The sequence below is a fragment of the Xiphophorus couchianus genome, chromosome 13 (assembly GCF_001444195.1).
Source record: "Xiphophorus couchianus chromosome 13, X_couchianus-1.0, whole genome shotgun sequence".
Taxonomy (NCBI): Eukaryota; Metazoa; Chordata; class Actinopteri; order Cyprinodontiformes; family Poeciliidae; genus Xiphophorus; species Xiphophorus couchianus.
This window is the reverse complement of record NC_040240.1, coordinates 4,143,876-4,209,463: the sequence shown is the minus strand read 5'-3', so window position 1 is coordinate 4,209,463 and position 65,588 is coordinate 4,143,876. Positions and strand designations below refer to the sequence as shown.

General features: G+C 39.4%; 5 protein-coding genes across 6 annotated transcripts in view; 2 read left to right on the top strand and 3 right to left on the bottom strand.

Moving 5' to 3' along the window:
- marcksl1b (MARCKS-like 1b) overlaps positions 1–1,396 on the top strand; it is a 2,852-nt gene extending 1,456 nt beyond the window's left edge. The window contains exon 2 of the mRNA XM_028035774.1: positions 1–1,396. This exon is cut by the window's left edge and continues 118 nt beyond it. Within this exon, the coding sequence (XP_027891575.1) occupies positions 1–440 (440 nt within the window). The 3' untranslated portion in view covers positions 441–1,396.
- A 7,348-nt stretch (positions 1,397–8,744) lies between these two features.
- On the top strand, positions 8,745–16,562 carry hdac1 (histone deacetylase 1). Its single transcript, XM_028035772.1, has 12 exons — positions 8,745–8,889; positions 10,694–10,806; positions 11,974–12,091; positions 12,180–12,254; positions 12,402–12,540; positions 13,791–13,932; positions 14,019–14,111; positions 14,193–14,301; positions 14,380–14,760; positions 14,841–14,996; positions 15,393–15,438; positions 15,777–16,562. Exons 1-12 carry the CDS (start codon positions 8,841–8,843, stop codon positions 15,802–15,804), a joined length of 1,449 nt encoding a protein of 482 aa, XP_027891573.1. The 5' UTR covers positions 8,745–8,840; the 3' UTR covers positions 15,805–16,562.
- A 620-nt stretch (positions 16,563–17,182) lies between these two features.
- On the bottom strand, positions 17,183–20,273 carry eif3i (eukaryotic translation initiation factor 3, subunit I). Its single transcript, XM_028035773.1, has 11 exons — positions 20,116–20,273; positions 19,747–19,839; positions 19,574–19,661; positions 19,396–19,461; positions 19,082–19,231; positions 18,377–18,504; positions 18,048–18,158; positions 17,877–17,966; positions 17,726–17,799; positions 17,531–17,623; positions 17,183–17,441 (listed from the first exon to the last, which is right to left on the bottom strand). Exons 1-11 carry the CDS (start codon positions 20,116–20,118, stop codon positions 17,360–17,362), a joined length of 978 nt encoding a protein of 325 aa, XP_027891574.1. The 5' UTR covers positions 20,119–20,273; the 3' UTR covers positions 17,183–17,359.
- A 339-nt stretch (positions 20,274–20,612) lies between these two features.
- On the bottom strand, positions 20,613–27,900 carry txlna (taxilin alpha). 2 transcript variants are annotated; one of them, XM_028035771.1, is made up of 11 exons: positions 27,769–27,900; positions 27,146–27,358; positions 26,806–27,048; positions 26,622–26,713; positions 25,743–25,913; positions 24,666–24,860; positions 24,450–24,569; positions 24,289–24,363; positions 23,522–23,614; positions 23,344–23,439; positions 20,613–22,899 (listed from the first exon to the last, which is right to left on the bottom strand). In XM_028035771.1, the coding sequence occupies exons 2-11, from the start codon at positions 27,354–27,356 to the stop codon at positions 22,606–22,608; spliced, it is 1,590 nt and encodes a 529-aa protein (XP_027891572.1). In that variant the 5' UTR covers positions 27,357–27,358; positions 27,769–27,900; the 3' UTR covers positions 20,613–22,605. The 2 variants fall into 2 exon arrangements, with proteins under 2 accessions (XP_027891572.1, XP_027891571.1); XM_028035770.1 differs by having other exon boundaries at positions 27,146–27,377; positions 27,769–27,890.
- Positions 27,901–29,021: 1,121 nt separating this feature from the next.
- On the bottom strand, positions 29,022–47,214 carry kpna6 (karyopherin alpha 6 (importin alpha 7)). The gene is made up of 14 exons (XM_028035769.1): positions 47,082–47,214; positions 44,157–44,290; positions 43,972–44,064; positions 43,724–43,823; positions 41,989–42,083; positions 41,755–41,886; positions 41,571–41,659; positions 41,327–41,426; positions 40,689–40,852; positions 40,509–40,587; positions 40,076–40,201; positions 36,001–36,128; positions 35,718–35,902; positions 29,022–34,177 (listed from the first exon to the last, which is right to left on the bottom strand). Exons 1-14 carry the CDS (start codon positions 47,083–47,085, stop codon positions 33,990–33,992), a joined length of 1,617 nt encoding a protein of 538 aa, XP_027891570.1. The 5' UTR covers positions 47,086–47,214; the 3' UTR covers positions 29,022–33,989.
- Positions 47,215–65,588: the final 18,374 nt, after the last annotated feature.

Here is a 65,588-nt window from a genome sequence, read left to right as displayed (position 1 = left end):
CCATCGAACCGGCGCCCGCCGCAGACGGGGAGGCCGCCAAGCCTCAAGGCGAGGCCGCCGCCAAGGAGACCCCCAAGAAGAAGAAGAAGAAGTTCTCCCTGAAGAAGTCCTTCAACATCAAGCTGAACCTGAAGAAGAGCAAGAAGAGCGAGGCTGTGAAGGAAGAGGCTGCCGCCACCGACACCGCCGCCGCCACCTCTGAGGAGAAGCCGGCTGAAAACGGAGCCGCCGCCGCTGCTCCCACAGAGGAGAAGAAGGAGGAGGCGAAGGAAGAGGGGAAGGAGGAGGCCGCGGCCGAGGCTCCGAAGGCGGAGGAGGGGGCGGCCAAGGAGGAGGCACCCAAGGAGGAGACCAAGGAGGCCGCCGCTCCGGCCCCTGAAGCCGCCAAACCCACGGAGGAGAGCAACTCGACCCCCGCCCCCTCTGAAAAGAAAGAGTGATTGTACGTTGAGCTCACGATGAACTGGGTGAACTGCTTTTCCAAGAGAGAGAAAGAAAAATTTAAGAGTATATATATATATATATATTTATATATATGTGTATATGTACACATATGTATATGGATATATGTATATGTAAATATATACACATGTATGTGAAAGACTCCTTCGACGTGCCACTTTTCGTCATGATAACAAGACGACAGACTAGATTCACTAGATCACCTCCCTGGTTACAGCTCGACATCTGGACGTTGGACTGGGTTGTTTCTGTTTTTTTAGGCAGCGGGTTGGTCGCCGTGCAGAGAACTGGATTTAACCGGGCGCGAAGCGGAGCCGCGATTGGGCGAATGAAGGACGGACAGACGGATGGATGGAGAAAGATGGAGCCGAGGCGTCTTTTCCTCAAATCAACCACAGCTGAAGACGCCTCCCAAGCTGAAGGAATGAAGCTAAATACGATACTAGGACACCACCACCACTTGAAATGACTGTTAAATAGAAGAAAAGAAAAAAAAACAAAAAGGAAAAAAAAAAACCTACAAAAAAATGTGAAATCAGAAAATTAAAGAGACTCGTCAACTTTTTACATTCCTATATTTTAACCCAAATTTGAAGTATTTTGTGGTGTATTATAGAGAACCATCTTAAAGATTCAGAGAAGCTATTTCTCGTTTGTTAAAAAGAAAAGTAAATAGACAGTTTTGATTTTTACCGTACTATGAAAGAAGAAGAAGAAAAAGAAGAAAAAAAAAGAACACTTAAGCTTGCTATGTTCACTGTTGCGGTTTGATATGATGCAGAGTTGTTTATCTGTCGTGTGTGAGCCTGAATCTGCTTTGTCTCTGTAAATACGTTGGATTGATTTCTGTTCTTTATTTTGCTAATGTTGACAGATGTTACTGGTTTTATTGTAAAGTTGATAATGGTAAATAAATGTTGGGTACCTGCCTGTTCATGTGTCTGTACGGTTATTTTCACCATGCACTATGGTTCATACAGACCCCACAATCAGACGGGATTCGGTTTCTGTCGATGTAGGATGTTCTAATTTCCCCATCTACTCTTTACCAGGACCCTTTTCTACGATGAAGTTGAGACCAATTTGCTTGGAAGAAGTGGTATATAAATCAAATTTAGGACTGAAACGATGAATCCGATTAAGTATGATTAATCTGATGAATCGTGATTCATCAGATTAATCAATTATCGAAATAATCGTCAACTACTTTAGTAATCCATCGATCATTAACTGGAGTAAACAGACTCAAAAGAATGCCAACAGCTGACTGAACAACATCCTCACAGCAGCAATTGAGACAAAACTGTGTAAAAACGTAAAAAAATGTAATTTAAGACTAAAAAAATACCCTTCTTTGTATGTAAATATGTTCTAAACTCAAGTTCTGTCAAAAAAACTCTATTAAACAATCCAACTGTTAATTGGATAAATTGTCAATGTTAAAGTCTGTAGACTTGGACATTTTTTTTATCTGATTAATCGATTAATCAATTACTAAAATAATTGTTAATTGCAGCTCTAATTGTCTTGAAGCTCCCATCTAAAAACATGACCTCAACTTGTCTAAATTTGACCCCGGTTGCATGCTTTGACCAAAATTTAACATTTAATATACAGGTTACATTTATTGGAACCACTGGAAAAGATGTGTAAAAAAAAAAAATCTTAAAATAAGTATATATTGAGCATAATCTCACACAGACATCTAAAAAATAAAATCTACTTTTGTTTTGGTGACATTTACTCAGTGTTGCAAGAAAGATCTCACTTCTTGAATTAATTGTTTTTCACACAAACACCAGTGCCAAGGTTTATATTCTGTTGGCTGAGCTTTGTGTTGCCATATCTTTTTTTTTATTGCTTTAATCTTGCTGAAAGATCAAATAACATATATTTGAGTTTTACGGATCAGTAGACCATATTTTCATTTAAAATGTTTTGAAATTTCAACAAAAATTCAGAAGAGAAACAAGCCCACATGGGTTTCTGTTATCCTGTGTTTTACACTGGACTGATCTTGAGCGTTTGTTGCCAAGATTAATCTCAATATTTGTCTTATTTTGTAATAGTAGGACAGAATGTTTTGTTTCTTTTTGCTTGTATCATATCCTATCATTGATATGGAGACTCTGTGGCCCCAACATGCCGTTCTTTAAAGAGATTATTAGGGTTGCCAACAGAATGGTCACCAGTGATTTTAACAAAAACAAATATTTCTTAACATTTTTTTTTTTTTTTTTACCAATAAATACTATTCTTGTCCCCCAAATAAAGGTTGGAGATTTTGGACATTTTCAGTACAGTTTTTTGTTTTGTTTTGTTTTTGCCGCTAATATGAACTTTCAAAAATCAGAGCAATATCTGACTTGTCCCCTTTGGTTTTGATGGCAATAGGTCATTTTGAGCTTTTAAGCGAGTAACGCATGGACACAGCATATCTCCAAACACACTTAAAATCACATGTTTTCATGTAGTTGTGTGTTATTAATGCTAACAACAAAACCTTGCGGATCTAAATCTGCTTACCAGTGGTGACTATGTATAATAATAGAAAAAGTTCTGCAAGTCATCCCAAGAAACTGAAAAACATTCCTGCGCACATTAATTTCTCCCATCAGAAGTAGTCCTGGCATTGTTTTCTTTCCACTGGTATCCGAGAAAGACTCGGTTAGCTAATGCTGCAAAGTCTTGACTAACGTGATGAAGTGTTTTCTAACTACTGTAGTGCAAACTTTTTCCAATGGAACACAACTATTCATGTTCCAGATACATCTGGAAACGGGAACAACGGAGTAGCACCTCCATGTAATGACATTGCACTTTCTGGAAACGCACAAAATAGAAAGTTCTGTTCGGTTTCTTTGAATTGTCTCCCAATGTGTGTAAAATCCCCAAATAAATACATTTCAGGATCTATTGAAGAAGGTCATTCTAGAAATCCTGACATAATGTTGGGTAAATGATTCCTGAATGTGTTTTTCATCTGATTTGGTTTGTCGGAACCAAATCCGACGAACCTTCCTCTGTCCCACATCTGAAGCACAGACTGGTTCACATCTGTGTGATTCCTGTGGTTTGAAAAATGTTTGACGGAGAACGTAGAAATGGGATCTGACAAGAGATGCTTTACTTTGGGTCAGAGGAAGCTCTGTGTTTTCATCCCTCCTCTCTCTTGGCTGGATGGATAATTGTTTAGCTACCCTGACTGTCTAATTGCGCAATTTGACATTTTGAAAATAAATTCACTCAATGGAAACACGTCGATTTCAAACAAACCCGTATTTCAATCAGTTTCGGCGCTAAGATGAGGTTGGTTTCTTGGCTGTAGCTCATTCCACAAAACTGCAATGGAAGCACTTTTTTGCCGTCACACAAACCACGTGATCAGCCATGTGATCTGTTGCCACTGGCACAAACCACAAAGAAGCCGACGACAGGAACCAGCTGGAGGATCATGGCTGTGTGATCTTAGTTGCGTTTCTTATTTAGTGGAAACACCGCAATTGCAAAAATTGCGGTGTTTCCGACATCAGCGGAATATCGACAAAGTTTTGCTCACATTTGCAGTGTAAACGCAGCTCCTGTCTTTTGAATGACTTGATGATTTTTCACTTTGGATTCGGAAGAGAATCGTTTAAAAAGAAAACTGGTTGAGCCAGAAGCTTCTTTGCCAATTTGAACAACCGATCACGCAGAAATTTACACAAACTTAGACGAAATGTGCGGCTATCCCATGTAACACACCCGAAACTGAACAAAAGGAAGAATGGAATGTAACCAAGCTCTCCATTTAGGTAAAACTATCTGAAACCGAAGCCAGTTGAATGGTTTACATGTCTGATATCAACATGTTAGTTATGTTATCCTAAAGTATATATATAAAAAAAAAAGTTAATTGCATTTACGTGAATAACTTATTGAAAAACAAAGACTTTCAGGAGTCGTTTTCTCATATTATACTTTTTGGGTTTTACTTGAGTAACATTATCATGAAATATTGCTAATCTTACTTGAGTAAAATTTATGGAGACTCTACAAACTGTGAGTCATTTCCCTGAAAAAAGAACACACATGTTTTACCCAGAAATGCATCGCATTCAAATGCAGCTGAATGTTGAAGTAAAAACTTCCTGTTGGTCCACAGCCGTCATAGTTCTAATGTCAGTTTGATAGTCTGCTGAACCTTCTGTGCCATTACATACAGCATTTACAGTCACTAGTGTACTTCACCCTGTTCTAACATATATTTATATTTACTCTGCCTACTGTACGTGTTGGTTTCACACGTTTCATGTTGAAAACGTTTGATTTGGAAAGTGTTTCTTCTGCCTGAATTTATTTTTGAGAACGTGTCCGTTAGTGCATTTCTTTCAAATCTTTTTTATTACTATAGTCTTGAAAATTCCAGATACAGAACACATACATCACTGTATGTGTTCTGTTGCTTTGTCATGAATTGGTTATATGTTATTTTATGTGGGAGAAAATAAGCTTGTCTTCTTCCCACTCCTTTTCGAGATAAATGCACTCTTGTTTATGTCTAAATACAGTATTATTATTATTATTATTATATAAAGTATGAATTTGACAACTCAGACAATGTCTTGGTCTTACTGTATGCATACTGATACTGTGCATTATTTGTGCATATGCTTTTTTTCATTTTTACCTACTAAAGAGCATAATATGCCTTTTCTTTCTTTTATGACATGAAATAAAGTTTTTTAAAAAAAGGAAATGTTTGTCTAATTCTGTTATTCTCAAACAAGTACTTACTATTTAGGTAGCCTTTTTAGGAAATACTGTTTTTGTTTTTAACTCTTCATGGCTACTTTTTACTTTTACTTGAGTAAAAACATGATGAAGTAAACTTATCCCTCCAATTTGTGGTGACCTCTGCAGGTCTCACACGTCACATGTTGTGACAGGCTAAACAGATAAATAAGGATGTGAATTTTGTGTTGCTCTAGCGTATTTGGTTCCATTTAACTTCCATTTATCTTAGTTCAAAGTACATTTATTCCCTTGCAGTGAATAGCGAAGGCTTCACCACTGATGCTGTTAGCTCCACTGACCTCTTGACCCCCTGTGTTTGTCCTCCCCTGCTCTGCGTTCAGCATCGCGCCCCCCTCTTCACATCGATGGTTTTCGGCCAGCAGTCCTCCTGAAAACGGAGAGCTGAGCGCGGCGCTCCGACTCCGGCTCAACTGACCCATTTCATGTGATATGATGTGCTGAGATCGCAGCCGCATTCAAATCCAGCCTCCGTAATGAATGAAAGGAGGAATTTTGGAAGCTGGAGCTCCCTCTTGACTTCTCTGTGTTTCTCACATTCAGATAAAAGGAAGTCTTTTTGTTTCTTTTTATTAAAATCTTCAGGCAAATAACCGGCTGACTTAACCATCCATCTCTCTCTCTCTCTCTCTCTGTAGGAGGCAGTGTGCTGTGAATAATTCATAGCTGCTCCAATCTGAGCCCGTTTACTGTGCTTTGTCTCTTCTACGCATAACTGTTTCATTTGCAGAGTGTGATCTGTGTGAGGCCGTCACTTTGTCCGTGCTTTTATTTCTCAGACAGCAGGCACACGTTTGGAAGTTGGGTCGAACACGCATGGGCCTGTACTGCCACCTATCGTCTGGAATATGTATCTGTACAAGGTTCTGTAGCACAAGTTGGATTGGTTGTCATTTTCTTTTAAGGAATATACAGAAATATTATTAAGTCATCTCAATTGGGTGGGAATTTGATGGGAATCTCCTGTTCCGGTTTTCCCTCACCAAGCTGCCATTTTTATTTTTTGCTCATGTTCTGCACCGGTGGCAACTTGAGTCTGTTTGTCACTGTGGTGACGTGGTTTCCGTTCCGTACGACAGCGTATTAGGGTCTTTCTAAATATAAAAAGAAAATCTCAAGTTTCCTACAAAAAACGTGGAAATTTCTGAGTTTGAAAAGTAGAAAATTCGCTTGAAAACCCCCCACCCCTAAAATCGTTTGATTATTCACAGAAATTTTCAAGGAAAAATGACAACATTTTTGAGTTTGAGAAGTTGAAATTTGCCAGAAAGCAACTCAAAAATTTTCTGGGAAAAAAGTTTGAGGTTTTTTTTTTTTTCTTTGCAAACTTTTGACTTTTCAGACTCAAGTTTTTTCTGGAAATTTTCTGAGATTTTTTTGGCGGAAATTTACTCATCCTTTTTTTTTTTTGTTTTCTCTACCTACAATGGCCCTAAGAGTACACTACCATAGTTCCAAGACTTTAGGCTGTAGCTGTAGTTTTACAGTTGACCTTTGTTTGTTAGCACCTCCCCTGTTTCATTTGAAAAGTCTGGTCTCTTTCAAAAATCCCTCTGAAAAGTGTTTCTCTCCTGACTGAGGGGGGAAAGCGCAATTGTGCATAATTCTATTCGGACAAGATTTTGGGAACTTAAATAAGGAAAATTGAACCTGCAATTTTAAAATTGAAATGAATGTTCTTTTCTCCCACAATATGCTTGAATAGGTTTGCCAGTGTTTATTTAATTTTAAGGCCAAACAAGGATTAAAAGAAAAAAAAATCAGAAAACTGTCTCACACTTTTATATTCAGCCCCATTTGAATATGAAATGACTGTATTAGTTTAGTTGCTTTTTCTTTATTTTACTTTTTCTTTTTGTTTTATTTTGTCTTTGGCATTGTGTTTTTATTTCTCTTTTTTTTACTTGTGTATTGAAAGGTTAAAAATGACAACAACAAAATAAATTATTCCACTCGTGTGAGAAGATGTAATTGTTTCTGAGCTGGACTAACATTTCCAGATTTTCAGGATCCTGACTTTGTAACGATGTGTGGCTCCATTTAATAACTTAGATACAGTTTTTTTCCATTAATTTTGCATTTGTAGTATACAAAAAACAAACAAACAAAAAACAATGTTCAGAAATATTAGTCAAACTCTAAACCAGGGGGGCCCAAAGTCGGTCCTCGCATGTTTTAGTTCTCTCCCTGGTGGAAGTAACAACCTTTTGTTCTTTTTAGGCCATCTAACAGCCATCATTTGGTCCAGGTGCTTTGAACCAGGGAGAGAACTAAAACATGCAGGAGTCAGCCCTCGAGGACCGACTTTGGGCACCACTGCTCTAAACATTCGACCTCTGTCTTGGAGGTTCTGGTCTTGGCCTTGCAGGATTTCAGTCCTGGAAAAATGGCCCTTAATGCACACCATCAATTAAAAAACAATTGATTACTTCTGAACGGAGCCCCGTGCCGAAAGAAAAACTGCGAGCGACTGAGGGTCACTGCGCGTAACGGAAACCCTGTAAATTCTAGACACTAACAGGTACCATAGAATTGCACAAAACTCCGTGAGGGACGGCGGAGTCCCAGCTCGAAATTCCGTGAAAGAGGTATACGGAGCCCTGTGCCAGAAGCCCATTAAAATGCTGTCTACATCGTTTTAAACTGTGTGATTGTGAGCGTGAGTGGGAATAAAAATAGCAATAGGTATTTTGTTCCATATAACACAGTAGGAGTGTAACAGGTAAACCTTTATGGATGCAAACTCGACTAAAAATCCACCTGTTTAGGATTGTATTTGAAACGTAATCAATTACATATTCATTGATGGAACCTGACTTAATGTCGTGTTTTGATTGTTGATTCTATGTTGCATTGTGTTTCTGTGTTTGATATGATGTAAAGCACTTTGAAATGCCTTGCTGCTGAAATGTGCTATACAAATAAGATTTTATTTGATTGATTGATTGAAGGGAATTTGTTGCAGAAACAACAATACACACCAAAGGTTTCAGATTTTTCTTCATTTTTTTTTTTTGCAAACCATTGCATTGCTCAGTGTTGGTCTGTAAAATAAAACCCTGATAGAATAGAATAGAATAGAATAGAATAGAATTACTTTATTCATCCAGCAGGGAAATTATTTTTGCAGTTACAGCAGCATAGAGACAAGACACACAACAACCACCACTGAGTAGCAATAGTAGACAAAATAAAAATAAAAATAAAATATAACATGCTGTCAATATAAAAAGCAGCTTAGAGCAGTCCTTGCAAAGATTCAAAACATGATGATGATGAATTATATCAAAGTTTGAAAAGGCTTAATAGGCATAAATACTTTTTGAAAATGACTGAGAACTGTAAAATTATATCAGTAAAAGATGGTTTACTGAAGGCGTTTTGGAGAAATATTCAAGATCATTAAAGGTGGAGACCCATTATTTAGTCTGGAGCTGATTCCTCGGTGGTCCTCGGTTTGTATTCCGGCTCCGCCCAGTGAGGCGGGTAAGCTGCTGTGATTGGCTGAGAGGAGCTCCGCGCGACCTCCCCCGTAGAACTGAGAACCCGGTAAGCGGGCGAACCAGTGGGGTAACTGGTGTAAAATGGCGCTGTCTCAAGGAACAAAGAAAAAAGTTTGCTATTATTATGACGGTAAATACTTCACTTGGACCTTTTACTCGCTCTCATTTTCAAATGTCCTTTACCGCGTGTGAAACTTCGGGGTTTTATTTTTCCTGTGTCAGGGTTTTAAGTGTTGCAGCGCGGTCCAGCTCCGAAGCCGGTGTTGGGGAGCTAACGTTAGCTTGCTAACTAGCTTGTTTTAGCCGTGCTAGCTATTAGCCCGAATTCCGGACCCAGTACATTGTTGTCTCTTCGGCTTCATTTTTGGTCACTCAATATTAAAACAACTTTTCATAAATTATTAAAGCCTCCTATGGGGGTTGTATTTGTGCATTAGAACTATAATAACAAATGGGGACATGAAGCTATGCGGTGATAATCGCACAGTGTTCCTCCAACTCGCTAACAACTTCCCGAGAAGTGAGGAAGGATGCACTCTGCTGCTTTAATTCGCTTCATCTTCCGAAAGGATTTGGGGGAGGATTAAACCATATACTATATACTTTTACGGGGAATAAGTATCGTTTAAACACTGCCTGTCATTGTACTATTGCGTTTGCGCTATTTCAAACTGTAAATGAACCCCGCCAGCGTTACATTTGCGCTGACGACTGCATTTTTGTCCTGTTTGTGATTGATCGTTTGAAGCCAGTTTATTTTTATTTTTTATTTAAAATAAGCGGAAAAGCCCTGTTCGTACCGAAACATCTGATCGTTACTTCCGTCTTCCCATTGTGTCGCGTGAACTCATAATTCGGGACGCTCATGAATAATTAAATGGATCTCATTTGGATGCGCATTTTAATGCTGCCGTGCACGTAAGATACCCATTTCCTGTGTTTTTCGAGATCTGCACGATAAATCGAATAAGGATTGCGATATCGGTATCACAGTAGCCAGAATCCTAGTGGATTTGTTTTAAGAGGCGGCTATGCTTAGCTGGAAAGTATTTTGGACATTACAGAACTTTCACTAATGCAGGCACCTTTGGTTTCCATACCTTTTTTTTGTGATTGGAAATACTTGTAAAGAGTTATCTTTTTTCAGCCAGCTGACGGAAGAAAGGTCAGCTGGCTGGCTTTTGGATTACTTTTATTCACAGCCTCAAAAGAGCAAAAAACAAACAAACCCGTTCTTCTGTATATTTTGGTATGTAATAAGGATTGTAATCACCCAAAGTATGATGTAAAACCTTTTGTCTTATTTGAAACCCAAAATTTTTTAGAAACTTGGTATACGTTGATTTGGATACTTCATGATGTTCAGTATCTAAAAATGTTAATTATGTTTCTTTACGGTACAGTGAGTAAAATATAAAATAAAACACCAACTCATTAAAGGTTCTATTAGGCAGATATGAATTGATTGATGGGTTTGTCTCCAACAAATTTTGCTAGACGATAAATTGTCCCAGAAATCATTATGATAAACAATAATATTGTTGTTTTTGAGGCCATTTTCAAGTAATATAATGGTATTACTTTACCATTATGATGCAAAGATCAATAAACTTTAAATTCTAATGAACATTTAACACTGTAACTGGAAGGCATTTAAAATATCCAAAATAAATTAACACAACCTCAGAAACAACACATAAAATGACTGAGGTCTCTGTAAGCAAAATTGTCCTTAAAAACGGAGCTATTTGGGAACAAAAAACTAGACTGAAGACTTTGTCATCCAGTTTTTGGTAGAAACAGAGAGAGAAAGGAGAAAAATGATAGTTCATTTTAGTTTATCATTATTAGATTTATTGCAACAGACGTAGTTGCCAAAAAAATGTGTGAAGCTTCTCTTAGCTTCACCAACCTACCCGGTTTATCTCCTGCAGGTGACGTGGGGAACTACTACTACGGTCAAGGTCATCCCATGAAGCCCCACAGGATCCGCATGACGCACAACCTCCTCCTCAACTACGGACTCTACAGGAAAATGGAGATCTATGTGAGTCGAACAGAACAGAATCACCCCCAGTTTCATCGCTCGTCTGTACTGTACAACTAAAACTTTAACGTTTTGATCAGAAAAATCTTTCTAAGACATCTCTTCAGCAGCCATATTAGATTTGAGGAATTTCTTCCAATTTCTTTTTTTTAAATTTTAGAGTACAAATGTAACGCTCCAATAAGGCATACTTTCTTTTTCCTACCAACTAGACATTTAACATAATTAACTTATGCAATTAATTTGGTTTCTTAAAGCTGTTTACGAAGAGAAGCGGCTGCTTGCATCGTCCCATTTTATTTTTGGATCTATTACATTAGTCTTTAATACAAAATCCTTTCTTTTACTCATTTGTTTTAGATTTGTTTTTACACTTGATTAGCTGTCAATGTCCAATAGAACGAGAGCAAAGGAATGCTTGGATGGAATATTTGGTTAAATAAAACATTAATATCTTTTTTTTTTTATTGTATATATTTGCACTATTTTTAACTAGTTTTCTTTTTTTATTATTTTGTTTATTTTTAGAGTCTTGCAACAAAATTTGGTCAATACATATACACTTTAAGTGTCCAGTTGAAAGACAATAGTCTATTTTCTCTATATTATGATTAAACAAAGTCAATAATTTATTTGACTTTTCTGTTAGTTTTTAATTTCTTTTGTGCCCATTTCTGATACAGATTTAAGCTACTAAATTAAGCTGATTTATGCTAAAGCTAAAGGAGGTAGTTGAGGTCTTTGATTTGATGGAACAGTAAGGAGGATTGAAGTTAATTGGATTCTGTATCGTCAGTGTAATGTTAAATAAATACTGCAACCAGTAGTTTTTAACTGCTGATGGAAAAAGCAGGTCTGGATTCACAAAGAACAGAAAACAATATTTGTTGTCATTGTAACTATGAAATTTGGGCACAGTTCTTTAGATACTTAAAAACAGACTATAAAATAATCACTTATATCGCATTTGTCCCTTGATAAAAGTTAACCTAAAGCTGTGCTAAATTATAGACATAAAACTAAGTCACTGCTTCAGACAGCTCAAACATTTTCTGATACTGACTTGAATCACAAACCAAAACGTTCTGTGGTTTTTTAACAGATACCTTCCATACATTTTCAGGACTGTATGAATCTTTATTAAATTTGTTTTTATTTATCTTTCAGAGGCCGCACAAAGCCAGCGCTGAAGAGATGACCAAGTACCACAGCGACGACTACATCAAGTTTCTGAGGTCCATCCGTCCAGACAACATGTCTGAGTACAGCAAACAGATGCAGAGATGTGCGTCCGGTTTTCTTCTCCACCATCTCCTGCTGCTCGCCTCACATTCACTCACAGTCAGATTCTCTGTTTTCTTCTTCTCTTACAGTTAATGTCGGAGAGGACTGTCCAGTTTTTGACGGTCTGTTTGAGTTTTGCCAGCTCTCGGCAGGTGGCTCAGTCGGTAAGTTATCTATCTTAGATGATCCGTCTTCTTGTCTAAAGCACAGAATAGTCTTAAGTATCATTTCTAGCTTGATTTGCAGATCGCTATGCTGAGCGGACGGAGGTTTTTACCTCAGATCTGGATCCAACTCTGTTTTTGTTTCAGCTGGAGCAGTGAAGCTGAACAAGCAGCAGACGGACATCGCCATCAACTGGGCTGGCGGACTCCACCACGCCAAGAAGTCTGAGGCGTCCGGCTTCTGCTACGTCAACGACATCGTCCTCGCCATCCTGGAGCTGCTGAAGTAAGTCCAACTCCTCACCGCAGCTTCTAGCTGCTTCTGTTTGTCATATCGTGTCATGTAGGATAACAATCCAGAAACACAGCTGAATTGACTTACAACATTTCTTTTTTAAAATAAATGTACTGAATTACAAATTGATTTGATTACTCTGCACCAGTAAAGCACTTAAATACACCAATAGCTTCACAACTTTGGTTAAACATGTAAAAACAACTTTAATTTGTTCAGTTCAGTTAAGAGTAGAGCAGCCAGTGTAAACAAGTGTTCAGGTTTCAGTTTGTGGTAGAAACCTGAACATTTAAACACATCATGGTAGTGGCAGCATCATGTCCATCATGATTGAAAGCAGTCAGGTTTGACAAGAAGAAGCATGGAGCTAAAAACAATCCTGGGGAAAAAACTGCTAGTTGCTGCAAAAAATAATTGAGACTATAGGTTTGGGTCAAAGCATGTTCATGTGTTAATGGCCCAGTCAAAGTCCAGACGTAAATCCAACTGAGACTCTTTGGCAAGAGTTGAAGATTGAGGTTAAAAGTTGATCTTGAGCTGCTTTGCAAACTAAAATGACAGTGTTGTGGCACTAATGGTTTGTCAAACGCATCGAATCCCAATAAAATAAAGTTCTTAGAGTTTCTGTCAGATTTGTGTTGTAATCTGACACTGTGAAACTTTAGGTTACTTGTTTTGGTGGAAGATGGAGGCCTGCAAGGACAATTTTACCTGGTGCTTGAAATTTCTTGAATTTAATTGAGGTTTGGAAAGTCCTTGATTTCTGTATAAAGTCAGAGAAAGTGTTTGATATCCAAACTGCACAGTTTTGTAATAAAGTGCAATCTAATGTTTAATTAAAAGAAGAGATTTGGAAAATGTTATTTACAGTTGAAACTAATAAAAAGACAAAAAATGTTCTCACTATCTGAAGTTAAATCAGGCTAAACTTTTATTGCTTTAAATCAGTTAGAATCACCAAAATTATTTCTTATTGCTAAATGCCACTTTCTTTCTATATTGTGTTGAGTATAAAGATAATTTACCTAAAAAGATTGATTTGGATTATTTAAATGTATTGAATAGTATTCATAATGGCTCAATGCCTCACTGATCATCTTAGATCAAGACTTAAAAACTGTTTACACTCACCTCAAACCTACAAGCAGCAGGAAGGGTTTGAACTTTTACAAAGCTCCAGATTAGTCACTTCTTTGTGTGAAGTTGGAGCAGCATTTACCTGAACCCTGTGCTCCCTCCAGATACCACCAGAGGGTGCTCTACATAGACATCGACATCCACCATGGCGACGGCGTTGAGGAGGCCTTCTACACCACAGACAGGGTCATGACCGTTTCCTTCCACAAATACGGGGAATACTTCCCCGGCACTGGAGATCTGAGGGTGAGTTTCAGAGCGTTTCTCCTGGAAAACATTTCAACACGTTAAAGAAGTCATGAATATTAATCCAACCATTTCAACGTGTGCAGGACATCGGAGCAGGAAAAGGCAAGTACTATGCCGTAAACTACCCTCTGAGAGACGGCATCGACGATGAGTCTTATGAAGCCATCTTCAAACCTGTGAGTTGTTTTGTGTGTTTAATGCCTCTTAATTCCTCAAATCAAGTTCACATGTTTGATTAAACGTTGTTTTTGTGTTAGATTATGGCTAAAGTCATGGAGATGTACCAGCCCAGTGCTGTGGTTCTGCAGTGTGGAGCAGATTCTCTTTCTGGAGACCGACTGGGCTGCTTCAACCTCACCATCAAAGGTAAGACAACGTCTCAAAATCACGCTGACTTCCTTTGACACGTTAGAAATTCAACTGTGTGCGCGTCTCCTCTTAAAGGCCATGCCAAGTGCGTGGAGTACATCAAAAGCTTCAACCTACCTCTGCTGATGCTGGGCGGAGGCGGCTACACCATCCGCAACGTCGCCCGCTGCTGGACCTTCGAGACGGCCGTGGCCCTGGACTCATCCATCCCCAACGAGTTGCCCTACAACGATTACTTTGAATACTTCGGGCCCGACTTCAAGCTGCACATCAGCCCCTCCAACATGACCAACCAGAACACCAACGAGTATCTGGAGAAGATCAAGCAGCGGCTCTTCGAGAACCTGCGCATGCTGCCTCACGCACCCGGAGTCCAGATGCAGGCCATCCCCGAGGACGCCCCACACGCCGACAGCGGAGACGAGGACGAGGAGGACCCCGACAAACGCGTTTCCAGTAAGAGATTGAACACATACACACACACACAAGCGTTGGATTAGTTCGTTAGGGGGCGCTGATGAGGATCTGTGTTGCAGTCCGGGCCCACGACAAGAGGATAGCCTGTGAGGAAGAGTTCTCAGACTCTGAGGACGAGGCTGAGGGGCAAGGTGGCGGCCGCAGGAACGCAGCCAATCACAAAAAGGCAAAGAGAGTGAAGAAGGAGGAAGAGAAGGAAGGAGAGGAAAAGAAAGGTAAGAGCATTACTTTCTAGTAATGCACGATATAAACAGTAGAACTAATAGAAATTTGGCCTGGGATAAAGACCTGTAGTTTAGCGGCTAACCGCAGCAATGCTTGATGATGATGTAACCATGTGGAGAGTCAGACTGATGTGCTTTAAAGAACAGCGATGAATGTTTGGATAAAAACAAGCTAGTATGTAGGCAACTTATTGCAGTGATGAATATATATCAATATAGTGACTGGACAATGTTTGTCTTCACCACTGACTCATTTAATTTCGGTTACCAATCCATGCGATTCGACCTTTTAAACTCCTTTTAAACTAAATTTGAGTTGGTGAAACCTGCAGAAACTCTCAGTGGTTTTGGTCTGGACTCTGAGATAACATTCTGTTTGTTTTCTAGAAGTGAAAGAGGAAGAGAAGGAGGAGGAGAAGATGGACACATCTGGGTAAGAACCAGAGTTAAAGCTTCTCCATCTGGGCGGCTTTACATGTTCCTGACAGACTTCATAATCCATTTCATTTATGATTTCGGTTGTGTGCGCCTTTTGTTTCCTTCTTATCATTTTTGGTTGAGTTTTATTTTAGATATTATCTGATCATGTGGTGACATGGATGTATTTTTCAGTAGGTCACATTTCTGCACTAAAAATCTCGTTTTATTGCTCTCTTGCCTTTCTGATTTTGTTTTGAACTAGCTGTAGGCCACAATTATGAAACTGAACCAAAAATAAACACATAACTATATCCCAATATGTGATGTCTAATCAATATGTTTGTGTTTCAGACCAAAAGAAGAGATAAAGACAACTTGAAGTGATCCTGAGGGAGACGTGTCCGTCCTGTTGTCCTCAGCCCAGATTCCTGTTTTTCTCCTGCAACCAGAGGATTTTTGTATTCCTGTTTTCCTTCGTTCCTGCAGACAAACCTGCTTTCCATTGTTTACATGAGTTGAGCAGCAGGTGGATGGGATGGAGGTCAACCCCACCCACCTGCCAACCACTGTATAAGATGTAAAATTCCCTCCAACCCCTGTGAGCTCTTTGTGGACATCAGGTTTGCTGTGATAAGAAAACTGTTTCCATGCTGGGATTTCTGATTAAAGCCTGTCTGTGGGGCCTTCCTGTTTGGGTTTTTATTTGTAAGTATTTATGAAGCATCAAAAACCCGCCATAGGCAAGCAGCTCCACCTTACCGTATACTCATCAGTGAATGCATGCGTCATCTCACCTTCAGCATGTACATATTTCTTAGTCTCTGCCCTCCACCAGTCCTGACTCTCTGCTCATTAAGTTATTTTCAATCATGAATCCGGTCGGCTCATCCTCCCAGGATTATCTGCTCTGTGAACCCGTTTACCTTCCTGTGCTGTTTTTATGTTTGCGAGTGAATGGGGCCCTCTCCAGAGGATGATGTTGCTGAGCAAATGACTTTAGAGATTTTGTATCATTTTACAGAAATGTAGAGAAAGCCAGTGAAGGGCTTTCAAAGTGTGGCTGGTTGGAGTTGTATCCTTGTGAAATGTGCATTATCATATCTTTGTCATACAAAAATAAAGAAAACTGATTCAATTGTTTTGTGTATATGCTCACAATTACAAATATAGTAATAATAGTTGCATAAGAATGTAAGTACATTGCCATGTGGTGACATGAAAGGCAGAAAATGTTTATTTTTTTAGGAGTAACCACACCTGAAACTCACGGAATGGGCGTAAATATTGAATATATGCTACAAACATCTTTTCTGATTTTTTTCGTTTCTCTCTTCAGCCCTTCAAATATTTACGATTTTCATTTGCTATTGGTAGTGTGCTGTGATTGTTATATTGGTCCCTGTAACAGCAATTTCCTGTTTAGGCAAAAATGACAAATTTAAGAGTTTGGTCTTCAATTACAGTCAAGATAATAACTTGTTCCATGTTTACTGTTTTTCCCTGATATGCTTCCCTAACTACTGGTTGTTAGGTTATATTTTAATGCTGCCACAACCTAATGTTGCTCACTGTGGCTCCTAGTCCAGCTAATAGCTAAATAATCTATGTTACAGGATTGGGGGAAAAAACCCTATTTACTAAACTGATTTACATTCTTATTTAATCTTCAGTTTTAAAGAAACCAAAATTAATGTTAATACATGTACCACTGGTGACAACAAAAACCCGAACCAAAACATTACAAATCAGCCAAACCATCCTTTCCTTGACCTTATTTTATTGAGAAGATTTGGAGTTTACAAGTTAAATGTGATTACCGCTGGCAAATGTTAAAAAGTTGATAATTATAGTTCAGTACAAAGCACTGGAGACGAGTGATATTTTCCTTTGATGGATCTGGATTGAGTCTGATGTTAGCTGAATGGGTTGCTTGGTTACGCCTCCAGCTCAAAGTCAAAGTAGTGTGGGTCAAAGTAATGAATTCGTACGTATCCGTCTTCTCCTCCACTGCTGTAACTGTAGCAACAGGAACATCAAGCAGTTTGTTACTGGGTTGGCTCTTGTTCTTCTGTATTTTTAGAGAAAGAATTAAAATCAGTTTGTACCTCTTGCCGTCGGGATGGAACGCCACGCAGTTGATGGGGCCAAAATGACCTTTGACCCTCCCAAACTCCTCCTCGTATGCAGCATGGAAAAACCTAAGTGCAGGAAATTACACATATAAAAAAATAACTTCAAAATAAAAAATTTCTTCCTTCTATCGACTTTAAACATGAAAATAACTCCAGACTCCCTCTCACCTCGCCTCAAACTTGCCGATCCTGGTGGAGGTTGTGGTGACGTCCATGGCTTCCTGCCCTCCTCCCATCACCACCTTCACAAAACGCTTAGTCAGACACATCGCCATGACAACAAGGAGATTGACCGTAGTCCATAAGAGTCATGTCTTACGTGGTCCATTATAGGAGAGATGGCAGCAGAGTTTACCGGCCTGTCTGTCCTGAATGTCTTGATGTGATCCAGAGAATTGGAGTCAAACAGCTAACAGGACAACAGAGACTTAGTGTTTAAATGTAAACACTTATTAACTAACGTGTTTAAACGTATTAATGCGAGTCTCACTTTAGAGGTGTTGTCCTTGGAGGCAGTGATCACCATGGTGAGATCGACGGATGACTGGATGTCATTGATCTGCCTGGTGTGCTCCTTCGCCTTCTTCAGAATTTCACCAGACTGGAAAAGATCACAGCCCAGTTAGGACAAACCACATCTACACTAGTCATTTTTTCCCCTTCTTTTTTCTCTCTATTGTAAGTTTTATACAAAAAAAAAAAAACAAGAAACATATTGTGATATACGTCATTACTGCCACAAATCACAGTCATTATATGACTTTTATAGCGTATCTACAGAGGTGGGCAGAGCCTGATGAAGTTGTGTCAGCGTCGAACCTTCGCACTGAACTGGTTGATCTCTCCGTTCTCGTGGCCTGCGATGACGAACTCCCCCAGAGGCCCCCACACCGCGCTGGTTATCTTGCACTCACTGCAGGGAACGGACAGGTACGGATTGTTGTCCTCTGCAGACACACGAGTAGAAACGGTAGAAATTGTAAATGATTTAAAAGTTTATTAAAAACCTGGATTCTTTCTCAGCGGTAAATATGGAACAATAACCTTTTTTTATTTTAAGCAACATCAGTCTGGGAGCTTGGTATAAAGAAATGACGCTCCGATTGTTTTTTTGCTGCTGATAACGATCACATGGATATTAGTAGCATTTATCCTACTAAATGGAAAAACTGGCAAGCACAATGCAGCAAGAGGACGACTGAAAAACCTATCAGTTACAATATTAAACAAATTGAAAACAGCAAGGTGAAATTACACAGAAAATCAAATAAATCTCACAACACTGTCTGTATCAAACAATGTCAGGAAAATAAGAAACAAAGTCAAACGCAGGTAGCATTTAAATGAATAAACCCAAATTACGTAGTCAAAACTGCCTGAGAACATGGTTCACTTTAATAGTCTCCGGCTTCCTGCATTCCTTCAGAATGCAAATAATGTATAAATATCCTTAGCTCTGACATGTGTATGTCAGATTCTCCCTGAGGGTTGAGTTTGAAAACATAACCGTGTGTTTATCTGTACCCATCTGCTGTGGGTCTCTCAGGTCAAAGAAGTTCAGGAAGCACTGGTAGCCCATCTGCTTGTCTGTGGAGAACATGATGATGTTGCCGCTGAAGTCGAAGCCACACGTCCTGACGGCGGAGTTGGTGTTGAGCAGAGCCAACTGTTTACCTGCGGGGAAACAGGCAGGGTGTTGTAAAAGTTACCATACCTTTACTTTTCTCTCATTTTTGGGGGAGGGGTGGAGGAATAACCAGAGAAGACGTCACACTCCTCTAGGGTTTCCTTATGTTAGCTTTTAGCAACCAGGAGGAAACCTAGCCTCGCTAGCTTACCGGTCTCACAATCCCACAGGCGACAACTGTTGTCCGCTGATCCTGTCAACACATTCTTGGTGTCCCCTGATGAGAGGTTAAGAAAGCAACACTAAACGTCACATCCTGCTTACAGCCATAACATGATCCATCAGAGCCCATAGAGGCGTAGGAGTAGGTCCTGATGATGGAAGGATACAGTCGCAGTCAACACACCACACCGCTCCAGTGTGTCCATTATAGGTGCCGAGCCTTTCTCCGTTCACAGAGTACCAAACGTTGGCTACCTGGAGTGGAACGTCACGTGAGATGAAGCAGCTGTAGCCCAAAAGTTACGGAAGTTGCACGAACTCAACACAAGTCTGGACTCACCGTGTCTTTGGCTACGGAGAACAGCAGGTCTCCTTCTCTGTTGTACTTTATCTGAGTGATGGACCTCTCATGGCCCTGCAGTAGAATGGGTTTCTGGGAACACACAACTCTCGGGTTAGCATAAGAGCTAGCCTTTTACCACAGGGTGTGTATTGAAGCTAGATAAGGTTAATTTAGCTCAACAAAACCGCTAAGCTACAGCGCGACCTCCTATTGCCCAACTATAATTACTCCTACTGGCAGCTAATATCCTACGTAGCTAGCGTCAAAGCTAAGCTAATGCTAGCCGAACTAACGCTGGCAGATACAGAACGAGAAAATAAACAAGACACTAAGTGTCGGAATATGTGTCCTAGTAAATATACTCACCATTTTTTCCAGCTAAACGCTGTCAGTCTGCTCGGTTTATTCACTACGCGTCACGTCAACAGAGAAAAGATGAACACTCGTGTGTGAGGCGCCGGAGCCGCGGCGGAAAAGGAAATAGACGTCACTCTCGTGTCAAAAAGCAACGTGGCGCGCCCCCTATCGTTAACACGTGTTAGCGCAACATTAGGTGTATCAGGGGGAGCAAGTGAACCAAACCCAGGCTTTAGTCCTCGATGTAGCTGTCGATGGTTCAATTCCCATTTGCTCCATGTCCCTCTATGGCTACGTCCTTCTTCCTGTCAAGTTGGACGAATAAAGGCCACTAAAGTGGCAAAAAAAAAATCTTTTTATATGTCGTACTGTTGTTTACGTACATATTGATTATTGTGTGGAGATCTGGGGAATTGTTTTACAAACCTGACTACATGCTTCAGAGGAAAGACGCAGGATTGGGAATTCCAATTCAGTCAGTTTTAAAAACATCAACCAGGCATCGATTAACTCAAACATACACTGCTCTTTTATTGAACAAGAAAAATATACAGGGACAGATAAAAGTACTGCAAAAAAGACAAAAGGAAACATCTTTGGTTCCTTCTTATGCCCAAATGAAGCGGATAACGATGAATGCGTCCTTGTGGGATGACGGAAGAAAGGAAGCGTAGACATTTCTGCTTTAGTTGTCACCACTTTACCATAGCTACATATTCATAGTCATTAGTCATACAGGTGAGAAACTGGCATGTTAGTGAGTGAAACATTTCAGAAGTAAAAAAGAAAAAAAAAACATTACTCCATTTCCCCCCATTTGGCTCAGTCAGTGGACCTTTCAAAAGCATTAGAAAGATGCGATGAATAACTCGAACCCAGGTGACGAGAGCTGCTCTACGTTAAGGGAGTAAATTGACCCCATCCCACAAGAAGGCCTTCTGCTGTGAAGCATCTAGTCGAGTTTTAAAGTATATACATACACAAATGAACATACATTCAAGCTAAGTGCTGATCAGTTGAGACTGCCTTAGAATAAAACCAAGATGCAAGCGTTGCATAGAGGTACTTGAACATTCCCTTGATTGAAACCTGATTACAAGCTACTGCCATCATCAGAGTGTGGAACAGACAAACACGACATCCAAGACGCAGTACTGACAAATTTAGTTAAATGGAGTCTGAAGTGACTTTCACATATTCTAAACGAACCTAAATAAAACTGACTGAGAGCAGATTAAATTAGGAGAAGAGGGGGAGAGGGCATTATAAGCATCAGAGGGGATCACTTGAAAAGATTAAGGAGTGGAAAATCTGATTTTTAATTTTAAGGGGACTAGAGGGGGAGAAAATAGAAATTATGTATAGTGTCGCACACAAAAAAATAAAATAAATACAAATCTATGGAGCCAGAAACAAAAGTAAAGATGTAGCAGCCAGGACAAAAGAAATAGGGGCATGAGAAAAGAGTAAACAACAACAACAAAAAAGGGAAAATGAAATCAAAACAAAAATGAAAAGTTTCATGAAGCCGAGAAAAAAGTGAAAATTAGCAAAACCTTCAATAATGGAAAACAGGAATGTGACAAAATTGGAAAAAAGGGCGCAAGAAAAAAAACAAAGGGAACAAAAAGCAATAGTAGTATTTAGATATTAAGAAATATGAAAATTAAATGGAAAAAATATGTAATAAAACAAAAAAAAGGAACGTGATCAGGAAATTACAATGGAGTATTAGGGCCATACTAATGACAGAATAAAGTCATAATATTCAAAATAAAGTCATAATAATATGACAATAAAGTTGAAATAATATGAGTCATATTATGATTTTATTGTCATAATTTTATTTATTGTTATTTTTACATTTTCTTAAAGTGGCCCTAATACTCCGTCGTAAAAAAGAAACGGGCCAGGGTAAAAAAAAAAGAAAAAAAAATGGCAGAAAAAAAATAAAAATAAAGGAACAAAAAGTAAATGCAGCGTCCAGAACTTTCCAGAAAGAAAAGTCAAAACAAAAAATAAAAAATGTAAGTGGCCAGAAGAAAAAGAACCCCCAAAATTTCCCTTATTAATTCAATAGAACCTCTTACAGATGTTGTGACGCACAAAAAAAAAGTAAGTCAATGTGGAAAATGTCTTTTAGAACGAAACCCTTTCCATCACTAAGACAAAACCCCGAACACACACACAGGCTAACAATCTCTTCTCTCCAACAACCAGTTTGACTTGTGTCGACCCAAACAGCTCCATAAGCCCTGCTCTAGTCGACATGCTAACACCAGCTGCACACGTTCACACCCTAAAGTTTGAAGTGAATCACGAGGTTCTACTGTCAGAGGAACTGCTGAGTCTAGAGAGTCGACACGTCAGAGTGGAAAGACACAAGCTAACTGCGCTGTTAGAAGCTAACTGTTGTCGTTCCAGCAGAGGAGCAGCGGCTTGCAGGCTGGTGGTTTGAACATGGAGGGGGGAAGGAGGAAGCGGCGGGTGGCCCCTGCTTCATTCCAGCGCAGGAAGAGGCGGGGCGTCTGTGTCCGGCCGCGGGCCGCAGTGACAGGAAGCGGAGTCTGCGACGGGACAGCTGCTGGGTTCCAGCAGAGAGTCTGTGGGTGGGGGCGAGGGGGAGTCGGTCCCGGGGTCGGAGGCGGGGGCCCCTCCGGCGCCGCTGTCCCCATTCAGGTTCTGGACCTTCTTCCTCAGCTCGTTTCGTTCCACTTTGAGCGCCCGCCGCAGCTTGTCGAGCCGCTGGACTTTACCTTGAAGCGCCTCGAAGTCCCAGTCCCGCACGGCTTTCTGGAGACATTGACAGAAAAATATCCGTCAACCAGCCAACATCTAATGCTGTACTTTCAACTTCCGGGTCTTCATTTTCACACAGATATTTTTGGAATCTGTCAAAATCCGGATTTTCATACATGAATGTTCTTGATGTAATTAATATCTCTGTAGCGCTGACCGTGTATTTTGGGCCACTATTGTGCTGAAAAATGATAATCAATTCAAGTCTAAGTGTCATGATGTCATACTCTGTCACAAAAAAATTCAATAAAATACGATAAAGTTTGTGTTTTTAACATGAGAGGATACATTTTATGTAGATAATTTAAACTAAAAACTGAGAAATTTCTGACAGGCAGCTTCCAGGGCATCCAGTAGAATGTCAAAACCTTCCACAAACATTATCTGAACTATTTACTGCTTTCTTTTCAATATAATTGCAGTCATAAAGAGTTGTACCTCCTCAGCCATCTCCAGCAGAGCCTTGTTGCTGCTCTCCCACCTGGAGCGGTACATCGCCGTCTCCTTCTCCAGCTTTTTGATCTTTTTAGTCATCTGTGTGTGAGACGAAAACAAAAGAGTGATGTTAGAGAATAGTGGAGATGACTCCAGTCACATCCCTGCTGAGGTTCCACACCTTTTCCATCTCTTGCTTAAAGGTGGTGAAGACTTCGTTGCTCTTAGACAAGGTGGTCTGGAACTCCTCGAACTTTTCCGTGTACAGCGACAGCTAAGAAGACACGGCAGCCATAGTTATAGAGCTGAAATCAGGGGTTGTACAGTTTTTCCACAGCAACATTTAAGCCATTTTCAAAGTAAGTTCTAAAATATGACAAAATACTTTATACACCTGACTGTTTAACGAAACACTAATTTTACACAAAAACCTCCCAATTTTAATACCATCACCACAACATCTGTCCTCTATTAACCCTTTAACAACGTTTTTTATCAGAGTTTCACTGAGAAGTAGCTGGTATGATGAGCTCAGCTGATGTGCAGTTCCACCAGGCGTTTGCTAATTACTGCTGGCTAGTCTGAAGGAGCTGAGAAGGGGGATCACAGAAGCTCAGAGTATTGGAAATGGCCGCTCTGAGGAGGAGCTGCGACTAGGTTCACTCATACATTATGCACATATGAATGGTTGCCATGAGAGAGTAAAGGATTTCTCAACCATGTATGAAATAATCAAATCAACACTACATGTATGTTTTTGACGAGGGAATAACATTACAATATGTGAAGCTCAAAGTTGGTTTTACATGATAGTGCCTCTCGAAGAAAAACAACAAAAAAAAGTATTGGTATCTGTACGGGTATCAGCAACACAGGCCCTGTATTTACTTGATATCTTTACTGTTTACAGCAACCAGACAAGTTGGAGGTAGAAAGTTGAGGCCAAACCTGCTGTTTGAGGTGAACCTCTTGCTGCTTCATCAACTCGCATATCCTCTGAAACTCCACGGCTTCCTTCAGCAGCTGCACATGTAAAACAAATCGTAAACGCCGAGTTCTTTCAACACCATGAACAGACGCATATTTAGTTTCTCCAAAGCGGCGCTCACAAAGTCTTTCTCCCGGTCGTGGTGTTCCTCCGACTCCTTCAGCATCTCCTGCGCCTGGTGCAGCTTGGCGTCCACCAGCTGCTGCTGCAGGTCTTTGTGCTTCACCACTTTGTCTATGTGCTGTTTGTCGGGTCACACACATACACACACAGTTCTCCGTGAATAAAGGGCGGTTTAAAAAAGCGGAACGCAGACGTGAAGAGGAGAGCTCCTCACCTCTTCCCGCAGCTTGTACTGCTCGTAGAGCTTCTTGAGTTTCTCGGCCAGCTCGGCGTTCTCCTGTCGCAGGCTGGCGTTCCTCTCGTTGTGCTGCTCCATCTGAGTCTGGATGTCGTTCAGCGTCGCCTGGAAGTGGGACGTCACCTCCTTCCTCTTCTCCTCCTCTAGTCGGGTCCTCTGGATCCCTTCCTCCTGCGGGGGGAAGAGAGTCGAAATTCGTCAAATAATGAATTAAAATGAGCTTGATAAGTTCTGTCCCCGTGATTCTTTTCTTCATAATCCATTTTTGGTTTTGGTTCTGTGTGGGGGTTTTGTATTTCTGTTTTATCTATCATTTTGTTTTATTTTTGGATATTTAAAATCTCTTCCAGGTCCAGTGTTAAATGTTTTTCACAAAATTAGAGTATTGATTTTATTAGTCTATAAAAAGGCAAACTTACCAAAACCTCCAGCTGTCTGCGCCTACAAGGTGGAGCTAGGTCCACTCAGGCCTAGCTCCGCCTGAGTTAATGGCAACCATTAATCAGCTGAATGGTTGCCATGGAGATTAAAGGATTTCTCAAACATGCATGAAGGAATCAAAGCAGCACTTCACATATGTTTTTGATGAGGGAATAACATTAGAACATGATGTAAAGCTCAAAACAGTCGATTTTACATAACAATGCCTTTAATGTTATGTTTAAAATATCATTTTTAGGACAGATGTAGTTTTGTAAACATTTTAAAAGACACCATCACCTTAACATAGGCCTCTTAAAATGAGTTTTTCTACATTTTTATTTTAACTGTATTTCTTATTTACAAAATTGTGTTTATTATTTTTATATCTTGTTTTGTGGGACTACAGATGAAAAGGAGCATTTTGCTGACATTGGAGTATTTATGACACTGTTGTGCGTTCATTAATAAGCACGCTACCATTTAAATACAATACTGCCATTATCAATATATTACTTGAAAATGGTCTCAAAACACCAATACCATCATTTATCGCAATCATTTCAGGGACAAGTTATTGTCACAGGTCTGGAATTATTCCTGCTGAGCTGATTTAAAGCGGTGGTTTGGCACCTTGAGCGTGCGGTTGTGTCTCTGCAGTTCCCTGCAGAGGCTCTCCAGCTTGCTGCGGGCCAGGATGGCCTTGCTGTGCTCGTTCCTCAGGTTGTCCTTCTCCTGCACCAGCTGGCTCTGCTTCTTCTGCAGCGCCCTCATCTGTTTCTGGGTGGTACGATGCTCTTCCACCTGAAAAGAGGGATTAAAAAATTTATATATTTATATATATATATATATATATATATTGGGTTAATTCATGTGGCAAATGTTTAAAAATATAGATAGTATTTAATCAATTCCTCCAGGATTTTACGATTGTCTTTTTTATTTTATTTTACTTATAGTCAAAATGACTGATTTTGTGGAGCTACTTTAGAAATACTTGCTTGTCCAAGGAGGCCAGTGCCTACAAACAAGAGCGTTACTTGCCGTATGCAAACTGGCGCGATGCGATAAAGTGTTTCACTAACATCGAAACCTCATCCTAGTGGAAAAAGAAGTTTTATTGAAACACGTGAGGTTTTTCGAAATTGAGCGAGTTTGTTTTTGTAATTCCAATCTGCGTAACATCACGCTCAATGGGAACGCAGCTAGTACTGCCAAAGTACTGAGCAAAGGCTGTCAATGCTCTGTATACATGTAATTTCTAATACAAATATTTTTGCTCATTTTAAATATATTTGCAACAACCAAAAATAAACATTATTGAGGAAGTTTGTATATATTTTCAGGGAAAAGTTGATTTAACGTATTATAGAACAAAGCAGACAGTGAAGTCCTGTCAGTTCTCTCTGGATATACTGTATTAACTGCAGATCACATGTCTGCAAACAGAACCTGTTTATGTATATTTTTAATGTCAGGAGAGCACAGTTAAACAGTAGAGTAGTCACTCACCAGGTCGGCATACTTTTTGCAGAGGCCTGCCAGTTTTTCCTCAGGCGTGCTCAGAGTGTTCAGAGTCTGCATGAGGAGTGTGATCTCTTTGCCTGCATCACACAAACATCAATTCAATTGAAACAAAAAATATTGACAAATCAGATCAGCTGTAAGAACTTTGTTTAAGCAGACGGTTTCCTACCGAGACCCTTCACTTTCTTCTTCTCCTGGGTCTTCTTCTGCTCCTTCTCTGCTCCGTTGACCTTGCCCTCCACTGATTTGTCGTCTTCCTTCTCTCCAGTCAACCCATTGAGCACCGGGCTGTGTGACTGGCCGTTGAGCAAGGCACCAGCGTCGTCCCGAAGGCTCTCCCGGCAGTAGGTGCTGAGGATATCCTCCAGCTGCCGGCTCAGCTCCTCTGCCATGTCGCACTGAGACTGGGCAACTGGACACAGCAAGGGGGGATAAAAAAAAAGAAGCGTTTTTTTAGTCAACCGGTAACTATGGCAACCTTTAACAATTTCTACATTGAAATTACTGACCTTCATTCCCACCCTCGTTGGTTTGTGGAGGGGTTTTTGCGCGTGGGCTCTGTGATTCGGCCCTGTTGGGGCTGTTGCTGTCCGAGCCGTCTGTAGTCGGGTGAGCCGCAGGTGGAGCAGGAGGTGGAGGTGCCTCGGAGACTTCACCTGTAGGTGGAGAATCCTCACTACCAGTAATGCTGGGAGACTCTTCCGTGTCTTGTTTTTTCATGTCTAAACCAAGAAAACGAAGCTGTAACAAAATAAAACCCCGCAAACTTTTGAACTACAGTCAGACTTATCGGTTAGAACATTTTGCCTCAAGGCTCAACTGCTTCGAAGCGAATAAATACAGTAAACCGTTAAAAATCTAACATTTAACTTTGTATAAACTGTTAAGCATACATATATTTTTTTAACCAAGCTAAGAAAAATGCCCAACTAGGATTATTCCTGAGTAATTCCAAGCAAGAGCTTTCAGTTTTCTTTTCAGCACAGGCTAACCCTGGTTAGCAGCTACGTGAAGCTCAAACTGCAACCAGAGCAGCGTTAGCTTGAGACAGGAGCCAGAAACGTTTAAAAAACGACCACCATAAACACGGAGGGCTTTATATACGTCAACACTGTCATACACCGTTGCTTACTTGAAGACTCCAGAGAGAAACTGCTGTTATCTGTGAAGAACCAGGCTTCGTTAATAGCGTGAGTTTGGTTGAAAAATCTAACTTCCGGTCATAACTTTGGATTTCTGTTCTTCGTCGTACAGCAACAACGCGGTTCAAGGTTCAACAGGCTGCTTGGCGCCCTCTACAGGGTTCATTGAGTTATGCTCTAAATAATTAATGCCGTTAAAGAGGGTAAAAAAAAAATCTCACTTACTCACTTATTTGGAAACAAGTTTCAGTAGTTTATGAAAATTAAATTGATAAAATCACCCCTCAATGAACAAAAACGTGTATTTAATGAAAGCAAAACTATACAGTGAAGTACAGTGGTGTTAGTATCAAGCTGAGAGGATAGTTGTCATTAACAACGGCTAGGACAAGGTTCTTGTCTTTTCACAGTACCTGTTCACAACTTTGGTTGGAAACGTTAAAGACCTGAAAAATGTTTTTAAATATGAAAGGTGAAGTTGTTACATGTTTTCAATGTTATATTTGCAGAAATAGCATACCATAAAATTTGCCCCTTTTATTGAAGAAAATGGCTTCTTGTTCTAAAGCCTTAAAATTACATATAATTAAATTGAAGTTACCTTATCAAGCCCAAAGGGAAGCAAAATGTTTTTGTAACTCAGTGTAATATCCAAAGTTCTTCAAAATGCCTGTGGGCAGAAAAGATCTCCTGTAGCGGTCTGTACTTCAGCAAAAGATCTACTTGATGAATGAAAACAATACTAATACCTGTGCCATAGTGTATCCTCTGAAGAAATCCGGTAATTCTTTAACGTGCAATGATGGGATTCCCATTACATTGCAAGAGTATTCAACGCACAATGGTCAACGTGCATCAACCATTGTGCGTCGTTTTGTGGATTTTGACATATCCACAAAACTTCAGTGTATTTTTTTATGACTTGATCATAAAAGCAGGGTTTATCATAATTTTTACAAATAATTTTTTTTTTTTTTTAAGCGAATGCTTCCAATTTTTTTTGTCATTTTTGCAGTCATCACAGCTGTAGGTATTTGGGTCATCTTCCACACGTAGAAACTGAAATTTTGCAAAGTAGCTCAACAGTGAGACTAGATGGAGAGCATCTGTCGACAGGCATTTTTAGGTCTCATAACTATCAATTTGAATCAGATCTGGACTTTCACTGGGCCATTCTGATACATACATGTACTTAAATCTAACATCTTTTTCACAACTCGCACGCAAGAACAAATTACATCCATGAAAGGGTTGAAACATAACTTTATTTGTTTTGTACAGTAGTTCCTCTGAACAATGTTAAATTCAATACAGTTTCTTTACATTTCTAATATTGTTGCAGATTCCTGTATGTGCTGTTTTTTTTTTTTATTTATTATTTATTTTTTTCTCTTCCATGTTTATGTTTGTGTATCATGTTCAGCTGAAGTGTGGTTAGGTTCTCGTCACTCATTCATACCGTCGGTAAAGTCCAGTCGAGTCACAGTATATAACATGGTTAATTTGGAGCAAAAAAAGAAAAGTACTGACCGGGAAAAAAAAAAAAAAAAGAGGAAAATAAATAGAGACAGAAATGAGAAGACCAGAGCAGAGGATGCATCAGGACTGTTTAGTGATGGCATACAAATACGATTTTAGAAACGAGGAGTATTGTAAACATTTGTAGTATAGACGTCGAGCCGAGGCGTTAGATTTTCATAAAGACACCAAAAGCGTCCAGGACGAAAGACAAGTTAAGATGTGAATCTTTTTTTTTTTGAAGAGGTTTTTTTTATTATTATTTTAAACTCACTCCAATATTAAGTAACAAGTTTTCTGATCGTGCAGCCCAACTGAAACAATCAAATATTCCAAAAATGATAGAAATCACAGAAAAGAAGAGAAGCAGAAAGGCTTTTGGATATTCACCTCCTCTTCTTCGTCTTCTTTTCTTTTTTTACTACGCTTAATTCATCCTGTTACAAGTTCTACTGAGGCTTTTTTTCTCCACTTCTCAGAAGTGATCAGAATTGTATTTGAATCCCTGTCAATGTATCAGAACATACATAGTTTAAAATTATAACACTTTAATGTAAATTGCTGCACTTTATTTTTTTTTTCCTTAATCTCCACATTTTAATACTCAAGGAAAAAAAAAAACCCTAAACATCAAGAGTTTCCCTCTGACCTCAAGTCACATGAGATCAGGTTTGTATCTCGTCTCTGAGATTTAAATGCAGTCTTAGGAATTAGATTCAACTGAGCTTGAATTTGGGTGGAAAAAAAGAAGAAGAGAGCCTTTTCTCTCAGGGAGGGACTGAAAATGCTGCGATGAGGATGACAAAACTTTGGTAAACTAACTGGCAGTGAGATTGGTGCCTGCATCAGTCTGCTATGATGGTCGGTTCTCGGTATGTATTTGCATCTAGTGCAGCTATTTTCTACTTTTTGTACAATGACCGGGGGCCTCGGCTTGAGCTAAATGCTAAAGGCTAAACACCGGTCTCAACAGAAACTGGTGGTACAATTCCAAACAGCCGTGCAGCAGCTGAGCTACGTGCAGCGAAAACCACAAGAGTCGTAGAGAACATCCCGTCAATGGAAAAACATCCGTTTTATAGAGTCAAGTCAGTCCCCCACCCAACCACCCGCTCCCAAAACCCAACCCAGATAATTAGACATCATTGTTAAAGAATGCCACCTTAAGAAACAATGGCAAATAATGTAACTTGAAAGATAAGGAAAATAGAGCAGCAATGGTTTGCACAAAAAACATGTGCACATTCAAGTAAATAAAGATATAAAGAAATAATCTACAAGTCAAAGACAGAAACGCAGGATCCTCCAGTCTTTGTTGGTCGGGTTGGCACTTTAGTGAGCAGGAGTGCATTTTGATTTTTAAGAAATATAAACTTTTTTTCCTCTCTCTCTTTCTCTCCTTGATGCAATGATTTTTTTCTTTAATATATATATATTTATTTATATATATTGCAATTCTGGCATTATATTTGTAGGCCAAGCACAGAATTGGCCAGGAAACCAAAGACTCCCGGGTCTAAATGCTGCTCTACACTTCTGTCGGGTAGAGGTAAGATGTTGTCGATTAATTCATGATTCGACTTCTCGCGTCGACCGGGAGCACTCGTATTCTGCGGATAAAACTCGGCACAGAGTCATCTGTCAGATCATGTTTAACACATCTTGCAGAATGGTGCTTAACGTGGTAAGAGGCAGATGAGAAATGCCAGTCAGAGGTTTACTTTTAATAATTATGCGCACAAACGTCACAGTAATTTTGGGGTTTTAATGCCTTTGAAGGATTGCTTGTCTAGGCTGGGATGATAATACAAACGACTTGGATTCATTTTAAGTTGGAATTTATTGTGGATTTTCTGTCTAGGCAGGTTCATAATTATACATACCCCCTCCCACCAGTATACTTCTTTAAAGAGATCTCTGAACAAGATGAAAGTCAGATGACTCGTCTGGGCAGAGATAGTCATTTTCAATGACAGATGCGAATGTTTACACTGGCTAACCAAGAAAGATGCCAGTGTTTCTTAGCTAACCAAGAATGTTCCATCTTGCTTGGATTTCCTCTTCAATCTAGATGGAATTAGCTCACCTGGATGAGCAAATTCACTGCCAGGAAAACAGAAAAATTGGATAAAAAAGTGACCTTCAAATATTCTGTCAGTTATGCCAGAAGGTTGTTAATGGCGACAAAAGGCATGTAGTTTTTCTGCAGCTTGCTAAAGCTAAGTTAGCCAAGTCTAAAGGGGAGCAAAGGCAGGGAGGTATATGTATACATTTGACCTTCCAGGTAGAATTCAGACTGCCTTGATTATACAAGTCATTTCACAACTCAAAAGCATTAAAAAGCCCCAAATTAATACAACACATCCACAGTGAATGGATGAAAACCTCCAATTGCAACTATAGATGATACAAAAATTGTTTACCACTTTGGGGTTCCAAGAAAAGTCAGAATAATCCTCAGAAGATTGTTTTATTTGGTTACTTTAAAGAAACCTGATTGTGTTCATCTTCCATACATTTGAGTGCTTCAGTAATCCACAGAACAGCAGCGGTTTCCCTTCCCCCCTCCCGACTCTGATTAGGACATATTCTTGATAGAGTCAATAGACCTACTCCCTCACACAGCGCCTGTCAGTCAAAACTCACACGAGCACTTCATCTACAGCGCCTCAACACTGACCAGAGACTGGCCTGAACAGAAACACAGCCAATCCCTGGTCAGCGTCAACTCAGCTAATCTCAACCATTAGAAGTCCTGTGGCTAGAAACAACGACAAGTTTCCATAGCAATAAGCAACTCTGCATTTGACCAATTCATTCAACAAAATATTTACTACAGTAGAAATGGGAGCTAAAGAAAGTTTGTGCTCAAACATGAACATTTTACTACTCCTTTTCCCCCCCCTCTTCGTAATGGAAGCTAGTTTTTGTTTCTAGTCACTCATCTGTGTTTCAGCTGGTGTTGTATGCAAGTGTGCATGAAGTGTACGCAAAGATATATTAATGCAAATACATCAAAATCCAAATATACTTCTATTTAGATACTTGAACTTTTGTTGCAGTTAGGCTTGTCACTTATCTTCAGAGCTATCTTCCAACCCTCCAGCTGTTATTAGACCCACACAGAAGCAGCAGAATTGTCCTGGCTGGGCAGAGGAAGAGGCTATTTACATGAACAAAACACCCACACGTAAGCACAACTGTCCCATGCAAAAAGTCGTTAGCGGTTGTCATCTCCATTCCTCAAAGATATAGTGATATCGAACGCCAGAGGCTATTAATCAACTCTACCACTAAAGAAAACACCACCGTGGTCACTAAACTATCACTATTCACACCACCTAAAGTTATCGTGTTAGAGTCCAGCTTCTTCTTTGAGCCCTGCATGTTGTTTTACAAGGTACGTTTCGCCTCTCCGTACCAACAGGTTGCACTTGGCGAGGAACCCTCCGTGGCTGCAGGCAGGGTGGTAGAATACCATGCAGAGACCCCCCACCATAGGGCCCGACTGCCAAGCAGGAACCCATTTACACTGCAAGGGACCGGGAGGTGAGGTTCAGTTGAACCACTAAACTATGAAATTTTCTCTACTGCAGAAGGTTTTTCCACCTTCTTTTTAAATACAGCCAGACAGAAAAAGAAGTTCAGTTTGCTGCCAGCGCAGCAGGCTCTGCTCCACCTTGACCCCCCCGAACTATGCCTTGTTTAATAGATCACTTCATAATTCAAATGTTATTAACACAGCAAACAATGAATATAAGGATATTTAAATATCCCGCCCTCGAAAACAAAAGAAAAAAAAGTGGATTTTTTTTTTCATGGTTAAAATAAAAAACTCTTAACCTTCACCAAAATCCCAATCACAGTCCTTCCTAGTTTCAATTTATTCTGTTACATCTCAACTATTCCCTCCCCACTACAACGTAAAAGTCGTTTCGTCGCTTGGGCGGCAGGTTTAGGCCAGCCCTAAGCCTAACAATTAGGGTATTTCTTTATAGAAAAGAAAACAAAAAAAGACTTTTCATTTACAGAAAAAGAAAAACACCTTTAAAGGAGAAGATAAATAAGGGTTAGAGGTAAATAATAAAAGCTAAAAAGGGAGGAGGAACAAAAAAAAAAAAAGGTACGCCTATGTTGCATTGCACAAAATCAAACTGATGTCACAAACTGGACGCCCCCTGTTTGTGGACTGCGAGGGGATGCATGGGTAATCCAGAAAACAGGAATGTCCCACTGGTGAAGAAATTTCGATAAAGATCCTAACTGGTTGCTGCTGGCGACCGGAGCTAAGAGCTACCAAACGGCAGGAAGAAGTCCTTGTGCACGTTTCGAACCGCTTCGGGTTTTCAGGTGATCATTTCCCCCCAACTTGGTTATTAGTTTGTAAGAAATGCTCCCAGTGGCCGGGAAAAGAAAAGAAAACAACAACAACAAAAAAAAAACACGTCTGCCCTGTGAGCCATTTGTCCAACTGGTGGAAAAGCATGGTTGGAGAGGGCAGTTTTAGGGCTTAAGAGGGCAACAGTTTAAGCTTTCCTCCAAAGGGCGGGTTTGTGTGTGTGTATGTGTGCTTGGAGAGATCAGGCGAGAGAGCACAGTGGCATGACTCAGGCATCATGGGGCCTTCCACAAAATGGGGGTGGAGGGTGAGTATACAGATGGGACAGTGGGTGAGTGGTGTACTTAAGAAATCTTAGAGCTGGAAGCCCTCCATTGGAGCTTCTTGCTGAGGGAATAGGAACTGCTGGTTGGCCTGGTCCACCTGAGGAGCTAGACTGCTGTCTTCATCCTCCACACCGAAGTAGCGCTCAATCAGGTCAAACGCCTTCTGGTAGATCTCCTGGTTGTCGTGGCTCTGGAGGAACTCAATCTTGTCTAGTCCTGTAAATAAATAAAATAAATACAAGGTGATTTTATTTAGTACATTTTCAGCAACTAGGCAATTCAAAGTGCCTTGTTGCTGACAAAATGTCTCAGCAACTAGTGTAGTCCTCTGGATCTTTTTGTTCTAACTAATAGGTTTGATTCCTGTTCTGGGTTGACTGTCTAAAGTAATAAGTAAATGTAAATATTGACAATAATAGTGAAAAGCAGAAACTTTGCATATAGTAGGAATTTTGCTAATTCTTAATTGGCTGAGATTTTAACTTAAAAATAAAATTTAAAAACAAATCATGAAATCTTACAGATAAATTGAGAAATTGTGTGCTTTTAAATATTGGGCAATTTTACAAAAGATCAACTCTGAGCAGGCAGAAGGATCTGACCATTCACAGATCTGATCTGTGAATGGATCATTCAGGACTTCCAACAACATTTTTAAGTGTTCACACGGCAACATTTTTATGTCAATTTCTGTCCTGATTTTCTCCTTCCGACAATCTAAACTGCATTTCCTCAGGTCAATTTAATGTGTTTCTGGAGGAAATCACACCCTAATTTCCAGATCACAAGACACCAGCTAGTGCTCTATAAACAAGACTCTCAAAATAGTATAGAGATTAGAAAAATCACCTTATTTTCCGCACTATAAGGCGCACCACATTATAAGGCACACCTTCAATGAATGGCCTATTTTAAAACTTTTTCCATATATAAGGCGCACCGCATTATAAGGCGCATAGAATAGAATCACTAGTGATCACAGTAGAGGCTGGGGTTACGTTATGCATCCATTAGATGGAGCTGCGCTAAAGGGAATGTCGACAAAATAGTCAGGTCAGTCAAACGCAGGTCATCTTGTTGCTTCCTCCACTTCCGCACCATTGATTCGTTCATGTTAAATTCTCTCGCTGCTGCTCTGTTCTTGTGTTCTACTGCGTGACTGATCGCCTTGAGCTTAAACTCTGCGTCGTAAGAGTGTCTCTTTAATAGGAGCCATTTTGGGGTCTTTACACAAAAACACAAATGGAAATGAAACGGCACGCTTTGCGCAGTCATATATCCCAGCGTGCACCGCATGCTTCTTCTTCTATGGGGGAAAATGAAGTTGGCAGCTGCTTACCATAGTTGCCAGACCTGTTGTCACTCAATATTGGTCCATATATAAGGCGCACCGGATTATAAAGCGCAATGTCGGCTTTTGAGAAAATTGAAGGTTTTTAGGTGCGCCGTATAGTGCGGAAAATACGGTATTTAAATCTGAAGCATTTACTCAGACAACAGCAGGATCTATAAATTCAGTCTACGGTTGCTTCTACAGGTTAATGTCTTATTGGTAATTGTCTATAAAAAGTAAGCGGAATATCTCTTAACTTTAGTCTGAAATCACTGTCTTACTGAAGCCAGTTGCTCTTTCATAACATGCCGGCAGACATTATGACATTCAGAGTTAAAAAAAGGTAGCCATTAGCGAATGTCAGAATGCATAATAAACCTCCATTGTAAAGATTCTGTGTGTTCGTATGAGTGAGCGGCGTACCGTAGGCTTCTTCGATGAGGCTGCAGTAGGGATTGACGCCGGTGCCGTTGTTCTCCTGCTTGGCCTCCTGCTCGCCCAGCCTCAAGATGTTTTCCAGCCCGTTAAGCGCCACCTGAACAATCTTGGAGTCCATTACGGTGAGGAGGTCACACAGGGGCTTGATGCAGCCCAGGTTCACCAGATACCTGAATACAAACACAAATGGTTCATATGTTAACATAGAGCAAGAAACCGATTACAGGGGAAACGGATGCAGGCCTCTCTACGTCAAACTAAAATGCACCTGATCTGCTCTGGTGTTCCTCCAGATGTAGCGTTGGTGATGGCCCATGCTGCTTCTTTTCTGGTTCTGAACTCCGCTTTTTGCAAAATTTCAATCAGGACTGGAAAGATGTTGGCATCAATCACCGTCTGGAGAGAAACAGAAAATGAGAGCATTGTTATGAGGGATGGAGCAGGAGCTGCAGCGTCTCGGACCAAACACACTTTTTACAGCGATTGTTTTTTTCTTGAAGTGATTTGTCCACAATATGATTGAGTAATATGAGAATATCTGAGATTAATATATTAAATATTCATGGAGGCATCGTATTACTGCTGTAACAGTAACAGTGATTTCCTTCACAGTGAATAAAACAGACCTCTCAATCACTGTGAGCTGGAGCCTAATGTGCTTGGAATGAAACGCTGCATTATAATTTATCTGGATAATAAACCCTTTTACATCATCATAATAATAATAATGACAGTGATAATCCGGAAGGGTTTGCATGTTTCAAAGAAGGAAAAATGGGGGAAAAACACCAAGCAGCAAAACTTCAAGCTTCAGAAAAGTTTTTACACCTGCTAAACTTTTTGCCATTTGCTCATGTCCCAATCACATATTTCTATATACACTGCCTGGCCAAAAAAAAAAGTCGCCACCTGGATTTAACTAAGCAAATAGGTACAAGCCTCCTATTGGATAAGTACTGCATAGGCGATTATCTTTCAGCTGGCAACAAGTTATTTAACCCCAGCTGATGCAATGAGTAACTCCTCATTTCTTAAACAACCATGGCAAAAGACACATCCTGTGGTCGTGGAAAAGATGTTAGTCTGTTTAAGAAGGGTCAAATCACTGGCATGCATCAAGCAGAGAAAACATCTAATGAGATTGCAGAAACTACTAGAATTGGGTTAAGAACTGTCCAACGCATCATTAAAAACTGGAAGGATGGTGGGGAACCATCATCTTCCAGGAAGAAATGTGGTCGGAAACAAATCCTGAATGATCGTGATCGGCGATTACTTAAACGTTTGGTCAAATCAAATCGAAGAAAAACAACAGCAGAACTCAGGAGTATGTTTAATTGTGAACGCAAAAGCATTTCCACACGCACAATGCGAAGGCAACTCAAGGGGTTGGGATTGAACAGCTGTGTAGCCGTAAGAAAACCTCTAATCAGTAAGGCTAACCAGAAAAAAAGGCTTCAGTTTGCTAGGGAGCATAAAGATTGGACTCTGGAGGAATGGAAGAGGGTCATGTGGTCTGATGAGTCCAGATTTACCCTGTTCCAGAGTGATGGGCGCATCAGGGTAAGAAGAGAGGCAGGTGAAGTGATGCACCATCATGCCTAGTGCCTACTGTACAAGCCTGTGGGGGCAGTGCTATGATCTGGGGTTGCTGCAGTTGGTCAGGTCAAGGTTCAGCAGCATTGTGAGCCCAAAGAATGAATATACTGAATGACCAGGTTATTCCATCAATGGATTTTGTCTTCCCAAATGGAACGGGCATATTCCAAGATGACAATACCAGGATTAATCGGGCTCACATTGTGAAAGAGTGGTTCAGGGAGCATGAGACATCTTTTTCACACATGGATTGGCCACCACAGAGTCCAGACCTTAACCCCATTGAGAATCTTTGGGATGTGCTGGAGAAGGCTTTGTGCAGTGGTCAGACTCTCCCATCATCAATACAAGATCTTGGTGAAAGATTAATGCAACACTGGATGGAAATAAATCTTGTGACACTGCAGAAGCTTATTGAAACAATGCCACAGCGAATGCAGGCTGTAATCAAAGCTAAAGGCGGTCCAACAAAATATTAGAGAGTGTGACCATTTTTTGGTGGCGACTTTTTTTTTGGCCAAGCAGTGTATTTAGGGGGATTTTATGTGATTATTAACACAAAATTGGGTATAATTATGAAGTAAAAAAACCAAAAACACGGTGTTTTCAGAATTATTTTCTAACCTTCCTTGGAGGGAAAGCTCAGCATTGTGCTGCCAAACACAATCTTGCACACTGAGGGTTGTTTTGTTCAGTATGAATTATATTAGTTTCCCACCACACAACTCTTTTTGCATGTAGAAAAAATTCTATTTCTATATTCTCCTATGTTTACAATTAGAAGACTGATTAGAGAGCCAAATACCAAAACTTCACACATTTTCCAGATTTTTTTTTTGTAAGAATAAAATAAAATTTAAAAAACCAAGTATTTTCCTTCCACTTCACATATTTGCACTACTCTGCGTTGTGTCTAAATAAAGCACATTTAAATCCATTATGGTTTTAATTCCAATTATGTGCAAAAGTAAAAGGACAAAAACACAAAATCTTATTTTAAACTAAACCAAGTATTTTTGGTTCAGTTTCTACTACAAATATCTTTATACACTTGACATAAGACAAAAGTAACTCACAGGTAACTTAAGCAACATACAATAGCTTGATTTAAATTTCTTAACACTGATTAAAAAAAGGAAGCATTAGATCCACTGGCAGATTGTTTCACCTATAGCAAGACAGTTTTATCATACGAGTAATAATCTCCCACTGGATCTGGTACTTTTTCCATCATTATTAAGAAATTATTTACTTAAAACAAGCCTCTACGCATTACTGAAAAATTACTTGTAAATTAGTTTTGTCTTATTTCAAGAGTACCAAGATACTTTCAGTAGAAACTACACAAACATACCTAGTAGGATTTTGTGTTTTTGCAGTGAAGGCACTTGATGTGCAGAAACACATAACTCCTACCTGTAATTCTGAAAAACAGCTTTTCAAACAGTAATGTTGGTTACATACACACAACTTTTTCAATCTAATTTTTATTAACAGTTTTAAAAATGTTGGGGGGAAACCTTCCATCAAGACCGCAGCATCAAATTAACTCAATCTAAGAGACAACAGGTGTTTTCTCTCAGCACGTTTCTGCGTCAGTAATGTGTAGGGCTGTTGTTAAATATTTTAGCAATCAAGTAATCTATCGATTATTCTTACAATTAATCGAGAAATCGGATAATAAAAAAAAGATAAAATAAAATATTGGTAAATCTGGCATAACACCAGTGTTACTATCGGATATCAATATCAGTCCAATTTTTCATATTTGAGCTTCTCTAACAATAACTTTTCTGTAGTTTAGAAAACCAACCTGTAACAATAATAGCTCACTTTCTAAGTTAACCTGAAGGAAAGTTATACGAAGATCTAAAATTATATTCAATTCAATAATAAAGAGGCAGGATCACAAATACGCTTATAAAAATGTCTATACTCCAGCTTTTGGTTTATGTATTTATCTTCAGTCAGTTTAATAGAAGAACTCTCACCTCGCCCCTTACCTGTCACTCTTTGGGTTTGAGAATACAGGAAATGTCTCTGGAGTGGGGAGGGCTCGGTGTGCTGGGGGCAAGCGAACGTAAGAGGGGAGTGGAGGGGAGGAAATAGACCAGACCAGGGGACAGACAAACGACCGGTAGACCAGGGGACGAAAGTAAGAACGGGGGGAGCAATACTGGAAACTCATCTACCAGCCTTGTACCACCACGATGATTTCTGCCATCCGTTTGTTCAGACCGGGTGACAAAATATTTATTGTGTGGTTTGTCCGTAAAGCTACATTTACACTGTAAGCATCAACTATTCAGCCGCCCGCCGTGTTCAGTCTATCTGCTCACCTGCATAAATACTCCTGCAGCGCTCTTCCCGCCATTCGCTCTGAACCAGCAGCTCCCGGAGGAGAAAGGCTGCCGTACTCCAGGCATCGCGCCAGTCATTTTAAGGATGTCTATTGCTCCCCCAAAGACCTGGGCATGATTATTAATCAATAAAATCCCCCCGGGCCAAACTTGTAAATTGGAAGTTATGCTGCTAACACTTAGCTTTTGTCAACAACTCAGAGACGGAAGTCAGAGCTCTGCGCTAAGCAAGTAATGTCCCGGCTGGAACACGGTGCGCTAAATAATAAAGACGTAAATTAACGAAGCTTCGAGGCAGGTACATTTTCCTAGAGGAATTTTAATAAACGAGGTACTCGAATCATTCAAGGAATCATTTCAGCCCTAGTAATGTGTAAAGGTTACCTGTATTTGTGCTCGGTTTCCAGCTGTGATGTTGGAGATGGTCCAACAGGCTTCCTTACGAATCGACTCTTTAGGACTGCTGAGGAGGTGCAGCAGGCAAGGTAAAGCTGAGCAGTTCAACACCACCTAAACACAACAAATAACCAGACGAGTACATGTGGGTTATTGACCTCGTTAAGACCTCCTGGCTCTGATTGGCTGGTTTTGTATTTCTTCAGACAGCAACATTAGCTCAAGGAGGAGGTGGAGATCGATCTTTCCACAGATAATCTCTCATTTTACAGTCACAAAATAGTGACTTTTAAAGAGCATGTAAAAAAATTTTTTTTTTAAATAAAAGTGACATATTAGAGCCTTAAAGTAAATGAATCATTAACACTACAAGTAAAACTCCATATTAATGTATTTCTCTGAGCTGATTTCTGAAACAAACCTGTGTCTGAATGTCGTCTCCAGTGACGATGTTTCCGACGGCTCTCAGAGCAGGAGAGGCCACCTTGTAGTCTGTGTGCCTGCAGAGAGGAGCGATAAGTAACAGCGATCATCAGGACCATGTTTTCACAGCTGCGACTTAAGCGTGACGGAACGGGTACGGCGAGAACCCCAAACGTACATGAGCAGCTCCACCAGCCTCCTGCAGACGCCTGAGTCGATGACAGCCTGGATCTTGTCGTTGGGGCCGTCGGAGAGGTAGGAAAGAGCCCAGCAGGCGTCTGCCAGCAAGTCTGGGTCGCTGCTGAATAAGAGCCTGGACAGCACGGGCAGACAGGGGGACACCTGGACAGGACGAGTTTACGGTTGAGATTATCATTAGGGGCAAATCTAACGGGAGACTGAACTTTTTACTGACGCAGCAAAAGATTATTTTAAATCTCTTCTAAAGTTTCTGGACACTGAGATCAAGCCTGATGGAACGGCAAACAGACCGGCTTAAAGTGACAGAACTGGAGGACGACATGTGGCTACTTTTGAAAACAAGTAACTGTTTGCCAACTAATTTTCAATGTCAAATAAAAAACTACTTCAACCACAAATTTTAGGATTACTCGGGAAGATTTTAAAGCACTTTGGACATTTGAGGAACTTTTACAGAATTGGGTTTGATAATCTATATGTACCACAAATAATCAAACAGCACAATGTTATAGTCGGCTCCCAATTCTGGGTCATTTCATTGCTTCTTCGGCCAAAGGACTGAGATCAACTCCATTTCAAAATTCAGCAACAAGTGTGTTTATGTGGAAGTGTCACCTTTTCAAAAGCAGGTGGAGGATTTTTGCCTCTGCAGAGGTTAGACAGAGCCCATACTGCATTCCTAGTCATCGTCAGTCTAGTAGATTTGGTCAAAAGCCTGAGGGAAAAAAAACAAAACACAAACTCAGACGATAACATCATGACAGAAATATGTCTCAGGCAGAGACTTGTTTGGGCTTGGTCACGATGTAATAACACTGTAAAAAAACAACAACAAAAAAAAAAAAACTTAAGAACTTACAACAGCAGCGGTGTTAGGATGTTGCAGTTCAGCACATAATCCCTGCATACCGCGCTGTCCCCGGCGATATTACCCAATGCCCACACAGCCTGGAGAACACACACAAACACGAGGGCCGCTTTATCTCACCGGGCAGCAAAACAACAACATCCTGCCTTAGAGCTGAAGCTGAAAAATGTGTTACTTGTTCTTGGACGTCCTCAAAGTCTGAGTTGAGGAGTTCGATGAAGATGGGCACGGCTCCGGCCTCGATGACCGTCTTCGTCTGCTGGGATGTTCCCGACGCGATGTTGGTCAGGGCCCAGGCAGCTTCGAACTGCAGCGGCACAAAAAAACCAAACAAAAAAAACCAAACTATTGTGGTACAGATCAAGCTCTTCATTTAAAATCTTAACATTTAGAGTTTTAATGAGCATACCTGTAGCGTGCAGTTGGTGCTCTTCTGCAGAAACTCCACAAACCGCTCCACAACACCGGCTGTGTTTATGACCTCATCGATCGGTGGGTTGGGCTCTGAAAATAAATATTAAAGTCAAAAATAATTATTAGAACTAAAGCAATAATTATTAGTTCCTTTTTTTTTTTTTTTATATAGTTTCATGGTACATAAACATGCAAGATGTTATAACTGCAGTTCAAAAGCCATGACGCTACGCAGCATCAGCTGGTGGTTTCTATTTGGAAACAGAACAAGCGTTTACATTTAGTCATCGGTTATTTGGAGATCTATGAGTAAAAAGGCCTTAAAACATACTTTAATGTATGTACAGAAAAGAAATACTGTATTAAATCACAATGACTAGTAAAAAGAAACGGCAACACACATCAGATCAGAGCATTGTGACAGTGACCGGCTGCATTTTAATCACAGAAAATATGGAGCACAATCTTTCAATATGTCAGTCAACAAAGATTTTATACATTTCTTTACTATATTTTACGCAACTTGCATGTTTTTTTCTCTTCATGACACATTTTTTAAACTTAAATATGGTGCTTACATTTACCCGTTTTGACATTCATAATATTTGTAATGTAAACTTAATTTGGTAAAAACAGCTCAACTTGAATTTTAAATTTTAGCCTTTTGTGTAACTCAAAGGCAGCATGACTTAAAGACCTGACCATAATATTTATTCCACTGTAAGCAGATAGATTAGGATTTCTGAAGTATTATAACTGCAGTTCAGATTAGTTGATTCCAGTCCCAAGGCTGCGGCTGGTTTGGGAAACGCCACACGTATTTTAAAACGACTGCAATTAAAAATACAGGAACAGTTTAATTGAACCTTAGTGAGGTTCAATTTATGAACTTTTCAACTGTTTTCACATTGTGCTGCTGTCATATGGTTCCAAGTCAAAAATATTTCAAAGTGACAACAGTTCTCCAGTTCACCAGAGGAGTTTTTAAAGGGGCAGTATCATGTCAAATCAACTTTTTGAGCTTCACGTCACGTTATATTATTAGTATTCCCCTCATCATTGGATTGTTGCTTTGAGTCTTTCATGCATGTTCGAGAAATCCCTTAATCTCCCACGGCAATCATTCAGCTGTGCAAAACACCTGGATGGACCTAGTGTCCAGCTCCAGACTAGTCAAAATCGACTAGCAAACGCCTGGTGGAACTGAACTTCTGCTGAGCTCATTACAGGAGCTACTGCTCAGTGAATGCTGGTAAAAATGTTAAAGGGTTAATAGAGGAGCCATGTTATGACTTCCTGAAGGCGGAGTTGGAGATTTTAAAGAGACAAAGGCCCAATTTCAAGGCATTAAATTACATTGTCAAATTTATTTTAAGTCATATTTAATAATATTTTTATAACAACTGAAGATAACAGTTACTTGACTGACATATAAAATGGCGCTATGTGTCTGAAAGACACCTAATACTGCCCCTTTAAGAGGGTAGAGGCCTGCTTTGGTCTTGGTCCCACTAGAACGTGCCACATGCTGGAGGTGAGGACCAACTAATCTGAATTTTTATACTTAGTGAGGTCAAGGAAGTTACATACATCAGGTAAGAGTCACTGTTTACAACTTTTTACCAGAATTTCACTTCAATAGTCCTGAACTGTCTGCTTTATTCATGGTTCCATGCCAAGACGCAATATATTTCTGCTTGTACCACAAACACACAACGTTCTGCACAAACCTTTGGAAAGTAGTTTTCTGAACTTTTGTGTCGTGGCAAGCTGAAGCTCTGGGTCTTCTGAAAAAAGCATGTCCACCATGTCTCTGGTGATGACTCCCTCCTAGACGTGAACGAGCACAAACACTCTGAGTGGCTGAGGCCCTCAGCACCGAAATCACTTCTAACATCAAAAACCAAATTGAACATTTTATGAAAAGCCTCAAATTGTTTCCGCTACTCAAGAATCATTAGGAAAATGAGCCACTCACTGTTGCTGGAGAGTTGAGGTACGAGTCCACCAGCGGACTCTCGAACATGACCTCCTCCTCGTTGAGAACGTCCACATTTCTCCTCTTGAAAAGCTGCAAACAACCACAGAGTCACAGAATCATCCTGCTGAAGAAAGGTTTAAACCAAGAAACAAAAACAATCAAATCTGACGAGGGAGACACACCTGCTGTTCTCGTTTTTGTTTCCTGAGTTGGATGCCCTCCTCTTCCCTCCTGCGCCTCATCTCCTCTGGATTCAGTGCTTTGTTCTTGTAGCGGTTCATCCTGTAGTTGTCCTTGGCCGGACTGGCTGACGGTTCTGACGGCCCGGAGAAACACAGACACGAGGTCAAGAAGCAAGCCGGGAACTAGTATTGTATCGTTCATCATTTAATGTGATAAGTTTATCGTGACAAGAATTTCGGTTTATCCTTGTCACAATAAACTCCAATTAATGATGTTAAAAAAAAACAACTGTCTTTGTTATCTGGTTTGATAGTTTTACTATTTTCTCCAGCATTTGCTCAAAAGCGTCAATAAATATAAATACATTTGGTTAGTTTAGTTATACAAATCACACCTCTTTATGTCACTGTTGTCCTAGAGAAGAGCGTTACATATGGGCAGCATTTGTGTTTTTAAACACACAGTTACAGTCACATAGTTACCTAAAATAAATGTAAGAAATGGTTCTTATAATAATAATGCTCACTTTTATTGCCATCACAATAGTACCTCAAAATATTGCAATAAAAGTCCACTGCCAAACTACTAAGGAAAATAGATTTTTTTTTTTCCACAAAATTTTTTTTTCTTTTGGTCTCGTCTTTTTTATTTGACTAGTATTTGGAACGTACCCAGACTCTACAGATATGTATCCCCTGTTTGTTTACTCGTTTACTGAGCCCAATCTCAAAATCTTTGGTTTACTTTTCTTCCTATTATTCCTGCTGTCTGTAAAATGCCTATAATACTTGAAGGCAATGCAGTTTAAAAGAAGAGGGAAAAAAAACGCGTAAGGAAGTATGAGTAAACACGAGAGATTAAGTATGACTTCGTCTCTCCCGCTGAGGTTTCTAATATTAGAAATAGACTGGTCGGAAAGTCTTGCATAAATTAGCCTAGAAAGCAAAAAAAACTAGTTAAAAATACATACATGAACATAAGCTGCTCCTAGCAGAGAGGAATTAAATTTTTTATTTAATAAATTTTTGACAAACTTGCCAAAAAAGTCTCAAAAAGACCCGTCTCCCCGGCTACCAGCAGGATGTCCTAAGGTTAAATATTCCAACAAGCTCTGGAAATTGAGGTCACGTTTTGTCCAAGCAGCCTTGTAAAGGTGTGTAATGTGGGAAGCAGATGGTGGAGCCGCTGGGATTGACAAACACCAGTAACAGCTGGTTGCTCTCTTTTTTTGTGTGTCTTTTTTCTACGAAAAAGGTAGCTGGATTATATTCTTTGTGACAACTGCTTGGCCCGTTTGGCTATTTGGGCAAGGTGGAACAAAAATAGCCCAGCTGGGAGTTGCTTGTCTGCACTGGAAATTCCCCGAGACCCCCACTGGCAAACAGGGACCCCTCTGGGCAGAAAAGGGGAGGGGAACTGTTGCGCGTTTGTTGACTGGGCTTGCTTATAGCATCATCTAGCTAAACCGAGAAGGAAATGACGACCAAGAAGCTAGCAAAATCTCTGAAATAAATCAGAAGACGTACACATTGCAACAGAAAAGTTGACTCTTACGCAGAGTGCTGTAACTTTCTGGACTCAAATTTCCAGTTTCAGCTCTATAAATTATTTTTTATGCAAGTATACATATAAATTTTAAATTAATATGAATGTCTCCTGTGAATTCATAGCTGACCTGGAAGGCTTTAAATAGAGAATTAAAAAAAAACATGAAGGGGATGGAAGGGAAATTCGACAACTGGATAAATGGAAGGATGACAAAGTGAAGGACAAAGAAAAATAAAAATGTCTAAAAATACTAATATTACTTATTCTAATACTTTTCAGATTGTGCGGGAATCCTCTCAGGAATTTTATAATTTGGCATTTTAGTGATGATATCATCAAATATTTATGTTAGATTATAATTGAAACACATCACGATAGTGTCTTCAGATTACATTTAAACACCGACAAACTGAACCAGGCAGTTTTATCATCCTTATTAAGCATTTACCAGAAATTGTGCAATGAGGTAAAAACACAAGCCGACGTTAGCTCTACCCTCCGACGTCTAGCCTTACAAAATACAACACAAAAATACGCTGCTGGCATATTTTTTGTGGGTTTAAATGAGATTATCAGTCTGAAGACGACTGAAAACCTTCCAGAAAGCACATGGTCTTATTATAACCCGACCCCCAATGTTGTGTAACTGTGCGGGGTCTCTGGAAAGAGGCTGAATGACAGAACTAAGGCACAGAAGCTAGCACACATGCTAACGCAAATTTATACCTTATTGTCCGAACTGTTGTACAGTTGTACAATTTACTTAAGAACGACGAGACATTTGGTGACTCCTGCTAAGTTAGCGCGGTGCATTCACGGGTTAAATAGCGTGTTTAAGTTGTAGATAACAGACTAAACAAATACATGTAAATAACTTGATAACGTGGTTCTCGAAGCTTGCTTGTACATAAAAATGGGAAAAGTGGGACTCGGAAAACGTAGCTACAAAATTGGCGATAAGAAGTAAATATCTTCACGAAAATGGTAAGACCTTTGGTTAAAAACTACGTGGGTCATTGTAATGGTAAAGCGCGGTGCTAAAGTTGTTAGCACCTAGCCAAGTTTTCTCAAGTTAGCTTCTAAAGTTAGCACTCCCTTTTCGTCGTTGTTTAAATGAAACGTTTACAACTTGACTAATACCTCTGAACACGTTTAACAGTGTCACGGAGCCGATAAATGGTCGTTCATTTAACCCCAGGTTAAAACGCCATAAACAATTTCCAACTGCGTGCATACGCTACATTATTAGCTACAACAGCTAACGTGTTAGCTAAGTAGCTACACTAAAGTCACAGAATTATTTTCTAATTATTACCTTCGACTACACAGAAAACACTTCAGTCACCTGAACACTTTTAGATATAAAGACGACTTACCCATTATGGTGTTTATGTTTTAAGTATAGTAAGCCGTGAAGATGTATACCAAGTTCAAATCCTTTTCCCCACTGCTAGCTTTCCAGAATTTGCTCCAGTAAGCAATATGTCCGCCGGAGACGGAAACATTAAAATATAGAGCGACTTCCTGCCACCAGAGGTCGCCCCAGTACCACAAACATTTGTTTGTCTCCAAAGTATGGTAACTGTAAATGTAACCATCAAGTGACAAGTTTAAATTATAATTTCTTTAGTGAAATAGGCGGTTTGGTTGTCAGAAACACAATACACTAACATTACATTGTGGTTATAAAATAAATAAATAATGTTAATTAGATCTCAATCCTTTTATGTGTTACAAATACATTTGCGGTACAGCTCATTTAACAATGCACTAAAATAAATGACCAAAATCGAGGTAATTAAAATAAAAAAATAAACAACATTTCTGAAGCAGATGATTTTTGTTAGGAAGTAGATACATTAATGGACAGAGAGACAGATACTTTCACAATGAGAACTGGAATATAGTCAGGAAATAGAAACACTTCATCAAACAATAATTTTGTTTTCATACCTATGTAGAGCTGTATACGTAAATAAAATTAATAGACTTTTCTGAACTGCACGGGAACTCTGATGTTCCACACATTTTTTGTCATCTCCAGTCATCTCTTTTGTCAACATCTGGAGTTGTCAGAACCAGGAAACAGCTCTTTGAGGTACAGTTGTTCAGCAAAAACATACTTACCATTAAAAAAAACATGCATTGGAAAAAGTAAGGGTTACCATTAGGTGTAGCTGTTGAAATCAACCACCATGCAGACGTTTCATTTAATAGGATGAACTGTCAGAACAACGATATTCTTTAAGGCGTTTCATAGCATTCTGGTTACATCAAAACAATTTGGAGTCTCTAATTACTCTGAAATAGCTTTAGACAAGCAGAAATTGACAAGCTGTTTGCTAAATGTGTCCAACGTCTTGATGCAATATACAAATAACCATATTGGATATGTGGGGCCATACACTCCTCAATGTTTCTATCTTGACGCAAACCCTGACATTTCTTAAAATTATTCATTGTTTTCTTGACTTTGTCTTTTGCCACTTCAAAGCACTTAAGTGTTAGAGAATAAGCGGTAGCTGAGGGGTTCCATTGTGGTCAAGGATCCTATTATATCAGTGTTGGGAAAATGACAGACACATCCAGACCAAAATGGGCTCAGTCAGTGATGCTTACAGGCTTTTTGGCAGCACTTGCACAATCTGCAGACAGACTAAAGACATATAATGTGCAACTACGGTAGCAGTGCCAACATCCTGCTATAGGTCACCTTTCGCATTTTGGTGTGACAAACTAACAGATTTAGCTGTCAGTTCCTCTGGGCTTCGTTTTTCCAAGGCTGACAATAAGAAATGTTGCCACTTAAGTGACATCTTGTCTTTTCGTGAAAACCGGCTTAGTGTTCAATAATGCTGACCGAGACTAGAAAGCGGGCCCACATCACATCTATTTAAAGTCTACGCACCGGGTGTTGGTGAGCTGCTGTTGAGGAAGAAAGCAGGTTCTGTGTAAGCAATTCAAGAACAAAAGAGAAAGATGTTGAGGAATGCTGGAGTGCTGGAAAAGCTGTTATAACAATGTCCCCATTCTCAGTAACATGATATCTGTATCGATATGGGCTGAAAGGGCACTCAGAGAGGAATAAGCTAATACACAAAAAGAAACATGCAAAGCCAAATTACAGTTTGTAAATGCTTTCAGGAACAAACACGTTGATTTTTATTTGATCTTATGCAAGTACAGTTGAAGTGTTTGACCATTACATGTGGAGGGAGAAGGGGGGAGCTTGAATGAAAAGTACAAGGGTGGCAACAGACTGTTGTGGGGTGTTATGAAGCTGGAGGAACTAGTGCACTTAACAAAAAAGATGGCATAGAAAAGAACAATGGAAAAGCCCTGATTTCAGTCAAATGGTACGGCTGAAAAAGTGTCTGCAAGCCTGGCATTGTACAAACCTGATTCTGTAGGTTTAGAAAGCTAGTCATCATTTTCTTTCCCTCTCATAATTATGCACTGCTTTGTGTTGGTCTGTGACATAAAATTCTATTGAAATGCATTGACGTTGGTGGTCATAATGTGGAAAAAAAAGTACAAAGAGTTTGAATATTTTTGCATCACATTTTATCAACAAAGTAAACCAAAACCATGACACTGCAATATGCATTTCTCTTTTTAATGCACAAGTTCCCAGAGGTGTTATCATAATCAATCAGTCAAACAATAACTGCTATAAATGTTGCAACATTCTTAGAAAAGTCAAGGTTCCTCACACCTTCCGCCCTCCGTCCTGCTTCAAATGCCTCCATTTCTGCGGTATCTCTATATTTCCTTTTGATTTCAAGATGCACTGTGAACAGCCACGGGTCCCTAGTGTTTGTGTGTTTTTTTTCTTCTCAAATTGAAAGTGACAGAGTAATACAGGTGAGGTGCATCTATGGTCGATTTGCTGGGAGCAGGAGCTGGCAAATTACCGCACTACATTGTGATGCAGCAATGTCCTGTGACAAGGGTCCCCAAGGAAGCCGGATGTGCGCCCGTAGAAAACTTTAGGGGGCAATGTTGCACAAACGAACGAGAGCACGACTCGTGTCGGGCCAGATCTCTCCACCACTCCAAAGGGTGTGTGAGGTCAGATCAACTGTAGCATAAACTGAGATAGTTTCTTTGCAGCCATGTGCAAACACTGTAAAGGATCCGTGCTCCCCGACTGTAGCCGGGATTGTGCTTTGCTCAGCAGAGCACCAAGGCTGGAGCGTTCCCTCACCCTCCACCCCCCCACGTCTTCAAACAGGTGCGGTGGTGCAGAGATGAATCAAAAGCTGGGTAGCAGCTTTTTCTGTCAGTATCAAATAACTGATACACACTGGACCAATTTGTCCTCTGGAGTCAGCATTCAAATGCTTCGCAGATCCAGACCGCAGAGCCGCAGCCGGGGCTTATCACCTCTGATTTCACCGGCTCTTTTAGGAGGCCCTTTACCTTTTTTATTTTATTTTATGTTATTTCTAGGCCTGCTGAAGCACATCACACAACAGCCGACACTCTGCACGGAGATGCAAGGGCTCCCCCATTAGTCAATGCCACAGAGGAAAGGGTGTCTTTGTAATGAGATCACTGTAACAAAGCAGTGTGTATAACTGAAGGGTTTTAAACTGAAGCTCAGAGGGAAATGGTTTCTCTGGCTGCCAGTTCCTGCTCATCATCATTCCTTAAAGTACAGTAGACTTAATGAACAATACAATCAATACCTTCTGTTTCCTTGCAAATTTAAAATACAGTAAATTAAACAATAATGATAATTAAAAAAAAAAAAAAACCTTCAGCAAGACCTCTCCTGCCAAACTCATTAGTAGACATTAGCTGTTCCAAGCTGAGCCTGCTATATTGATAAACTGCATTTTCATTCACTTCAAGCTGGTGCATATCGCTGCAACAGCACAAAGAGTTTAACAATGAAGTGTCAGTCAACGAAGGTTTAGTTACATACAAATGTGTATGTGTCTGGGAAGAAAATCTCAAGATGAGACAATTGTGTTCAGTCCACAGTGGGGGGGTTAAACCTCGTGTTCAATGAGGCTTTGGGATATGTGGGGGGGAATAATGTGTGGCGGTGGTCTCCAAATAGATCAACACACTCGCGTTCTTTTATCCACCCCACCAGAAATAGGTTGCAAATCAGGTCGCAGGGATGATAGGTGCAGGAATTAAACCCAGATAGCTCAGCTAGAGACAGTATGCAGATCATTTTACAGGGTTTCCAAACTGTTCTTAGGTCAGAAATGATTCATTCAGTCTCTCCAGCAAACTCTGGATTTGCCCCTGGGAAAGCTCTAACGGGAGGCGCCATGATGACTTCCAGATCACAAGTCAGAACTTCGTCAACTGACTACTTCCTAAATAGAAAAGTGGAGGTTCTACTTCCTGCTCCGCCCAAATGACCAATAGCCACCTGAGAGATGAAACTGATTTCAGTTCATTAAATTCAGAATCTTTTTCTTTTGGCCATATGTCATATTACCTGGTACCTTCGATCTTTCCTTAGATGTTGAAACACCGAGTTCCTTTAAATCAGGGATAATAATCCACTTATTTAGGGCTTCCTTTGATTCCTAGTAACCAGATCATTGATCAACATATCCGATGTGTATTTGCTTGATGATTTTGATGATGGCATTTAACAAAATGCCATAATTGTTTATTGCTTGTTTCATAGTTGGCAATGGAACATTTTTATGGTTTAAAGCATTTTGATCTGCCTTGTTGCTGAAATGTGTTATACAAATAAACTTCACTTGACTTACATACCCAAAGCAAGAGCTGTGTCTGCGCTGTACGACTGGGACGAAGTTAAGATTGTTTCCAGTCCCAGCTGGACTCTGCCACATATCTCGTTTGTGGTGTTCATGGCCAGAATGCTAAGACGTAGTCATAGAAATAGGCTGTCCGGTTTAAAAACCATTGCTTTTTGCTAATTATTGGGTTCCATTGGCATCTTGAAGCAATGGTCTTCAGCATTTCAATCGGAACAAAGTGGACTTCTCTCTCCACTCAGTCTTCGCCTCAAGTGAAGCTTGGTTTCATCACTTGTTATTATATTTTTATGGTGTAAAGCACCTTGAACTGGCATAATGTTGAAATGTGCTATACAAACAAACTTGACTCCAAAGCAAGAGCTGTGTCTGCATTGTACGACTGGTACAAAGTGAAGATTGTTTCCAGCCTCAGCTGAACTCTGCCACGGTTGACTCTTGCCACATATCCTCTTTGTGGTGTTCATGGCCAGAAGGCTGAGACGTAGTCATGAAAATAGATTGTCTGCTATTAGCTTTTTGCAAATTATTGGATTCCATTGGCCTTTCCAAAGAAACTGGACTGCTCTTTCCAGTCACTCTTTGTGTAGAGGGGTGGAAAAACAAGTTATTAGTGAATAAAAACCAAGAAGTAGAAAAATAGGCACCCCAACATTATTTTTCATTTTGTATTTTTAATTTTTGTAATAAGTTAGATAGTTTTGTTTAATTTCGTCCGTGCAATTCCGCGCGCGGCCGCTAGGGACGCTGTCGCGTTGGTGGTATAGAAAGGACTGAGCACACAAGAAGAATAAATCGGAAAAAGAGGGGAGAGTGGATGGTAGGCGGCTTGGGGTGCAGCAGGCGTTTTCGAGCAGCGAGAGTTTTTGAAACAACTTTACAAAGGGTTTTGTTATTTTGGCGGTTGGCATAAACTGGAGTGTGACTGGATTGGGATGACCACAAAGGTAGATGGGGGTGGTGATGAAGATGATATGGATTTTGACGAATGGACTACGGTAGGTAGAGGAAGGGGTAGAGGGAAGGAAAAAGTTTCGAAAGATGATAGAGAGATTGGTAACCTAAATAGTAAGAGAAGTTTAGAGGAATATAGTTCAGATGAAGAAAACAGAGTGGTTAGGAGGAAAATGGTAAATGAGGAGTTTAAGGTAATACTTAAATTCAGGAAGGAAGATATGAACATAAACCTCAGTCCGATAGCAGTGTCTAGAGAAATAAAAAAGAAAATAGGGGAGGTTGAGTTTGTAAAAATCTTGCGAGATGGTAATATGTTGATAAAATGTAAGTCTGAAGAACAAAAGAATAAAAGCATGCAGATTGATAACATTTGTAAAAAGGTTGTGAGTGAAAAGAAAATTGTTGGAGAAAACAGAGTATCACGTGGTGTAATCACAGGTATTCCGCTTGAGGAAGATTTAGAAAAACTTAAAAGAAATATACATGGTGGTGAAGTGCGGAGATTGAAAAGATTGTTAAAATCTGTGGATGGGGAGAAAATAGAAAGTTTTTCGATACTTCTGGAATTTCAAGGTGATGTTCTTCCTGATAAAGTGAAAATTGGGTTCTTGAGTTTTCCTGTTAGACCTTATATTCCTCCTCCCTTGCGCTGTTACAAATGTCAAAGGTATGGTCACATTGCATCAGTGTGTAAAGGGAAGCAAAGATGTGCTAAATGTGGTGGAGATCATCGATATGATGAATGTGGAGCAGATGTACAGTTGAAATGTTGTAACTGTGGTGGTCAGCCTAATGTAGCATATGGAGGGTGTGAAGCAAGGAAAAAGGCAGCAGAAATTCAACAGCTGAAAGTAGTTAAAAACATTTCTTATGCAGAGGCAGCAAAAAGTGTTCAAGAAAAAAGAATAGTTCAGAAAAATCAGCAAGTGTCTTCTAGTCCAAATCGTGGACCAAGTCAAAAAACAATGTCAGGAATGGAAATTACAATGGATAAATTAATTTTATTCATGGCTTATGTTATTAATTGTACTGATCAAGTGAAACAGAAAACTGAAAAAATCAAGATTATAGTGAAAGGTGCAGAAAAATTTCTAGCTGTGAAGGATTTATCTTGGGAGTTGATAAATAAAAGGCTTGAAATAGATGGGAAGCAAGGTGGAGGAAGAATTTAATGCTTATTTTACAATGGAATGCAAGAAGTTTGTTAGCAAATGGACAAGAATTTAAAGGATATTTAAACTATTTGAAAAATAAACCAGATATTATTTGTATTCAAGAAACATGGCTTAAACCAGAGTTAGATTTTGTCATAAGAGGGTATAATAGTATTAGAAGAGATAGGGAACAAGAAAGTGGAGGAGGATGTGTAATATTTATAAAACAAGGAATACAGTATAGATTTTTAGGAAAAGGAGCTTCACTAGAATGGTTATCTGTGGAAATTTGGATTAATAAAGAAAGTATTAATATATTAAATTTTTATAATCCGTGTAAAAAATTGGATTTAGATGAAATGGAGGAAATGTTTAAAAATATAGGAAGAAAGTTCATTTGTTGTGGAGATTTCAATGCTTATAGTACTTTGTGGGGTAATAGGAATGATGCAAATGGAGAAGTGGTGGAAGAAATAATGGATAGAAAACATTTGGTTTGTCTTAATAATGGAGAAGGGACGAGAATTAATATAAGAAATGGATCAGAATCAGCGTTAGATTTAACTTTAGTTTCAAAGAATTTGGCTGGGATTAGTAAGTGGAAAATATTAAGAGAATCAACTATAGGTAGTGATCACTACCCTATACTTATTGAAATTGGTAAAGAAATAGGAAAAATTGTTAATGAGAACTTAGAAAGATGGATATTTGGAAATGTTGATTGGGAAAAATACAAAATAATAAATGATGAAGAGATGCAAAAAGTTAATATAGATTTGGATGTTGATATGGTAAATTCTTCTATTTGTGAGGCCATTTTAGGGGCTGCTCGAGAAACAATCCAAAGGAAAAAAGGAATATATAAGAAGAAAATTGTTCCATGGTGGACGAAGGAATGTGATGGTGCAATTAAATATCGAAATAAAGCTTTTAGATTGTTAAAGAGAAATCAGAATTTTCAGAATTTTATTGAATATAAAAGGTCACAAGCTCTGGTTAAACGAACGGTGAAAAATGCAAAAAAGGTTTATTGGAGTAATTTTTGTGATTCTGTAGGTAGGGAAACAAAGATTTCAAAAGTCTGGGGAATGATAAAGAGAATGAATGGAATTAGAAGGGAATATGGATATCCAGTTCTGAAAGATGGAAATGTTATTGCTGTGACTGAGGAGGAGAAAGCAAATATGTTAGTTAAAAAATTTGTTAAAGTTCATAGTTGTAATAATTTAAGCGCAGAAGAAAACCGCAGAAGAAATTGTACAATTAATGAAAATGTAAATTTATTAGAAGAAAATGTAAGAAATAATGATTTATTGAATAGTCCCTTTTCTTTATTTGAATTAAACAATGCCTTAGGAAAATCAAAAAATTCATCTCCAGGAAAAGATAATATTTCTTATATTATGGTTAATAAGCTTAGCAATTCATCTAAGAAGGTTTTATTGGAATTCTATAATAAGATATGGGAAGTGGGTATTTTACCTCTGGCATGGAAAGAAGCAATCATAGTTCCAATCTTAAAACCAGGTAAAGATCAGTCAAATCCAGCAAGTTACAGACCCATTGCTTTAACTTCTCATATTTGTAAAATAATGGAGAGAATGGTAAATGAAAGATTGAGCTATTTTGTTGAAAAGAGGGGATATTTATCAAAATGTCAAAGTGGATTTAGAAAAGGGAGAAGCACTATGGATCCTTTATTATGTTTAGAACATGAAATCAGAAAAGGGCAAGTTAACAAGGAGAGTGTAGTGGCTGTTTTCTTTGATATAGAGAAAGCTTATGATATGATGTGGAAAGATGGATTTTTAATTAAATTGAAAAAAATGGGAATTAATGGATCAATGTTTTATTGGATAAAAGATTTTTTACAAGATAGATCAATACAAGTAAGAATAGGACAACAATTGTCAGAAAAGGTTTTTGTTGAGAATGGCACACCTCAGGGAAGTATAGTGAGTCCCTTGTTTTTTTCTATTATGATTAATGATATGTTTGACAATTTGGAAAGTGGAATGGGGTGTTCTTTATTTGCTGATGATGGAGCAATATGGAAGAGGGGAAAAAATTTAAAGTTTATTGTTAAAAAGATACAAGAAGCAATTAGAATTATAGAAGACTGGTCATTTAAATGGGGATTTAAAATTTCTATAGACAAAACAAAGACTTTATTTTTTACAAGGAAGAAAGCATCTAAAAATTTAAAACTGCAACTATATAATCATGAATTAGAAAGGGTAAGGGAATTTAAGTTTTTGGGTTTATGGTTGGATGAAAAACTTACTTGGAAAAATCATATTCAAAAAGTAGAGAATAAATGTAAGAGAGTTTTAAATGTAATGAGGTGTTTGGTGGGAAGAGAATGGGGTGCTGAGAGGAAGGCATTGAAATCAATATATACTGGGTTAATAAGGTCTGTATTTGATTATGGAAGTATTGTATTTGGGTCAGCATCAGAAACACTATTAAAAAAATTAGATAGTATTCAGTATCAAGCCTTGAGGTTATGTACAGGAGCAGTTAGAACAACTCCAACGTCAGCTTTGCTAATAGAAATGGGAGAGATGCCACTTAATCTCAGAAGATTACAGTTAAAGTCCAATTATTGGTGTAATTTAAAGGGCCATGATGGAAATCATCCATGTCAAGACATTTTAAAATCTAGTTGGGAAAAAGAAAAGAAGAAATTACATTCTTTTGGATGGGAGATAGAAAATGTTATAAAAGATTTTGGTTTATCTGATATAAACATTAGTCAAACAGTTCCTCTTTCACCAGTTTATCCGTCTCTATTTCATAATAAAGTTGTTGATTTAACTTTGTTGGAGAAAAGGAAAGGAGAAAACATTTCAGATCCATATTTGGTTCAATCATATTTAGACAGTAAGTACTATGGATATGTCCAAGTTTTTACAGATGCGTCTAAAAACTCAAATAGCAGTAATGGGGTATCTTTCATTGTTCCAGAATTCAAAGTTAAAAAATGTAAAAGAATTACTGATGGAGTATCAGTTTATACTGGAGAGATGATGGGAATTATTTTAGCTTTAGGATGGATTGAGGAAGTCCGTCCATTAAGAAGCATAGTATGCTCTGATTCAAGTTCTTCTTTATATTCATTAAAAAATAATCATGCTATTAGTAGACCGGATCTTTTATTAGAAATTCAGTTGATAACATATAGAATTCAAGCAATGGGGTTATTAGTTATATTTACATGGATACCATCACATATAGGAATAAGAGGGAATGAGTTGGCTGATAAATATGCGAAACTAGCTTCAAAATATAGTGATATTGATATATTAGTTCCATTTAGTAGAGAAGACATCAAATCTATTATTAAACAAAAGGTTAAGGAAAGATGGCAGAGACAGTGGGAGGAAGATAGAACTGGTAGATGGATGTACAGTATTCAAAGAAAAGTTGGTGCAATGAGGAGAACGGGACGAAATAGAAAAGAGGAAACAGTTATATCTAGGTTGCGTTTTGGACATACAAGGTTAAACAGTAATTTATTTAAAATAGGAAAACATCGAACTGGAAGTTGTGATTTTTGTGGTCAAGAAGAGACAATAAAACATGTTTTGTTATTCTGTACCAAATATTCTGTTGAGAGAAGGAAATTAGTTTGCCGGTTACAAGAAAATAAATTACAGTTAAATTTACAAGATATATTGGGAAAAATTTCTAATTCTAAAGATATAAGTTATTTAATTAATTATCTTAAGAAAACAAAATTGATAGAAAAGATTTAAGTGTTGTTATTTTATTATTATTATTATTTTTATTTTATTTTATTTATTTTTTTTATTTTATTGTTTTGTTTTGTTTTGAGGGGGGTGTATATAGTTAGCGTCCCGATCCACACTCCATTCCAGTAGATGGCGGTAATGCACATCTAAAAGTTGTTTGCCAACCGCCATAAAAAAGGAAAAGAAGAAGAAGAAGAAGAAGAAATCTTCCTGTTATGCTGGCAAAAGCTTAACGTGTGTGCCTCATCTTTTCTATACCACAGGTTGGTAAAATGTATTTTTTATACATATATATTGATGACCGTCGGGAGTTAAAGAGCTCAGTGAATCGGTTGTTGACTAATGAGTCATTTTGTCCGGTTTGCGTTGAGTATTGAGTGGAAAACGGGACACAGTTCTGGAGGTTGGGGTATGCTAATGCTAGCGGACTTTGGTTTCTATGTATTAAGCTAGCTGAGAAACGGCCAAAGTACTACCAATTTCATATTGTTTCTTTTCAGTTTTGTATCTATTTATCTGGCAGATAACTGTTGTAAGATAAGATGCTTCGACATTAAAGTGTGTTTTACCTATGCAGAATAGGTCGTGAAGGCTATTAAAATATCGAAAAGCAAATTCATGCACTTTTATTTGAATTGTTAAAAAACAAATATTTGAACATATGTTCATTACACAAGAAGAATAAATCTTCCTGTTATGCTGGCAAAAGCTTAACGTGTGTGCCTCATCTTTTCTATACCACAGCACCACACGTTGAGGGAAGACCATCACCCACATTACCCTCAGCCCTCCAAGGTTGCGGGGTAACATTTGCCCCAAGTGAGGATTAGCTGTCTTGATTTCCTGTTAGTGAGTCATGGTAGGATGAATAGATGAGTTAGGGTCTTATCTACAGCAATGTAGTACACACCTGTCCATCATTTTGAAGAAAGACAATTTTAAAACTATGGTTTTGTCATCTTAGCTTGAACCGTTATGTGAGTTCACAAGATATGGAGACAGTAGAGACAATTTAGAGTAACCAATTTACCCATAATGCATGTCTTTTGATAACTGAGGAAAAAAACAAACAAAACCCAAGCATCCACAGGACGGACAGGTCTGGACAGGTCAGTCACACAAGAAAAGATAACCTTGCACTCAGACACATATATACGTAAGGGCAATTTCATCTGACAGGCACATGTTTGCATACTTGTTGAGGCAGCAGCTCCACCAATGAGCAGCTCACATTTTAATCCCTACAGATAAATAAAAAAATGACTTCACACTCACAGACTACGAATATTTGGCACACAAAAAAGAAGCTAATCACATCGAGGACTCCAAATTCAATTACGAGGCATCAAAAGCAGTTTACTTTTGATTGTGCTTATCTTGTAGCGCAAACATAGCCGATGTGACTGCTGCTTAATTCAATTACACCAAATATGATAATTAGGCCAGTCTGCTGAAATGTGAGAGTGGCTTTGGCCACCTCTGGGAGAGAGACAGCGAGAGAGAGAGAGAGAGAACATCTGCAAGGCTCTGTGCCGAATGCTGTGTGCGAGCGCAATAAAGAGTGACAGAGATAACGCCGTGGGGAGGATAACGTGTGGAGACAGCAGTGTGTCAGTGCATGTGGGGTGTGAATGGAAAAGAGGAGATATGTCTTCAAAATATAGTGTTGAAAATCAATTCAGCCTCGTCCATCCTATACTTTTTTTTTTTTTTTTAATCTGGCGACTGGGGGAAGGGTGAGCGGGGGTCTTCTACCTTTCCCGTCTTTCGCTCACTTTCTGACATCTAGCAGGTGGCGGGGCTGATAAAGTGAGATGCTGAGTATGGGGATTTTTGGACTATTCCTGCGGATCATTCCTTTTGTGCAAAGGGGGAGATTTGTGGAGAACTACTTGAATTCTAATGCATTATTTCCACCCAGCAGGATAGAAGACTCAAAAAGATAAATGTGTGCCTAACATAAGACAGGTGGATTCTGTAGGATATCTTTGCACATCTAAGCCTAACCCACTGTCTCCTGGTACAATAATCTATTTCTCTTAAACTTCAATCCACTTTCATCATTGCATGTGCTTTTTCTTTTGTTTAAAAAAAAAAAAAGCTACCTGGAATCTTTTAGCAACGTTTCACACTGTGAAATACGATAGGAGACATACTATGCTTAGAATAAGTTAGAAAGACCTTAATGCCATTGTCCTCAAAGGTAAATCTGAAGCAATTAAACTATCATGTAGAGCTTCTTGCCTTTCTATTTGGTCCCTAGCTTGTGATTTGATAGGAAGTCATCCTCACAACCAGTATGCTGCAATGTGGAGTTGAAAGTCAGATGCTGTTCATTAAGTTTTCTAAATTTTAAAGCCCATGGCTCTGGCCTTTGCTAGATTTAGATCAAAAAGTCAGGACTGCAGATTGTTTTCGATTTTCCATTCACCCTTGTCTAAATATGCTTAGAACCTCCAACTAATATGGCTCTCATGTTTTAGTGTCACCAGCTATGCTTCCGTCTTGTTGTCATACGAATTTTGAATTGTCGCAAAAAAGAAAAACTAAAAACGAAAATTAGTCATGGTATCGAGTGATGCGTGGTTGAAACAAGCAGGAGGATGGAGGTTGCAGCCTAGCACGGAGAGACGTTTTTGGGCAAGTTGTGACTGTTCTGTCATGTCAGTTAGCATTAGCGATGTCACATGCTGTTTAGAGATGTGTGCTAAATGTTCGCAACGTCAGAACTTATTCGGCAAATGTGTGTCATTCTCCCTTTTCAAAGGGACAGTATCAAGTTCAATCAATGTTTTTGAGCTTTATATTATGTTATAATGTAATTTCCTCATCAAAAACATACCTGGAGTGTTGCTTTGATTCCTTCATGCATGTTTGAGAAATCCTTTATTCTCCCGTGGCAACCATTCAGCTGTGCAAAAAACATCTTGGTGGACCTAGCTCCGCCTTTGAGGACGTAGCTCCTTCTCAGAGCTGCTGTTTCCAAGCTTCTGCAAAATGTACATAGAAAAATACTGGCGGAAACACGGCTAGGTCACAGTTTCAACCCTTCGTCTTCATCACGGATTGGAATGAAGAAGAAGTGTGAGACTCAAAAGATGCACGCCAGGCACTTTAGGGCGGAGCCTGTGGCTACACCTGCTGCTCATTAGGAGGAGTGAGGATGACACAAGGTTTAAAAGTCGTCATTTATCTTCTTTTGCTTTTATTCTTCTTATTTCAGATTCACACAAATGATATTAATATGGCAAGGACAATTTCACTATGCTACGGATAAATTGTAACTTATGTAAGAGCTGGCCCTTGTCACCTGCCTGTTTGACTCTTTCTCAGCCTGAAACTCATACAAATGTTTGTCTATGTGTACTAATCTTGCCCCTTCAACGCAGACAGCAGAGCCTTGCATCAGGTGAAACCAACAGTGCTGTTGAATTAAAGAGATCAATATGCTACAATTATTGCACGTGCAGTGTAATTGATGAGGAGGACTTTCTCCCATCCTGACAAGCCAATTCCAAGCCGATCGAAGTGGCTCAATATGGCCTATTAACTCAAACTGCCTTTATTTACCTGTGGTGCATCTCGATGTTGCTTTTGGAGGATATTTCTTTATTTCTAGGTGATCTAACACACCTACACACCGCACCAGCAGCAGCTGAGAACTTTCAACGGCCATGACAATCATCATGTCTGCTTATTTTTTTACCTTTTCACTTAATACAGCACTTTCAGTGGATTCCGTACAAATGTGAATGAGATTATTCAGAAATTTTCTAGAAAAAAAAAGGAAACTTCTGAGCTCCAAAAGTTGAAAATTTATGGGGGGGAAAAAAAAAACAAAAAAACTCAGAAATGTTTGAAAAACATAACAAAACAAACAAAACATGGAAATTACTCAGTTCCAAAAGTAGACAATTAAACATTTTTTCTAAATGTTCTGAGTTTCCAAACGGGAATATTTTTTTTTTACTTTTGATACTCAGTTTTCCTACTAAATTTCTGGGATTAATCAAAAAATTTCTGAATTTCTTGGCTGAAATTTACTCCCCTTTTTTCCCATCTACATTGACCCTAATACCGTTCAGTCTTCTAGAACACACATCAAACAAGTTCAATTAGGGACTCAGAAATTTCCAAGTTTTTCTAGAAAATTTCTGACATTGATCTCAAAATTTCTGAGTCTCTTGGCAGAAATTTACTCCTCCCTATTTTCATGTCAAAGGCCCTTCATACGGTCGGATGTGTGAGCGTGTGAGGAAAGTAGTGACCATAAAGGAGATGTGTGTAGATGTGGGTGTGCTGGAGCGCCAAACTACCACACAAAAGGGCTTTTACAGCCTCCACCCCTATGGCAGCAATAAATCCAGCCCGTGATTGGAGGGTGCCGAGGTAACGAGGGCCAGCCTGCGAACTCTGTGACCACACACCATCACGATGTCCCAGCACGTCTCCTTAAATAACACCGGCGCGCGACCCTGACAGCCGTCTGATCATACCCGCGTGCCACCGTCACCTTCTCACGGTAAATCTATCCAATTAACTCCGCCTGCCGCAACCAACGAGCCTCTCCCCGACTCCGGTCACTCGTATCCGCGGCCGCACTAATGGCTTCTGACAGGACGCAAATTTTAGAAGGTAAAATTAAAAGTCTCGTCGGTCTTTTTCGTGTTTATCAAAAAAAAAAAAAAAAAGTTTTGGACGTGCCGTATTGACGGCGGCGGAACGCAATTTTGGCTAAAGACGAACAAATGACTTTTGAGTTAGCTTCAAAAACAAGGGAATGCTCTTTGACAGCCCGTCACTTAACTGGATGCATTCCTGCGCGCCGCCATCATGCCTCACTGCCTCCGCTTGGTTTTTTTTCGAGCCGTCTATTATTGATGTTACAGGCAGATTGAGTGGAAAATGGGAAAAACACAGAGGACTGATGATAAGTGGATTAGAAAATTGCCTCCGTGCCCTTTAGCGAGCCTTAAAAGAACCTTTCTGGTTCTTTACTTTTGACTCCGACCACAACCAGCCGAACCCCCCCCTCTCCCCAGCTGACCTTTCGTGTGTAGCGTCTGAGTAATTGAATGAGAACCTGGATAAAGTTAATTGGCTGTTTTCTTATACTCTGAGAGCCGCTGATAATTAATCAGAGAGAACAAAAGCCACTACATCACCACCTAATTATGGGCAAGCTCTTGGCAGGCTCAACACCCAGCATCCTCACTACCGTCATTTTCTCTTTTATCTCCGAGCGAGTCAGTGTGCGCGTGCGGCTTCTTGCTCGTGCACATCATGCAAGCGTTTATTACCTTCCGTTCTGCCTCATTACATTCTTAACAATGTGGTATGATTGCAGGAAGCCAAACACTCCTCTAGCACATTCCACATATTTGGAAGCATTTCTCAAAAACATAATTTACCTAATAGTATTAATAGAGCATCGAGGAAACGAGCGGCGCAGCCTTTACTTGGATTGAAAGCTTAATGGCCAGAATTTTCTGATTAGAGCGACAAGAGAGTTAAAGGGCAAGACTTATCTCTCCCACAAATGCAGGATTTAGAACAACTATGTGAAGAATTTAAGCCGTAGTCCAATGGGTGCCTCATTAGGTTGAAGAGCCCTCCAAATGCTATCACACTCCGTGAGCTTTTTCCACATTTTCTTTCTTTGCATGAGTCGAAAACGGTAGTGCATTTTAGTGGTATTTCAATAAAAACATTACACTAATGCATAATTTTGAAGTGAAATGAGGGGATATTTTTGTAGCGGTAATTTCTGATGAAAGTTAGTAAACAGACTTCTCAATATAGCTGTTCTGTGGAGACCTAAGAGGTCTGAGAACGTCAAAGAACAACCGAGGAACTCAGAAGAGAAGATAGAGATGCATTTTTTTGAGAGAGCCCAGGTGAAAGAATCAGCCTATTGAACAGTCATTGGGTTTGGAATTCACAGCAAGAAGAAAAGCTAGAAGAAGTACCATTTCCAGTTTGTCACGATGTAGAAAACAACATAGCAAGCATGAGGAAGAAGGTGATCTGGTCATATGAGACCAAAATGTACGTCTTTGACCAATGGGTAAAATTCTGAGTGGCAAACAATTAACACGGCACATCATGCTGTACATAACAGACCCAAAACACAGAGTTCAATCAAGAGCAGACAAAATGAGATTTTATTTACAGACAAACAAATATGTAAGGTGAGCAGCAACTTTCTCTTTCAGGAAATGCTTTCAGGTCAGTCTGGAAAAGTGAGTGACTAGCTAGTCAACTTGGAAGTCTAGCAAAAACATGAAGTAGTGGCTTTCCTTGAAAGTCCTCTTTGAAGACTCGCACCTCAACAGATTTGAATCCTCTGGATTCCATTCTCTAACTTGGTAAAGAGAAAACTGAAAGCCTTGTTTGCAACAAAGACAGATTGGTCTTCAGGTGATGGGTTCTCTTGATCTTCTTGATTCATACCTTTTCAATTTGTTGTTCTGTCACAAAAAGGGGAAAACAAAAGGAAATTTCTAAGTTTCAAGTAGGAACCTTCTTCACTAAATCCAGTTTGAACTTTAAATATGAATTGCTACTTGACTTGCTAAATCCAGGAGTGGCATTTATTGTCCTTGGCTGTAACCCCAAAGAAGACAGTTGATGTTAGCTTCTGCGGTACCGCTAAGATGGCTTCCACTGTTCGTATTAATTCATAATTGAGATGTATTTGGTGAATGAAACATAAAATAAGCAGTTCTAAGCATCTTTGGAGGGAAATTCGAGTATTTTGAAGATTTCAGCAACTTCCCATATACCGAGGGTCCACTCACTGTTCACCATAAACTCAGTTAGTCAGTCACAGTCACTGATAGGAGGAATCAAATTTAACACCAAAGTTTACAATGCAATCTTTTTAATTAGGAACGCTTCAACCACAATCGGTTATTTAATCCCTCTCACCATCCGAGAGTTAATTTGAAGGTCAGATGCTGTCAAAAGATTGTTTTTGACTGTTAAATTAATTCTAATAGATCTTCTCTATTATGTAGCTGATAGCAAAGTCATTTTAATAGCGGAAGAAATTTTCAGAGCGTAGCTGTTCCCCTCTCCTGTTTCCTTTTTTTTCATTCTCTGCCCAGACCTTGTCTGCCCGTGGCATCAGCCTTTTATTAAGGGATGCAATATCTACCACACCACAGGGCCAATATTCCTCAGAGTCTTCCTCTCCTCCGTTCTCCGTTCCCCCTCTCCAGATTCACCCCTCTACCCCCCACACCCTCCCACAATCAAGTTGACATACCAACACACACATAGCATAGCGGGGAGCTCCATCTTTGAGAAAATGAGGGAAGCAGGGGAGCAATTAAATTCAGCTGGAGACATTTAATGTGAATGCCTTTTGAATGCAATGCTGCTACTCTCTGGAGAAATCTTAAAGTCAAGTATAGGATCTTTGATCATTTACTGCCATATGGTGAGGTGCGCGTTTTGGACCAACATGGTTTGTGTGTGTATAACTGCAAGGTCAAATGATGCAAAATTTATTTGAGACAACACTTATTCCAGGATACACAGAGAAAAATCATAAATCATTTCTAACTGTGAGGCAGACTGCTAAAATATTTGCAAAATAAACCACAATGGAGGTGAGGTACATAACTATGGTGAAAAAATTCTTTTGACCTGGTGACCTTACAGCATGAAGGTCTAGGGTTCAAATCCCTGTCTGAACTGTTCTACTAACTAGTAACAGTAGTAGTTAGCATGTTCTCCCTGTGCATGCGTGGGTTCTCTTTGGGTACGTCGGCTTCCTCCCACAGTCCAAAAACATAAATGTTTGGTTAATTAGCTCCTCTGAAATTACGTTTAGGTATGGTTGTGCATGGTTTTTTGTTATGTGTGTTTCTGGGGTGGCCAGTGATGGACTTGCGACCTGAACAGGGCTCTCAACCTGGAGATTGGCTCCAGCCCCATTGCAACCCTGCAAGAATAAACATGTATGACCAACGGATTGATAGATGGAGGTCAGCAAGGTTTGATTACACAGGATGTGTTTAAAAAGTAGAACAAAGCAAATATAATGGTTAGCCATTTGGCTAGCAGTTGGAGGAGCTCAGCAGTAGCAAAGTAACGTGTGACTGGGATTCTCTCTGATCCTGGAACAGGCGTCTTGGGTGGGACATGCGACCAGCATGGGTGGAGCTGTAGGCCTTCTCCCTGGAAAGAATGACAACAAAGTTGGTTTAGCAATGGCAATAGATACAACGCAAGAAAGACAACATCTCTTTTGACGT

Coding starts and splice junctions, on each gene's coding strand:
- eif3i (XM_028035773.1), bottom strand. Junction 19,662..19,746: donor TCTCCGTAGCCAAAGACACG/GTGAGTCCAGAC, acceptor GTTCCACTCCAG/GTAGCCAACGTTTGGTACTC. Junction 17,624..17,725: donor ATCGGCAAGTTTGAGGCGAG/GTGAGAGGGAGT, acceptor TCCTGCACTTAG/GTTTTTCCATGCTGCATACG.
- txlna (XM_028035771.1), bottom strand. CDS start 27,356: ATGAAAAAACAAGACACGGAAGAGTCTCCCAGCATTACTGGTAGTGAG. Junction 26,714..26,805: donor GAAGAAAGTGAAGGGTCTCG/GTAGGAAACCGT, acceptor TGTGTGATGCAG/GCAAAGAGATCACACTCCTC. Junction 22,900..23,343: donor TGCTGGAGATGGCTGAGGAG/GTACAACTCTTT, acceptor CAATGTCTCCAG/AAAGCCGTGCGGGACTGGGA.
- hdac1 (XM_028035772.1), top strand. CDS start 8,841: ATGGCGCTGTCTCAAGGAACAAAGAAAAAAGTTTGCTATTATTATGAC. Junction 12,092..12,179: donor CAGCAAACAGATGCAGAGAT/GTGCGTCCGGTT, acceptor CTTCTCTTACAG/TTAATGTCGGAGAGGACTGT. Junction 12,255..12,401: donor CTCGGCAGGTGGCTCAGTCG/GTAAGTTATCTA, acceptor TTTTTGTTTCAG/CTGGAGCAGTGAAGCTGAAC.
- kpna6 (XM_028035769.1), bottom strand. Junction 42,084..43,723: donor CAGAAAACTACTTTCCAAAG/GTTTGTGCAGAA, acceptor ATTTATTTTCAG/AGCCCAACCCACCGATCGAT. Junction 41,887..41,988: donor GCACCAACTGCACGCTACAG/GTATGCTCATTA, acceptor GTGCCGCTGCAG/TTCGAAGCTGCCTGGGCCCT.